The 72,089-nt window shown below is 43.4% G+C and overlaps 1 protein-coding gene across 8 annotated transcripts; it reads left to right on the forward strand.

Annotated features, from left to right (window-relative positions):
* The first annotated feature begins 4,523 nt into the window (after nt 1–4,523).
* ST6GALNAC6 (ST6 N-acetylgalactosaminide alpha-2,6-sialyltransferase 6) lies at nt 4,524–39,433 on the forward strand. Of its 8 annotated transcripts, none has more exons than XM_063432563.1 (7): nt 4,524–6,287; nt 6,815–6,841; nt 8,563–8,631; nt 10,334–10,534; nt 13,081–13,490; nt 14,934–15,041; nt 38,332–39,433. In XM_063432563.1, the coding sequence occupies exons 3-7, from the start codon at nt 8,617–8,619 to the stop codon at nt 38,537–38,539; spliced, it is 942 nt and encodes a 313-aa protein (XP_063288633.1). In that variant the 5' UTR covers nt 4,524–6,287; nt 6,815–6,841; nt 8,563–8,616; the 3' UTR covers nt 38,540–39,433. The 8 variants fall into 8 exon arrangements, with proteins under 8 accessions (XP_063288633.1, XP_063288634.1, XP_063288635.1 ...); XM_063432564.1 differs by lacking the exon at nt 6,815–6,841 and having other exon boundaries at nt 4,524–5,861; nt 5,967–6,287; XM_063432565.1 differs by lacking the exon at nt 6,815–6,841 and having other exon boundaries at nt 4,524–5,314; nt 5,746–6,287.
* Nucleotides 39,434–72,089: the final 32,656 nt, after the last annotated feature.

Raw genomic sequence — 72,089 nt, forward strand, 5'->3', positions numbered from 1 at the left:
GTCACCGGCCTGGGGCCTCCCCGGGGGCCTACTCCTGTATCCCATCGTTTTGTACCATTCCTACTAATTAATCTACGACCTTCTTAGCCATAGCCCTGTATGCCTTAAAGGACCACTCTAGTGCCAGGAAAACATACTCGTTTTCCTGGCACTAGAGTGCCCTGAGGGTGCCCCCACCCTCAGGGACCCCCTCCCGCCCGGCTCTGGAAAGGGGAAAGGGGTTAAATCTTACCTTTTTCCAGCGCTGGGCGGAGAGATCTCCTCCTCCGATCCTCCTCTTCTCCTCCCCGTCGGCTGAATGCGCACGCACGGCAAGAGCTGCGCGCGCATTCAGCCGGTCAAATAGGAAAGCATTCATAATGCTTTCCTATGGACGCTTGCGTGCTCTCACTGTGATTTTCACAGTGAGAATCACGCAAGCGCCTCTAGCGGCTGTCAATGAGACAGCCACTAGAGGACATAGGGGGAAGGCTTAACCCATTCATAAACATAGCAGTTTCTCTGAAACTGCTATGTTTATGGAAAAAATGGGTTAACCCTAGAAGGACCTGGCACCCAGACCACCTCATTAAGCTGAAGTGGTCTGGGTGCCTAGAGTGGTCCTTTAACTAATTGTAAAAAGCAGGTCTTGTGATACACACTACATGACTTTTCTCTGCATCATATACTAAATAGCTACTACCACATTGTCAGACCTGTTTGTACGTTAGGACTACACCAGTGTAGCTGATCTAGCACTGTTAAGCATCAACTATTTTCTTTATTTTATTTTAATTCACTTCAATTAACCAAGCTTGTATCATTATGTTGTTCCCATGACGTTTAAAAAAAAAAAAAATATGGCAGTCTTTTCTAGGAGTGTATTACATACCGTCTTGTTGTTATTATTAACCTGTGTTACCCCACAATACCTCCTCTTTCTCTTCTGTACCCCATAACGCATGTGCCATAATAAAAGAAAGATTTACAAAAAAAAAAAAAAATCACCATGTTCATTATTATACTTCTTATCCTATTTAGGGTCTCCTGAATCCAATTTTCAGGCAGGATCACCCCTTGATCATCTCGACATACAGAGGACAAAAATAACCTTCCCCAGGAAAAGAGAATTGCTTCACCTTGCCCATGGATTCTGTCCAATCTGCAAGATTATCAATAAAAGGGGTACAGTCATAAACTTCTGCAATTCTAGTAACAAAAGCAGTGGAAATTTTGTCAGGTAACGGTTTAGGATTTATATTCCTAGCACTTCTGCGCCGACACTCCTGGGTACTCGCAGTCTCATATTTTATATTCAATTTAGAAATTGACTCACGGTCATTCCTGCTATGGGCAGACTTGATAACCACAAAACTTACACATACATGGACCACAGACAAAGGAAATGCAAGCAATATACAATAAGCAATCAGAGCAACAGCAGCAAAGCATAGATCACAATTTATATAGCAGGAATATCAACACTATATACAATTTGGCAGGTCAGATTCCAGTGTCAAGTGTATTGGGACTTCAGCTATCCAATATCTCAGGGAATCTAACCCTAAAAAGAACATACGGATTGGTAGAAAAACATGTTTAAAGATAGGTCTTTCTGGGGGGCGAAGCTGGCGGCCATACTGCCCAGTCGTTCCGAACAAAATCAGCTCAAACTTGCTAAAAAAACATAGAAAACTTGATCTGCATGACCTTAAACAATCTCCAACACTTACCTGAAGTCATGGGGTGTCGGAGCAAGTAATACAAACCCAATAAACCTCCAACAACAGCCAATATTGTCGATTTGCTGTGGAGGTTGCAATCCACACTGAGGCCCATGATGGCGCTGATGTCGGATGGGCCCTCATGAACCTCCAGCGAGGAATCCCTGACGGGAGAGGCAGACCACATAGTCCGACAAGATGGCAGGGGACCACTCTCACCACCTAAAGCTCCAGAGAAACCTCCGGTGACGGAAGACACACTACTGAGCCTTCTGGATGAGGTACGCCGCAACATAGCGCCGCAACATCAGCCAGTTCCGCGAGGAGATTAGCGGGGTCTCGGCGCATCTGCATAACACCAAGTTGAACACAGTGGCCCACGAGACTTGCATTACCTGTTTGGAACAACAGCTTTCTACCCTGCAAAGCTCGCAGGCTCTATCCCATGGCGTTTCTGGAAGACAGACGGAGATGGAAAAATATAAAAATAAGGGGCCTGGCTGACATTATGGATGCTGCTGAATTCCCCCACCTGGTTCACAGGCTGCTCACGATGCTGTTCTCCACCAAACAAGCAAAAGCCATGTTAATAGAGGACTGGTACCGCATCCCAGGCCCATCTATTTGCACTCCAGGCCCAAACAGGGATATATTCCTCCGTTTTCAACTGAATCAGGACCGAAAGGCTTTCATGGCCGCGGTACGCAACCGTACACCACTCAAATTTGAGGAACACTCCCTGACCTTTTTCCCGGATCTCTCGAAGGTCACAATGGACTGTAGACGGTCTCGGAGACTGCTGACTAAAGAACTCACTGAACACAACATGTCATATAGATGGGGTACTCCTCGCATCCCCAGGGATACTGGCGCACTACGGGTTAGAGAAGCATCGGAGATAGGAGATACCTTGCAGGCACTTGGGCTCTCAGCTCGTATAGCGGAGCCACCAACCACTGCACCTCCGACGACAACTGCGGTCTAGGACCCCAAAAAGATCCGATCTTTTGTGCCTGCAGCCCGTCGGAGAGACGCCTCCTCAGCCCATGACAACCCCAGCAGTTTACTGCCTTGTTATGTTGTTTATGTTCTTTTAGACAAGTATTTGAGTTTCTTATAATTTCTTGTGATCTCTGTTGGTGAAGCCTTGCACAAGTGCAATGCTCTGTTGTACACTCCCATGACTTATCTAGTTATCGTCTGACAGCTCTTATTATATCTGACATAGCAGCTAACTACCCCCTCCACCCCCACCCCCCCACTCATTTATCAGTCGTTGAAATTCTACACTGCCTAATTTTATGAGGGGGTCTTAGTCTCTATAGCCTTGTTGACCTTTTAACTCTACCTACATTACCTGGAGGCATCGGATGCTACTTGACTTAAGTGTTCTCTACCAAAACCATTCAGCTACACACGTATAAGGGTAGCATCCTGTTAAAGCTACTGGTATACATTCACTAATTATATTTACACTAATTATATTTAAAAAAAAAAAAGGAAAACTCCAGTTCCAGTCTTGGTCTCAGATTATGTTTTCTTTGTACTATGCTATATTGTATTCTGTCTACTATTTCAACATATATTTTCATTTATCTGTACTGTATTCATTCTGTTGCTTATGAATAAAGAAAGATTGCCAAAAAAAAACACAATAGGTCTTTCTCCCACCTGTCAGTCAATTTCTTGGCATAGACTCTATGCCAAAGATTTGACTGACAAGGAAGAGCAGGAGAAGACACCCCAGAGGCGTTCCTTCTGCTCACCAGACATAGCAATCACAGTGCATTCGGCAGACGTTGGCAACAAAGCCTTGGCAACACAGTGAGGTGTACCCTGCTAAGGAAAGCTTCCCCAAAAAGAAGAAATCAAAGAAGAGGCCAGGCAGTGCATGGGAGGAGTGAAAGGTGGCCTAGAGGTGGGTGTCACAGAAGAGTAATTAGTATTATTATTATTTATAAAGCGCCAACAAGTTCCATAGCGATGTACAATGGGTGGAATACAATGGAGTAATACCCACAAAGCTGAGGACCTGGCAGTAATCAAAACTTTATATTGAATACGTCATGGATCCTTGTGTGTTTGGGGCCAGTATAGATGATCTTTAAATACATTATAGCAATTATCTACAAATTGCAGGAATTGGGACATCAAAGAAAATGTGCTTGAGGTCTCCATATAACTGATGTATTTGGAATTGTCGATCTGGGACAATACGGGAATTTAATAAACAATATGTGCCGTCTTGCAGCGAGACACCCACAAGCTGAATTTTGCTCTTGCATGCCTGTGTCCCTGAATGTACACACACCTCCCAAGTGTTCCTATTTAGGAGGGACAGTCCCTACCCTTATGTCCCTCTCCATAATATACCAGCGTGTATAACAGAGCTCCGCAGAAATAATGGCTGTAATAATTTGTCTTTAAACTACAATAAATGTGTTTTAGAAATCAGTCTGTATAAAAAAGATACATTGTTCTTGTTTTACATTAATTTTCTTTTATAGTGTTCTATGGGTCTTGTCTTCATATATTTCTATGTGGCAAACAGTCCACCTCTGGTGTTCATATATGGTAAAAAACTGTTTTCACTTAATCCCTGCCAGAGCCATTAAGTAACACTGTTGCTCAGACAATAAACATTCCCCAAGTTAAGAGAGAACCATTCACTTCACATAGCAAGCAAGGTTTTAGAAATGTTTAAGATTTTGCTTTGTTTTGGGCTTTGTTGTTGGTGAGTCTCCTTAATATCTTCCTGGCACTAGGACCCAGATGTCAGCACTGAGCTTGCTCGACTGCCAGTCCTTTTCCTAGCAGCTGCTGGCTTATTTTTACTGTGAGCTGCAGCCTGAGAGGTAATGGGAGAGACCCTCAGCCCAGGAGAGGTAGAGAGAGACCCTCATCCTGGGAAAGGAAGAAACAGAAAGACCCTTAGCCTGGGAGAGGTACAGAGAGATAGACCCTCAGCCTAAGAGAGGTAAAGAGAGAGACCCTCATCCTAGGAAACGAAGAGACAGATAGACCCTCAGCCTGGGGGAGGTAGGTAAAGAGACTTTCAACCTGAGAGGGGTAAAGAGAGAGAGACCCTCATCCTGGGAAAGGAAGAGACAGAAAGACCCTCAACCTGAGAGAGGTAAAGAGAGACCCTACTCCTGGGAAAAGAAGAGAGAGTCCCTCAGACTGAGAGAGGTAAATAGAGAGAGGGAAAGAGACAATCTCAGCCTGGGGAAGAGAGACCATCATCCTGTGAAATTTAAAAATACAATTTAGTTTGGAGGACACCTTGGGGTTGGAAAAGAGACACTCATAGCATAAGGGAGAGAGGCTGAGGTCAGTAAGTGAGACACCCATTGGTCCTGGGAGGGGGAGGGAGACCCTATGCCTGACACAGTGCCCTTAATATTTATGTACAAGAGCCTGAGCTTGAAGAGACCCCCCACTGAGAAATACAGTGCTATAAGAGAGGCACTGTTAGAGTGTCAGTGATCACAGATTTGATCACAGGTGACACGGGACTGTTCAGGAGAGTGGCAGTGAGCATAGACTCGGTGAAAGAGTCAGTGATTCTACATGTAGTGGCAGAAAACAGATTACCACTGGTCGCAGATTTGGTGACAGAGTGCCAGTGATACCCAGATTTTGTGAAAAAGAGAGTACCAGTGATAACAGATTTGGTGACAGGGGATAGAGAGAATACCAGTGATCCCAGATTTAGTGACGGAGAGAGTGCCAGTTATCCCAGATTTGGTGAGAGGAGACAGAGTACCAGTGATCTCAGATTTGGTGAGAGGAGACAGTATCAGTGATCTCAGATTTGGTGAGAGGAGACAGAGTACCAGTGATCTCAGATTTGGTGAGAGGACACAGAGTGCCAGTGATCCCAGATTTGGTGACAGGAGACAGAGTGCAGGTGATCCAAGATTTGGTGAGAGGAGACAGAGTACCAATGATCCCAGATTTGGTGAGAGAGAGACAGAGTACCAGTGATCCCAGATTTGGTGAGAGAGAGACAAAGTACCAGTGATCTCAGATTTAGTGAGAGGAGACAGAGTGCCAGTGATCCCAGATTTGGTGAGAGGAGACAGAGTGCCAGTGATCCCAGATTTGGTGAGAGGAGACAGAGTGCCAGTGATCCCAGATTTGGTGACAGGAGAAAGAGTATCAGTGATCTCAGATTTGGTGACAGGAGACAGAGTGCCAGTGATCCAAGATTTGGTGAGAGGAGACAGTATCAGTGATCTCAGATTTAGTGAGAGGAGACAGAGTGCCAGTGATCCCAGATTTGGTGAGAGGAGACAGAGTACCAGTGATCCCAGATTTGGTGACAGGAGACAGAGTGCCAATGGTCACACATGTGGTGACAGTAAGAGTGCAAGTGACCAGAGATTTAGTGACAAGAGGCTGTTAGGGGAGAGTGATCCCAGATTGGTGCGAGGTGTACAGAGCTCAGTATCAGAGAAAGGGGGGCTGGATTTAGAGGAGGGACATCCCGTCAGCCGGCAAGGAGGCCCCGGATCCCATATGGAGGAGAGATTCTGACCTGTCACACTCCCAAGGATACAGCAGTTAATATCCATGGATCGGGTGAGAACTCTTTTTATGTCGATTTCGTTAGATTTACAACGAAATGTTGGATTTTCTTCCCCAACCCGGGCTGAGAGACACCGGGTGAGGCGGAGTCTGGATACTGTCATGTGGGGCTGTAATTTGGATGAAACCGTTGGAGTGTGATGCAGAGGATACAGTGTTACACTGGGTGGAATGTTATGGGGATTACATAGAATGTTACTCTATCTGTAGAAAATGGTACTCTACCATAGAATGCCAGTATTTTCTGTTTGAACCAGTATACTATCTCATGCTGTAGAAGTGGATTCTAAACCAGGGTGGGGTGACATATTGTGCTAGGGTAGTCATATGTCATCAGCTGGAAGCTAAACTGGGATGTTTTTGTAAGGTGGAATGTGAATTTGGCTGTCATGTAGTCCAGTCCTTGGGTGGTCTGTTGTGCAATGGTGGGGCTTTGAGACTGAAACAGGACAGGGGTTTTTATTTATTTTCCATCATTACACATATTATAATGTTAAATAATGGTGTGTTTTTTTGGCTAGGATGAACCAGTTGCTAACTCTGAAAAGGTCCAGTGTTTTTCTGGAGTTTATTAGTTGTCTTGAACAATATATGATGACTCCCTTGGATTAGATATGGCTCTTGGAGTGAGTTCTACTGCCACTTGATAAAGGAGTTATGGGGTGAATAGCTAATATGGGGAAATAATTACTATTTGGGGTGACAAAGGAGAGATATGACTGCCACTATGGAGAGAAGAAGGATTTCCCCCATAATTTATGTCATAATTGGAGATTACTATAAATTGTTTTTTTTGCTTTTCTTTCTCCAGCCTATAATATTATGTAACTGTGTAATTATGTTAAGAAGTACTGGGGTATTAATGGGTGTAATGCTTGTTTCTTATAGGATGTTGCTTGTTGTCTATGGTGGGATGTTTAACTGGTCCGTGATGTGGTAGGATAGTTATGTGTGTCATTCCAGGCTAATAGAGGATGAAATGATTGGCTGAAAAGATGGTTTGTCACTCTTCCATGATAAGATTGATCAGCTATGGGGTGGGATGGATGGTAGGGAGATTGGAGAAGGGATGCTCACCTATAATGAGACAGGATTGAGGTGGTAGGGCATGATTACATGTTAGGTCATAGAGAGATGAAATGCTGATGGGTTGGTAATGAGTGATCGGAAAAGATACTGGTCAATACTAAGATGTAATGCTGAGCCAGGATTGGGGGGGGGGGGGGGGGATACGTGGTGGGATGGCAGGAAAGCCAATGGTAAAACAGAATGCTTAGTAGAATTTTGGAACAGGCCCGTGATGAAATTGAATATAGGTCTATGTCTACTGGACTTGAACCACTTGCAATTTCAAAGTTTAGTGGGCAGACAGAGACACACGTTTATTCACCAGATATTGAATTGATGTGAAATGCAAAATTTAGGCAAAAAGTGGTGATTTGGAGAAATTTTCCATTTCAGCTATAGTCACAGCTTGACTATAGCCTAATTTGTGTATTTAATTATCAGTTCAATACAGTAAGCTGTTTAGGTGATAAACTCCACATTGGAAAATTCCACTCGTCATCTCATTTGTAACAATCTAGTTACGTATGACAATCTAGTAGTATGAATCTAGAAGTATGACAATCTAGTAGACAGTATGGTTAGAAGTTTATATGGGTATAAGGACCTTCAGCCTCTTAAGCAAGATCAGAATATAATAACATGAGTATACACCTTATTATATATATATTATATACTGGACTGTTCCTTGTACTCATGCCCACTTATCATGCCCTCTTCTTTGCATTCTACCCATTTTAGGCTCTATCTATATCCAGCTGTCTCCTCATATAAATCATTCAATCACACTCTCTCACCCCCCTTTAAATTCAGTCTCTCAGCCCTGCAGCCTCATATAATCTCTTTTCTATGACCCCTCCCCCTTTTTAGGTTGGGTATTGAGGGGTGGGGGTGGGATGCAGTCTGGTTGCCTTCTGATTCTGTTGCCATAGAAACACATTCAGCTTCTGGTAACACAGAGCATTGAACAGGGTCTCTGCACCGTTATAATGAGGAGCAGAGATCTCCTGTCTTATCATGTTTAAGGGGATCCCTGCATTGCAGTATTGGGGTACACAACAATACAGAAGCCCCAACGTTAAAATGCAGCTTTGCGGGATCAATAGTGGGGTGACAGCACACGACATGTGCAGAAAAGACATAGATTTCAGTTATTGTAACAGAAAATAATTACATTATGCATTATTCTTTTTTTTTACTGTAGGTGCAAGGAGAAAGAACATGACACAGTCACAATAGGAACAAGCCTGCGTGGGAAATGACTAACTCTTCTGTAATACCCTCCCCCAATCTTATTATATTATTCAGTTATATATCCTAGCAGCAAAATTACTACCTGTATTGTATTCATCAAATGTCACAAGCCTACACTTACATTGTTACACATTGTACCATTCGATGCTGTGCGCAGTGAGCCCTTTATTCACTATACTTTGTATTTTAAGGAGATCTGCAAAGTTTAAAGGAACACTCCAAGCACCATAAGCACTACAGTGTGATGTAGGGGTTACGGTGCCAGGAATGTCCTGGCGGCCCCTCAGTGTAAATAGTAAAACCGTTTGGTAATGGTTGGATTTTTTCCCTGGGGCCTGTGGAACGTTGCTCTCTGTGTCTAGACCAGTCGGCAGGAAGTGAGAGTCGGAAGTTCCAGCTAGCTCCTTCCAGTAGATCTCCTGAGCTCAGTCCTCAAATGCAGGGCCAGCTCATTGGCCGAGAGCCAGCTGATCATTCACAGTCAATGACTTAAGCCCTGCACCGCTAGATAGTAGGCAAGCAGCGGTGCCTGGCGGACCCCAATCAAGACGTTAATAAATGCTTTGACTACTTACAGTGGAGGGGGGCGCTCCTGGCACCATAACCATTACACTAATACTGCTGTATTAGTTATGGTGCTTTGAAGTTTTCTTTAATTAACTGAATTTGTAAAATAGCTAAATTGGAGGGGGTTTTTCCAATTTGGTTTAAACTTTTTTTTCCCTTTTATAATTCTGACAGTAACTATATCTTGAGAGAGAGCATTTGTGAAGGGGTTTGCTCAGTAATTTGCAGACCTTAGACCAAAGTAGACAAGCTGGAAAAAAATATCCTGTTCTCCTGTATCTAACTTGGCTACACTGGTCAAAGGTTTGGCCAAAATGCTAGAAATGTAATTGAAATTCTATCACAATCAGCAGATATGCAAAGACAAAATAGGGACTACAAGTGTTGATTGGTGGCAAAATGTGGCAAAGGACAGAGATCCAAACAACGTTCGCCTCCACATCCTGCCATTTCTCATAGTGTGTCAGTGCAGGTGCACAAGATCATCAGTGAAGCATCCTGTGATCTTGCAAGATCTTCCATACACCTCATTGTGTACTCTCACGAATGCATGAGAGTTTATCACTTACACAGTCTCCTGCCAGATGAAGAGATGAAGGCTCCAAAAGCTGAACACAGAAGTTGCAAGGAAAGTTTTATTTACCAGCCCCATCTTCCTCCAAGCCCCTAGGAGTGAACATGTCACCTTGGGGATTATTTGCAAAACAAAAATGGAAAGACCCAACAAATGACTGGTTAACTTTAACGCATGATCTTTCACCAAATTATTAATTTACCTTCTTTTGCTACATGTAGCAGCACTAGGTTTCATAACATAAACTACCAGCTGTTTGGGTACATTTTGACAAACATCTGGGCTCTCCAAGGCACCTATACCCCGTATTTTCCTGGGTAGCATAGAAAGTGTGGAATTTTTACACTTCTAGGGTTTCAATGTCAGTTTTGTCCAACATGGAGAGACAGAATAACTGGCGTCCAAGTTGGATTTAATTGATGTTGATAGCACCACACAATTCCTCGCTCTATCCACATGTTTATTGACATTATAATTTTTTGTGGAGGTTAATTTCCTGTCTATAATATTTGTGCCTAGGGACAAACAAGACCTCAATGCATTATTTTTTTTTCTCTTTTCTCTCTCTCTCTCTCTATAGCTATTGTTATTTGTTTCTCTTCAGGGTCGCACCGCTGCCCTCCTCTTAATCTTCGCATTGGTCACATTCCTTATTATATTGGGTTCAAACAACACAGATGAACCATTCAACTACAGAGACTTAAAAATCAAACATCACAATCCACCAAACATCAGGAAATGGCATCTGCAGGATGGATACATCTCTGTGTCGGGGAACAAGGTGTGAAATATATCAAATGGTTTAATTTAGTTACATATTACATAGCTGAAAAGAGACATGCGCCCATCAAGTTAAGCCTACTCACATCTGTTGTGCTGTTGTTCCAATAAAAGCCCCAAAAACCCAGTTTAAAGCGCTTCTAATGTTGAAACAAACTAGGAAAAAAATCCTTCTTGATCTCAGAAAGGCACTCAGAGCTCTCATTGGATCAGGAAGCTATTATCTAACAAATGAAAAATTATATCAGGACATACGAGAGAAATCTCAATGTATCTTTCCTGGTAAAATAGTTTATAAATAAATAATAAATAAATAAATAATCCCTGAATATTATCCCTGAATACTATGTTTTTGCAAATAATACCAAACAAAATGGTTTAAAGGAACACTACAGTGCCAGGAAAACAAATCAGTTTTCTTGGCACTATAGGGTTAATAGGTACCCCCCTCCCTCGGGGACCCCCTCCCGCTGGGCTGAAGGGGTTAAAACCCATTCAGCCACTTACCTTAATCCAGCGCCAAGCTCCCTCTGCGCTGGTGACCTCTCATCCCCTGCCTCCGTCAGCTCCCGAGTGGAACCGAATGCGCATGCGCGGTAAGAGCAGCGCGCACATTCAAACCCGCCCATTACTCACTGCTTTCCTATGGGGATCTGAAATGACGCTGGACTCCGTGAGGAGTCATCTCAGTGCGATTTTCTCACTGAGAATCGTGGAAGTGGCTTCAAGTGGCTGTCAGGAAGAGGCTGAATTAATCCTGCAATGTAAACATAGCAGTTTCTCTGAAAGTGCTATGATTTCAGCTGCAGGATTAAAACCTTGGGTACCAGGCACTTGTCCATGATGGTATAAGTATTTGGTCCATAAATGCATCGTACGTGCTAGGAAGAGGTGCTAGTCCATAATGGAATCAAATTTGGGTTCATGATGGGATGGGATGTTGTTCTTAATGATTTGGAATGAAGATATATTTTATGTTGAACTGTTGGTCCATGATAAGATGGTATGCAAATCTATGTTTGTGATAGAGCTCGTCCCTTATGAAAAACATAGAATGTTATATTGACATTCTGGTCCAGTATGAGTTAAGTAGTAATTCATGGTGATATGTTATACCATTTTGTATACCGGTTCCTGAAAAGTGAGCAAGTTAAGTCACGTTGACATGCATATCCAGATGAGATGGATATATTTTTATTGTGGCATCACTGGCATGAGACCTTTAATGTGCACCTAGCTTGTCAGAGTTAGAGAGGAGATGTACAATCGGACCCTATATTAAGCCATAAAGGTATATACAGCTGGTGGAAAAAAGGTAGATCCTTAGCAGTATTAGAAAACTCCTCCCTTTAAGCTGTGGAAGTATCATTGTTATTTGAATTTTACACCAGCTTGAGATACTCACCTTGACATTTCTATATTCTACATAGGTGATATTACATGTATTACATGTACAAAACATTAAGCCAAAGGAAAAAAATATTCCAAAAAGAAAGATTCAATACAATTTGCAATGATCAAATTAATCAAAACGTAAACAAATGTTAGCGATTCTTACTTTAAATTAAAGCATAAATAGCACACATACAATAAAAAACAAAGATAAAAGTTATTTGTGCACTATATCAAATCCCTCTGCACATTTAAATAACTGGAGATTTTTTATTATCACTCCAATGGTCATTCAAGTGTAAGCTCACCTGCCAAGTCGAGGCAAAATCTCTTAGATCTCTTAGGAGTCCTACACTAGCAATTCACAAAGTGAAAGATATAAAACTCAAGAAATGTATTTAAAAGACAAATATACTCTCCCCTAAACCCCACCCTAGAGTCTGTACCCCTATCCCATACCTCCCCCTCCCCCCCATCGCCAACCTCACCACATCTCCATACTTTGGCCACGACCAACGCCACACTGCGGAAAAATCACTTGACAAGGGCCTCAGTAAGCATGACGCCACAGGTCTTGGAAAACCAAGAACCTGCACCTAACAAACACCCTCGCACCAAGGCCCTAATTAACTCCCACAGACTGACCTACACTCACTATACTAAACAGGTTTAAAAAGAAAGCACCATCTGAGTCCCCTAACTACCCTCCTCCTCAACAGTACCACTCAGCAATTGCATTGAGTATTCCGCTAAACCTATTATTAAAACTTGTTAAATGCAAACATCCTGAAAAATGTTACAACTGATGAACAAAATACAGCTTATTAGAATATTTTGCATGTACTCATCAATAAGACAAATGTATGAAATGCATTGTACTTGAGTCTACATTTTCACCCTCTATCTCTTCCTTTCTGTACCCCTTCCCCACAAAACAAAAACCTTGAAATAAATAATTTATTTATTTTAAAAAATATATATATATACTCTCATGGATACTTTGGGATTGAATGTTCCTGAATTAAAACATGGAGAAGGATTCAGTGAGTAGAGTGAAACAATTCCCATTCTTAAAGCTATGCAATATTTGTCAAACTGTTTTTCCTAATTGTTTGTTAACAGGCTGTCTGACAGTGACCTTTAACCTCTCTTTAGACACTTCATCCCAAGTGCAACAGCTGTGTTATTGTCACAAGTTCCAGTCATCTGCTCAACACTGGTCTTGGTTACACAATTGACCAATCAGAATGTACAATCCGTATGAACGATGCTCCAACAACTGGCTACGAAAAAGACGTTGGCAACAAAACTACTTTTCGGGTGGTGGCTCACTCTAGCGTTTACAGGGTGCTACGGCGGCCACAAGAGTTTCTGAGTCGAGCTCCAGGCCAGACGCTAATATTTTGGGGTCCCCCTAGCAAAATGCAGCAGAACAGCAAGACGAACCTGTATCACATCATTCAGCGAGCAAGCTCTGCGTTTCCCAACGTATCTGCCTTCATAGTGTCACCTCGAAATATGGGGCGGTTTGATGACCTATTCAGGGCAGAAACTGGGAGAGACAGGTCAGTGGAAACCCAAAAATAATACTGACACTTTTGATATTGTACACAAAACAGTGGACAGACACAAAAAGCGGGGAAGGCACCGTTAACCCAGCTCTTCCTCCATTATTTAACGTGTTGTCTCTTCATCATGACACCACCAAACAGTTTCATATGAAAATTAAACTGATCAGCACAAATTTGCATGTGACCTGGCTTTAGTTAAGCTATTCAAATGCAATTGTTCTGCTACTCTGGAACACTGGAAAAAAACCACTCAAACACATTTGATATGTGTGAAACTTATATAAAAAACTGGTGGTGTGTATTATTACGATTGAGCCCGTCCTTGTTGTTGTGACAAGGCAGGCTTCTGTATAATTCGCTGCGCACCAAAAATAAAGAATTATATAAAAAAAAAAAAAAAAAACTGATGGTGAGCACTAAATTAGCTTGTCCATCTGTGTATGCACAACTGGGTTAAGCAGTGTGTTTATTTTAGAAGTTATTATTTCCATCTCTTTTAATTGAACTTTAATCAAAGACATGAGGCTCTAGCAAGTAAATAAGGAGATAAGAAATTCTAAATTTAACACACTGTGCATTAAAAGAATCTAAAAAAAAAAACATATTTTTCAGGATAATTGTAGGGAGGCTCTGTGTGTCTCAACCAGGGTCGATGTGCGTAGGTCTGCGTAAACAAAGTAGAGATTTGGTCATCTTCTCTGTGTCCTTTCTCTGTGCTGACTGCCTGGGGCACAGGACAGAGTTTAAAACAAAAAAATGACAGGGAGCTAAAAATGGAGGCACCCAGTTCCAGGATAAAGAGGTGTGGATTTCTACCTTTAATTTAAATTTTATAGATCTCACAAATAGATATTATTTTAAACATAGGACATAAGTAAACATAATATTATAAATCTTGGGTAATCAGAGTTCTCTGTAAATATCTGCTTGTGCTCATTTACTTTGAGTCTCCCTAAGTCAAAGTATAATCCGTAAGTGGACCCTTTACTCACAGTTCACTGATGAGGCCCAAAGTATAGGGGTAGTTTCTGTGTCTCCCATGCAGATGGGACTTGTTGGCATTTTGGTTCTAGACATCCTTGTGGGTGGTTTGGTTTTTCCTCTGGAATTGCACATGTAAGCTAAACATTTTTGAGAAATATGCATGGATTACCCAGAGAGTAAGCACCATTGCCATTGTCAGTGTTCTCATATTGTTTAGCTTGTATACATTAAATTATGTTCTGTTCGTATACTGCAAGGGTTTTGAGTTGAATGTTTGCACTAACCTACCTTTTTTAGTAACCGGTATTACAGTTTTGGGCGACGGATCCCAAGGAAGAACTTTTCAACTCACAGATCCTGTTCAAAAAATGTGTAAATGTTTGTTGAGTTATATATCAATAGTAAATGTTAGCACATTCTTTATAAATATGTTTTTATTTTTGCACTCCTCAGGGAGAAATCTCACTCGTGGTTGAGTACAGGATGGTTTACTATGGTGATTGCAGTGGAACTGTGTAATAACGTACATGTATACGGCATGGTACCCCCAAACTACTGCAGGTAATAGCCCTCTATTCTGACTAGCTCCAGGGGGATAAAAACGACTTCAGCAGGGTAATTCAATGTCTCAAGTATATGGACGAAATGCCAGCAAATGGCTTTTTCCTTGCAACTCTACCAAACAAATCATACCCGTTCAATCTTTTTCTAAGTACAGTATACTGTCATGAACCTAAACATGCAACATGCTAACTGAGGCCTTAAGAGTCTAAGATGTAACTCTTGTTTTTTTTCTCTGAGCATTGTACTGTCTGAACTTGGGGTGAATTTGCTGGGATGTCCACTCCTGGGAAGATTGGCGACTGTCTTGAATGTTTTAAACTTTTGAATAATCTTTCTCATTGTAGAATGTTAGACTTTAGATTGTTTGGACATGGCCTTATAACCCTTCCCAGATTGATGGGCAGCAATAATTGCTTCTCTAAGATCATTGCTGATGCCTTTCCTCCTAGACATTGTGTTGACACACACCTCAATGTTCCAGTCCAACATACTGCTAAAACTTCGGATTTAATAGAGGTGGTCACACTTGATAATGATCAATTAATCAAGGGCATTTGATTAGCAGCACCTGTCTTTGACTTAGCCTCTTAATTCCTTTGGAAGCAGTAAGGGTGTACTTAGTATTTACCAAAAGTGGATAGTGAGACAAACTGATCATCAAATTAGTGCAGGCAAGCCACAATAAATAGGGATGCACTCCCTGTATCCCTTAAACCACAAGTGCAAAAGAAAACTGTATATAAAATACAGAGAATAGGGCGCCACTTATCACCAAGTTTAAAAACTGGATATAATTACCCTCCATCGAATGGGGTAGGAATATTCACATGGAAGATATAAAAGAAGAGAACATCATAGTGCAAACTTTTAATATTCAAGTGATAAAAGATACATCAGTTAAAACACTCACAAACGGTGTGGCACAATTGAAAAAATCAATATGTGCTAAAATGCTGATGCCTTAAATAGGCTAAATCTCCCGGTCTGGCAGTCTGTAGAGGTCTGTGCAGAGGCTGCAACAAATATGGACCAGATGATTCACCATCCACTGCTTCAGGTTTCCGGGTTGATAACTGCTCGACACGTTTCATCTATTCCTGTTCAGACTTCCTCAAGAGCGTGTCCGTGTTCTTCCCGGTTCGGCATTTAAATATGCCGGGTGGCGTCTTTACTGTGCAATTGCGCATGCGCGACCGGGCGCTGGCGTGATGACATACCATCCGCCGACTTCCGTCGCGCATGTGCGCTCCACCATGGAACGCACACAAAATAAACTTTATTATTCTAAGCACCAGGGACAATGTTCGGACTTTATAAAAAGAAACAATATGTGCCCCAATGCTACGATATCTTGGGTGCACATATAGGAGTGTCTTGATAGTTAAAAGAGAAAATAAAAAGAGGGAGAAAAAAAAATGTCTGTATGCAAATATTATATGTGCAACCAACATATTACCACAGATGAAAAACAAAGCTATTAACATAAATATATTATACTGACATCATTTAGCTGACATCATTTAAAGTGGGTATAAAAAGAGCATAGTCCAATTGTAAATAGGCATAGTTCTTAAAAAAGCAAATAAAAGTAAGGGCTGCGCCTTATAAAACTAAGTGACTAGTCCAGATAAATTAAGTGGGTGAAACGAGAAAGTCATATCTAGAGACGTCTATCGAGGTCTTGTTGTATGGCAGTATTCAGTCCAAAACAATTTGTCCTTTGTTATGTTCTTCCTTATGGGTCAGCTCATATGCAAGAGACAAAAGATATATAGAGAACCAAATAGTGTAGTATGTTTTGATAGTAGAGGTGATAATATAAAAAATCTTGAATGCAAACTCACATTTAAAAGAGCTAAAACCCGCTCTGGTGTGAAAGGCGTGCAGCGGTATTGATCCCCGCTTATGGGCTATGAGGTGGATTTCCTTCGTCTGTGGTTGGTTTCCTCCGTCCGTGGTATAATAGACACTCGGGTAGGAAGAACAAAAATAATAATAGGTCGCGCTACAATGGATATAAATATAAATAAATATACTGTACTCACATACACTGAAAACGTAAACAAAACGAGTGTATAAATAATAGTCCCAATACTTGGTAGACTTCTTATGGGTTCCAATAGGTATGTGGAGGCTTTGATGGATAATATATCCAACTAGATCTTCTAATGTTGGAGAAATCTTGACTCGGTGATGAATATGGAAATAAGCAGACAGAGACAATCCAATAGTGCAAACTGTATACTGATAAGTAGAAAATAGATATAAAATAGGGAGGTAATTCACTCACCTATTCAAGAGCATGAACTAGCTCAAGTATAATTGGCATTCAGTGGCGTCTATCCCCCACTGGTAGGATATGGGTGATGATAATACCTTGGTATGGAAAAGAGATAAGAGCCAAATATAGTGCTCACTGCTTGTATGATAAGATAAATTTAAAATAAAGAAATAAAAGTACTCACATTTGGATGAGCAGGATATACTGCTCAATATAATCACGTATATAACAATAATTGATACCGCACTCTATAATAAGAATAAGAATGAGTAATGTAAGGCAGATACTAGCAAATATTAATTTATTGAATTTGTGGAGATAATAAATATCTCAAATAGTATCCTATAGTGAATAAAGTATATCAAATCTCACCATGAGTACCTTAAAATGAATATACTAAACAATACCAAAAAAAACCCAATACAATCCGTCAGTTGAAAGCGTGCCGCAAGGCACTGTATGATAGAGAGCCCTCTACCTGCTGTACACAATATATACAGAAGTCCATCAGCAGAATAATGTTGAAGAATGTGTATATTAGAAAAAATAGATATATTCAAAAATATAAAAAAGGCAAAAAAGAATAAAAAAAGAAAAAGAGAAAAAGAAAAAGAAAAAATGTATTTACAGTCCAAGTGTGTACACACTGATGATAGTATATAGGTGTCTCTTCAATGCTTTATGGTTTATGGTTTGATCTCACCAAATCTTGAATTCAGAAATCCTGTCTTTGACGATTGGAAAAACCCAAAGGTAAGCGTTTTTTTCTTTTCAGTTTGCAGCAATTGAAGAAACCTCCAGACAGTCCTCTTGTGCTGTTGGATGAGGCAGGGGGTCTCACTACGTCGTCGGTGGGGTGCTGGGCTGCGCGCTCGGGATCCTACGTTCCCTTCAATGGCCCTGTAGGGAGAAGGTGTGAGGTGCCTTTTAAATCCATAAAGTGCGCCCGCCTTCTCTCGCGGGTCGCACTAATATGACGTCACAACTGGCTCGGCATGAATGTGCTGCATTGCACAGAGTCCTTGAAACAACTTTATTGATACAATTGTGAGCCTACACTTCATCCCAACTTTATTGACACAGACATAACGAACTTTAAAAACATTAGTGAAAAAATAAAAACAAAGATTATGATGAATAGTATGTTTAGTATGTGGTTAGTTATTGGAAGGGAATATATATCCATATAGCGATCAGGTAATAAGACCATTGTCCGCTGTATCTAAAGAGACAGTCCCTTAGATAAATCTAATTTCTATGTACTACCTATGTACTACCTCTCTGACTGAGTGGGGTAGTAACCCAATATGTAATGTTTTAATTTAAGGAATCTAATACCTTGTAAGTGCAATAGTAGTTAATTGTTGAGATTCTCATGTAAAGAAAATGCATCCCTGGGTTACACAGAGGGAAATATATACATCATAGGGCAAAGAATATACAAGTGCAATTGTATTTAATTTTAAAGACACAAATGCCTGGTAGTATGTCTCAAAGAGATACTTCAATTGTACTTTTTGTGAGACGTGTTTATTATTATATGGAAGTACCTAGATTAGAATACCAGCATGTGTTCCTTTATTTTGAAATGTACTGCACCACTGTAACAGTCCCTCAGAGATGAACTGTCCGCCACTTCTTTAACAAAGAGACATACTCACCAGTGGTGTAACTCATGAAATATATCCGCGGTTATTCTGAATGTGGACCCCTTGTTTTTCTGATCGGGTTGCGGACCAACGTTGGTCAATAATGTCAGAGCCATAGAGAGAATCAGGGAGCCAGGCGGACCAATCCTGGTTATAGTCTGATATTAAGAAATATAAAATAAAAAATGTTATAACGGATAATCAATGCTCCACGAAGAGCATATTGATTCAACGATTATTATAGGAAATGTTTAAGATCATAGTCCTCATTTAAGCCTTGTGGATGTAATGTTTCCAAGATACTGATCCACTTGGTCTCTTTACACAAGAGTGCCTTTTGTCTATCACCTCCCCTACGTAAGGGTTTGACGGTATCGATCACTTGAAAGCGTAATTGATTAACGCTGTGGCCGTGTTGTATAAAATGTCTCGGCACCGGTTTAACACATGTACCCTTTTGTATGGCAGCTCTAATGTCTCTCTTATGCTCTCCAATGCGCTCCTTGACTGGTCTTATAGTTTCTCCAACATAAAGAAAACCACAGGGACACTTCAATATGTACACCACATAATCTGAGTTACATGTAAAGTAATCTGAAATTTTAAATTGTTTACCCGATAGAGGGTGGGCAAAGTATTCACCCCTGATGATACTATTACAATGTCTGCAGTTTAAACATGGGAAGGTGCCTTTTTTTGGTTCGGAGAAAAATCTCCGTTGTTTTTTGCTACTTCCAATGTCCGAATGAACTAGTTTATCCTTCAAATTCTGTGCCCTACGATAGGAGAACAGTGGAGGATTTGCAAACTCAATGGGAAGATTAATGTCTCCTTCAAAGATATTCCAGTGTTTTAGAATAATATTTTTAATGTCCCTACTATAGGGTGTGTACGGGGATATGAAGGGTATTCTCTCAATTTTCTTTACGGTTCTAGTGGGGTAATGTAATGTAATGTAATGCACTTTTTGAATAGTGGAGTAGTATATATGCACAATTCCTCCAGCCTATTCATATGTAGCCCCTACCTATGCTAATATGTATATGAATAGGCTGGAGGAATTGTGCATATATACTACTCCACTATTCAAAAAGTGCATTACATGGAAGAGATTTATAGATGACGTGTTTGTTTGTTGGGGCGGGACAAAGACACAACTAGATACATTTTTTGACACTTTAAACGTGTTAGACCCCAACATTAAATTTACAATAACCTGTGATACAGGATCCGTACCATTCCTCGATACCCGGGTACATTTACTGGATAACAAACTATATACCAACATTTATACCAAACCCACGGATAGGAACAATCTCCTCGAATATTCGAGTTACCATCCCCAACACCTTAAAAACAGTTTACCGTACAGTCAACTCCTAAGGGTTAGGAGAATAATTTCACAAGAGAGTCAAGTTGAACCAGGACTAGATGTGATCTGTAAAAAATTTGTGAATAGAGGTTATCCACCAGATTTGGTTAACAAGCACAAAGAAAAGGTTCAACTCATGAATAGGAATGAAATACTTAACCCCACTAGAACCGTAAAGAAAATTGAGAGAATACCCTTCATATCCCCGTACACACCCTATAGTAGGGACATAAAAAATATTATTCTAAAACACTGGAATATCTTTGAAGGAGACATTAATCTTCCCATTGAGTTTGCAAATCCTCCACTGTTCTCCTATCGTAGGGCACAGAATTTGAAGGATAAACTAGTTCATTCGGACATTGGAAGTAGCAAAAAACAACGGAGATTTTTCTCCGAACCAAAAAAAGGCACCTTCCCATGTTTAAACTGCAGACATTGTAATAGTATCATCAGGGGTGAATACTTTGCCCACCCTCTATCGGGTAAACAATTTAAAATTTCAGATTACTTTACATGTAACTCAGATTATGTGGTGTACATATTGAAGTGTCCCTGTGGTTTTCTTTATGTTGGAGAAACTATAAGACCAGTCAAGGAGCGCATTGGAGAGCATAAGAGAGACATTAGAGCTGCCATACAAAAGGGTACATGTGTTAAACCGGTGCCGAGACATTTTATACAACACGGCCACAGCGTTAATCAATTACGCTTTCAAGTGATCGATACCGTCAAACCCTTACGTAGGGGAGGTGATAGACAAAAGGCACTCTTGTGTAAAGAGACCAAGTGGATCAGTATCTTGGAAACATTACATCCACAAGGCTTAAATGAGGACTATGATCTTAAACATTTCCTATAATAATCGTTGAATCAATATGCTCTTCGTGGAGCATTGATTATCCGTTATAACATTTTTTATTTTATATTTCTTAATATCAGACTATAACCAGGATTGGTCCGCCTGGCTCCCTGATTCTCTCTATGGCTCTGACATTATTGACCAACGTTGGTCCGCAACCCGATCAGAAAAACAAGGGGTCCACATTCAGAATAACCGCGGATATATTTCATGAGTTACACCACTGGTGAGTATGTCTCTTTGTTAAAGAAGTGGCGGACAGTTCATCTCTGAGGGACTGTTACAGTGGTGCAGTACATTTCAAAATAAAGGAACACATGCTGGTATTCTAATCTAGGTACTTCCATATAATAATAAACACGTCTCACAAAAAGTACAATTGAAGTATCTCTTTGAGACATACTACCAGGCATTTGTGTCTTTAAAATTAAATACAATTGCACTTGTATATTCTTTGCCCTATGATGTATATATTTCCCTCTGTGTAACCCAGGGATGCATTTTCTTTACATGAGAATCTCAACAATTAACTACTATTGCACTTACAAGGTATTAGATTCCTTAAATTAAAACATTACATATTGGGTTACTACCCCACTCAGTCAGAGAGGTAGTACATAGGTAGTACATAGAAATTAGATTTATCTAAGGGACTGTCTCTTTAGATACAGCGGACAATGGTCTTATTACCTGATCGCTATATGGATATATATTCCCTTCCAATAACTAACCACATACTAAACATACTATTCATCATAATCTTTGTTTTTATTTTTTCACTAATGTTTTTAAAGTTCGTTATGTCTGTGTCAATAAAGTTGGGATGAAGTGTAGGCTCACAATTGTATCAATAAAGTTGTTTCAAGGACTCTGTGCAATGCAGCACATTCATGCCGAGCCAGTTGTGACGTCATATTAGTGCGACCCGCGAGAGAAGGCGGGCGCACTTTATGGATTTAAAAGGCACCTCACACCTTCTCCCTACAGGGCCATTGAAGGGAACGTAGGATCCCGAGCGCGCAGCCCAGCACCCCACCGACGACGTAGTGAGACCCCCTGCCTCATCCAACAGCACAAGAGGACTGTCTGGAGGTTTCTTCAATTGCTGCAAACTGAAAAGAAAAAAACGCTTACCTTTGGGTTTTTCCAATCGTCAAAGACAGGATTTCTGAATTCAAGATTTGGTGAGATCAAACCATAAACCATAAAGCATTGAAGAGACACCTATATACTATCATCAGTGTGTACACACTTGGACTGTAAATACATTTTTTCTTTTTCTTTTTCTCTTTTTCTTTTTTTATTCTTTTTTGCCTTTTTTATATTTTTGAATATATCTATTTTTTCTAATATACACATTCTTCAACATTATTCTGCTGATGGACTTCTGTATATATTGTGTACAGCAGGTAGAGGGCTCTCTATCATACAGTGCCTTGCGGCACGCTTTCAACTGACGGATTGTATTGGGTTTTTTTTGGTATTGTTTAGTATATTAATTTTAAGGTACTCATGGTGAGATTTGATATACTTTATTCACTATAGGATACTATTTGAGATATTTATTATCTCCACAAATTCAATAAATTAATATTTGCTAGTATCTGCCTTACATTACTCATTCTTATTCTTATTATAGAGTGCGGTATCAATTATTGTTATATATATTATTTTTGAGGTACCAGGAGAGGGTTACCCAGATATCCAGCACCTATCTGATGGAAGAGTGCCTGTACACTTTCATTTATTTGAATATAATCACGTAGGTGGTACTATCCCCACCTAGGATTCTTGGGCAGGTGTAGACTCCAAGATAATATAAGACCAGGTAAAATAAAAATTATAAAATATGAAATAAAAGGTATATGGCAAGTATATAGTAAAAAAGCCAATAATCCTTTATTAATACAATCTAAAATATTAAATTTAGCCAAAATGCGTTTCGCCACACAGGGCTTTATCAACTGACCTAGTTCTTAAAAAGGCATAATTCATTATTAGAAAGCACAGTTTTTGAAAGGCATAATTCTATAAAAAACATAATATTTAAAAAGGCATAATTGCTAAAATACATAATTTTGAACGGCATCATTTTGAAGTGCATGATTTAAAAAACTTAGATCTATAGCATATTTTTTTTAAAAAAAACATAGTATTTTAAATACATAATTTTAAAAACATAGTTTTAAAAAACATAAAAGTATTTTTTTCCCTTTAAAAAACATATAAAAATGACTCAATACAGGACAAATGAGAAGAGAAAAAAAAAAAACAAGGATTAGCAACATAAAATCAGTAATATAATTAATTACAAACAAAGTATATAGAGAAAATTCACATATGTGCAACATACAGCAACAATAGGTACAAATACACCTGTGTGCAGATAAAACACACTTAGTGGGTAATAAGTGAAAAACACACAAAAAATTACCCTTAGTTATATAGTATTGTAGATGAAAGGACTCCTCATATCCTCATAACAAATATTGACAAAATACCAGAACGGCAATCTACAATACAATAATAGAGACAGACATAGGGCAATATTGTTTGCAAGAAATATGGATTTGTAAATAGAAATGTTGATTGCACTCACAAACCCAGTTTGATTGTAGGCATATCCTAAAAAATTAATACGACAGCTTCAGGACTTTGGAACATCAGTGGCATGTATAAGAAAAAGAAAGAGAATAATAGTGCAGAGTATCTCAGTAAAAAATAACACGCTTTATTAATATTAACACTTACAAAACCGAAGTGTAAATAGGCACATCACACTCAGGTGGAGGTATCTCTTATTCCAAGATCCACAGGAGCAGGAACAGCCAAATAAAATAAATAAATGATAAACAAATAAAACGAATAAAAAACAAATACTCTGTACACTATAAAGCCCTACGTGTTTCGTTCCTCAGGGGCATCTACTAGGATACTGTCCTCATGCAGGCATAGAGTGAAGTCCCAATCTTCTTCTTTTAAATCCGTCCTTGGCGCGAAGCGATCAGCTGTGCGCCATACTTCCGGGTCCGGACTTCGGCGCACCTCCGGTTACGTCCATATTGCGTTCCGGAATTGCTAACTGTCAGGGTACCTGAAGCCTCTACCTCTGAGAGAGGTAGAGACTTAGAAGTTTATCCGTCCGGACGGCATGTCTCCTCGGCCTCTCGCGGTTCACTCGGTCTTGCTAACGCCGGCCGCGAGGGAGTCACTTCCTTTTATAACAGGAGGACCGGAGGTAGACGTCATGACGCCAACCCGGAACGTCCTGTCACTCAAATCTCGGGAGACGAATCAGGACTCGCCGGAGGCGTGTCTTCTCTCCCTAGCCAGGATACTTAACAGTGGCTCTCTCATTCACTCATTGCCCTGTCGTGGTTCTAGTCCGCCTAGTCACACAGTGCTTTGTTATTCGCTTGTCTTTTGGTTCTGACCCGGCTTTGTTGTTTACTCTCCTGCCTTTCTGTTATCCTTGACCCGGCTTGTCTCTCGCTTACCTGTCCTCTCGTTCCCTCGACCTCGGCTTGTCTCTGACCATTCTATTGTAGTTATACGTTAAGTCCGGCCATTCTAAGGACCGGTATACGTATCTGCTACTCTTTGTACTCTGCGTGTTGGATCCCTGACCCGATCCTGACATTACGACAGGGCCATGGATCCTGCAGGTACAAATTGTCAGCTTGGTTCTCCTGATCCTAGGTTTGACGCCATGGATCATAGGATGGATCAGATGGCTCTAGCACTACAGGCGCTGCTGTCTCGCCCTATTAATCCACCTGAGGAGATGCGTAATATGTCTGCTTCTTCTGTGGGTTCGGGGCTAGAGGTAGCTACTGTAGGTGCTTCTTCCCGAGTTACCCCACCTGTACGTTATGCTGGTTCTCCTGAGAGGTGTCGTGGCTTTTTGAACCAAATCAGTATTCATTTCGAGCTACAGCCCCGTTCATACCCTACTGATAGGGCAAAAGTGGGATTTATTATTACCTTACTCATTGAGAAAGCTCTGAGATGGGCTAACCCGTTGTGGGAGAATGATAATCCATTAGTCTATAACTATAATTCCTTTGTAGCTGCTTTTAAAAGAACTTTTGATCCTCCTGGCAGGAGGGTCAATGCAGCCAGATTACTGTTGCGCCTTAGACAAGACAACCAAACACTTGTGGATTATGCACTAGAGTTCAGGTCTTTGGCGGCAGAGGTAAAATGGAATGAACAAGCCTATATAGACGTATTCTTAAATGGATTATCTGATGTAATACTTGATGAGGTAGCGACAAGAGAGCTTCCCGAGAACCTGGAGGACTTAATTTCCTTTATCTCTCGTATTGACGAACGTCTAAGGGAGAGACAGAATACTCGAGATAGAACCGCTAAATCTTCCTTTAGACTAGCACCATCATTTCAAATTTCTGAAACCAAAAATCCACAGGTTTCAGAACCTATGCAGTTAGGCCTTACTCGTCTCTCAGAGGAGGAGAGACAGTACAGGAGAAGAGAGGGACTGTGTATGTATTGTGGGGCCAGAGGTCATGTACGTTTGAGCTGTCCCAGTCGTCCGGGAAACGCTCGCACCTAAGTTTCTCTAGAGGACAGACCTTGGGTGTTTCGATTTTGTCCTCTACTCATAACTACAAAGAACATAGACTCCTATTACCGGTCTCTTTAACTTGGGAGAAGGGAACTTTAGAGACTATGGCATTGATAGACTCCGGCGCTGCTGAGAGTTTTATCGACCAAAAGTTTCTCACCAAACACACTATCCCATCCCAGTTAAGGAAGACACCCTTGGCTGTTGAAGCCATTGATGGTAGACCTTTAGTTGAGCCTGTGATTTTCCGGGAGACCACACCTCTTTACTTAACTACTGGTATTCTACACAAGGAGGAAATATCCCTACTACTCATTTCATCCCCTTCTGTTCCCATAGTCCTGGGATACTCCTGGCTTAAGAGACATAACCCCGTTATAGATTGGAGATCAGGGGAAATAGTTTCGTGGGGTCAGGATTGTCAAGAGAATTGTTTAAAGAAAGTGTCACCTCTTTGTAGTGTCAACTCACTTAATAACGCTACCGACTCTACCAAAGTACAGATACCGTCCTTGTATCAAGATTTAAAGGCAGTATTTGACAAAGGAAAGGCTGATACCTTACCACCACATAGGCCTTTTGATTGCAAAATTAATTTACTTTCTGGTACCATGCCCCCCAGAGGTCATGTATACCCTTTGTCTACGAATGAAAACTTAGTTCTAGAGGAGTATATTCGTGAAAACCTAGACAAGGGGTTCATTAGAAGATCCTCCTCTCCTGCTGGGGCTGGATTTTTTTTTGTTAAAAAGAAGGATGGTTCTTTAAGACCTTGCATTGACTACCGAGGTCTTAACAAGATAACCATCAGAAATGTATATCCGATTCCCTTGATCACCGAGCTTTTTGATCGATTAAAAAGTTCTAAAATTTTCACTAAGCTAGACCTTAGAGGTGCTTATAATTTGGTGAGAATCCACGACGGTGACGAGTGGAAAACTGCGTTCAATACTCGATATGGGCACTATGAGTATACTGTAATGCCTTTTGGCCTCTGCAATGCTCCGGCGGTATTTCAGGACCTTATTAATGAGGTTCTTAGGGAGTTTCAAGATGACTGTGTGATTGTATACCTTGATGATATACTTATACATTCCAGGGATATTGAGACTCACCACGGACAAGTCAGAAGGGTTTTACACAAACTCCTTCAGCATGGCTTATACTGCAAACTAGAGAAATGCAGCTTTGACCAATCCCAAACTACCTTTCTTGGTTATGTGATTTCTGGGGAAGGGTTTGAAATGGACCCGGAGAAGCTCCAATCCATATTAGATTGGCCTTTACCTAAGGGTCTCAAGGCTATCCAGAGATTCATTGGTTTCTCTAATTACTACAGACGTTTCATTAAGGGATACTCCTCTATCATTGCTCCCATCACCAATATGACCAAACAAGGGGCTGAGACTAAGAATTGGTCTACTGAAGCACTTCTGGCTTTTAAGACACTCAAGGAGCTGTTTGCTTCCGCACCAATTTTAGTTCACCCTGATACTACTCTACCTTTCCTACTCGAAGTTGACGCTTCTGAGACAGGTATAGGTGCTGTTCTGTCCCAAAGGTTGGGTGTAGATAAACCATTACATCCTTGTGGATACTTTTCCAAAAAATTGTCAGGTACTGAAAGCAGATATGACATTGGTGACAGGGAACTACTAGCGGTTATAATGGCCTTGAAGGAGTGGAGACATTTATTGGAGGGTACTTTGCATCCTGTTACTATTTTGACAGATCATAAAAACTTATCCTATATTGGAGAGGCTAAACGACTATCATCTAGACAGGTTCGTTGGTCCATATTTCTCACTCACTTTAACTACGTACTCACATATAGGCCAGGTTCTAAGAATTCTAAAGCCGACGCCTTATCTCGCCAATATGAACCTGCTGCCGTATCTGAGCCGGTTTTGTCCTCTATAGTACCCAAGTGTAACATTATCGCTAACACTACTCTCAAAGTTCATTCTCCGCTACTTGATCAGATAAGGAGCTTGCAGCATCTGGCACCTAGACTGACTCCGGCTTCCAGACTTTTCGTTCCTCCTGAACTCCAATTGGAGCTCTTACAGTGTCTTCACGAGAGTAAGGTGGCTGGTCATCCGGGTGTTCGCAAGACGTATTCTTTGATCTCCAAGGATTTCTGGTGGCCGTCGTTACGGAAGGATATTAAGGATTTTATCGGGGTTTGTGTGGTCTGTACTAAAACTAAACTACCGCATTCGCTTCCTTGTGGCCTTCTACAACCTCTGGAAATTCCTGACAAACCTTGGTCCTGTGTGGCAATGGACTTTATTGTGGATCTGCCTGTTTCTAAAAAGCACACTGTTATCCTCACCGTAGTCGATAGGTTTACCAAGATGGCACATTTCGTACCTTTGCCTAAACTCCCGACTTCCCCTGAATTGGCGGAAGTCTTTGCTAAAGAGATTTTTCGCTTGCATGGGATTCCCTCGGAGATCACTTCTGATAGAGGCTCCCAATTTGTTTCACGTTTTTGGAGGTCGTTCTGTTCTCAATTAGGCATCAAATTGAATTTTTCGTCCGCCTATCATCCTCAGTCTAACGGAGCTGCTGAACGAACCAACCAGAAGATTGAGCAATACTTACGTTGTTTTGTTTCCGAACACCAGGACGATTGGGTCGGTTTGATTCCTTGGGCGGAGTTTGCGCACAACAATCTCGTTTGTGACTCTACGCATTCAAGCCCCTTCTTCATGAACTATGGCTTTCATCCATCTATTCTTCCCTCGGTTTCTCCTTCCCAAGGAGTGCCGTCGGTTGATGTCCATGTGGCCAATTTGAGGAAGTTGTGGGATCAGACTCGACAGATTCTTCTACACAATTCTGTACTGGTTAAGAAACATGCTGACAAACGTAGAAGGGCGGCTCCGAATTTTGTTCCAGGCGATAGAGTTTGGTTGAGTACTAGGAATATTCGTCTTAAAGTTCCTTCCATGAAATTCGCTCCTCGTTATATTGGTCCCTACAGGATCTTGACTCGAATTAACCCAGTGGCGTATCGTCTAGCTCTCCCAGCTACTTTACGCATCCCGAACTCCTTTCACGTGTCATTGCTGAAACCTCTAATCTGTAACAGATTCTCCTCCACAATCGCCCCTCCGCGCCCTGTTCAGGTGGAGGGTCAGGAGGAGTATGAGGTTAACTCCATTATTGATTCTCGTGTCTCCCGGGGGCGAGTACAATATTTAGTTGACTGGAAGGGATATGGTCCTGAGGAGAGGAGTTGGGTACCACAAGAGGATGTTCATGCTCCTCGCCTTCGCAGGGCATTTCACTCCCGCTTTCCATCTCGCCCCGGCTCCTTCCGCCCGGTGGGCGTATCTGAGAGGGGGGGTACTGTCAGGGTACCTGAAGCCTCTACCTCTGAGAGAGGTAGAGACTTAGAAGTTTATCCGTCCGGACGGCATGTCTCCTCGGCCTCTCGCGGTTCACTCGGTCTTGCTAACGCCGGCCGCGAGGGAGTCACTTCCTTTTATAACAGGAGGACCGGAGGTAGACGTCATGACGCCAACCCGGAACGTCCTGTCACTCAAATCTCGGGAGACGAATCAGGACTCGCCGGAGGCGTGTCTTCTCTCCCTAGCCAGGATACTTAACAGTGGCTCTCTCATTCACTCATTGCCCTGTCGTGGTTCTAGTCCGCCTAGTCACACAGTGCTTTGTTATTCGCTTGTCTTTTGGTTCTGACCCGGCTTTGTTGTTTACTCTCCTGCCTTTCTGTTATCCTTGACCCGGCTTGTCTCTCGCTTACCTGTCCTCTCGTTCCCTCGACCTCGGCTTGTCTCTGACCATTCTATTGTAGTTATACGTTAAGTCCGGCCATTCTAAGGACCGGTATACGTATCTGCTACTCTTTGTACTCTGCGTGTTGGATCCCTGACCCGATCCTGACACTAACCAAGCCTCGTTTTGATTTTCGTTTCGACAGACAGCAAAAACATGCGTTCCACTTGCGTTCCAATGCTCGTAATCGAGCAAGAAAAAGTCCCCAAAATAACATTTGTAAAGAAACAACAAATATATATATATTAATTAATAATCAAAATATCCCAAACTATGGATTCAAAATTAATATATAATACAAATGCAGATAGAAAGAAATAAAAAAATAAAAAATATAAACAAATAAATAAAATAATAATAAAAATAAAATTAGAAAAAGAGTAGAAGATCACAAAAATCACAGAAAACACACTAAATCAAAATCCACATTTAACCCACTTGGTTTCATAGTTTTTAATGTGTGGATCCAATAGCCCTCTCTCTTCCTTAGGGCCATCATAAGGTCACCACCTCTTTCATTTAGGGTTACCTGTTCTATACCTGTACATTTCAATGTGTTAAAATTGAACAAGGAACAATTATTACAATGTACTGGCACTGAATGTGTTAACATACCCTTTTTAATGTTATTTCTGTGTTCTTGAAATCTAACTTTTAATTTCCTCCCGGTCCTCCCCACATATGTGCATCATAAAAACATCTTGGTGGAATTAGTCCATAAATATATATATACATATATTAATTCTACACATATATTTATGTAATATTTTTACATAATTAGGTATCTTAATTAATTACAATTAGCGGGACCTGCCTGACAACCCATGCCGAAAGTAAAGGGAATTTAATTTGCTAGCACTATATTTAACCCTGTAACTTTCCAAGACACCATAAAACCTGTACATGAGGGGTACTGTTGTACTCGGGAGACTTCGCTGAACACAAATATTAGTGTTTCAAAACAGTAAAATGTATTACAATGATGATATCGCCAGTAAAAGTGAAGTTTTTTGCATTTTTCACGCACAAACAGCACTTACACGGACAATATTATTGTTGTGATACTTTTTACTGTTTTGAAACACAAATATTTGTGTTCAGCGAAGTCTTCCAAGTACAACAGTACCCCTCATGTACAGGTTTTATGGTGTTTTCAAAAGTTACAGCGTCAAATATAAGGCTTGTGTTTCATTTTTTTCACATTAAAATTCACCAGATTGGTTACGTTGCCTTTGAGACCCTATGGTAGCCCAATAATGAAAATTACCCCTATGATGGCATACCATTTGCAATAGTAGACAACCCAAGGTATTGCAAACGGGGTATGTCCAGTCTTTTTTAGTAGCCACTTAGTCACAAACACTGGCCAAAATTGGCGTTTTTTGCATTTTTCACACACAAACAAATACTAATGCTAACTCTGGCCAGTGTTTGTGACCAAATGGCTACTAAAAAAGACTGGACATACCCCATTTTGCAATACCTTGGGTTGTCTACTATTGCAAATGGTATGCCATTATGGGTGTAAATTTTATTCCTGGGCTACTATACAGTCCCAAAGGCAACGTAACCAATCTGGCGAATTTCAATTTCAAATGTAACGTGCTATATTTGACCCTGTAACTTCCCAAAACACCATAAAACCTGTACATAGGGGGTACTGTTTTACACGTGAGACTTTGCTGAATACAAATATGTGTATTTTATTGCAGTAAAAGCAAACAGTATTATGACATTGACAGTTAAAATGTCATGTAGAACTAAAAAATTAACAACATTTCTTATTTTCTCCCATTTTTTTCATATTTAATTATGTTTCATAGCTAAATATTTGATATTAAATGAAAGCCCTGTTTCCCCTGAATAAAATTATATATAATAAGGGGGGGTGCATTTAATATGAAAGAGGTGAATTACGGTTGGATAGACATATAGCGCAAATGCCAGGTTTTGTTTACGTTTTGTTTTGTTCACAACGTGTACATTTGGCTCAGTCCTTAAGGGGTTAATATGTCCAGGTAGTTGGACTGAAACATTGATTATATGCAAATGCACGTCTGCCTAAAATAAAGGCGCTCTTTTGTTTATTTTAAAGCCTTATGAGTGCTTTCTTTCACGTTTGAGTGATAGTTTTCTGTTTCATGTTTTTTTTTCCGGCTTTCATATCAGCACACTATGCTGGCGTCATGCATAATGGGGCTGGTATAGAATTTTTTTCCAGGGCTGCTTTTAATTCTTAGTCCGGCCCAGGGCCGGCCTTAGGCATTTGGGCGCCCTGTGCAAAAAATCTTCACAGCGTCCCCCCCTCCCCCACTCCTTACCCCTTCCCACACACCCTGTCACACACACACAGGCAGGCAGACAGCCACACACACACACAGGCAGACAGCCACACACAAACACACAGGCAGACAGCCAAACACACAGAGGCAAACAGCCAAACACACAGAGGCAAACAGCCACACACACACAGACAAACAGTCAAACACACACAGACAAACAGTCAAACACACACTGTCAGACAGCCACACACACACAGTCACACACAGACAGACACACACACACACACACTGGCAGACAGTCACACACACACACACACGCAGACAGTCACACACACACACACACACACGCAGACAGTCACACACACACACACACACACACGCAGACAGTCACACACACACACGCGCAGACAGTCACACACACACACGCGCAGACAGTCACACACACACACACAAACATAGGCAAACAGTCACACACACACAGGCAGACAGACACACACACTCACTAACAGCCAAACACACTCACAGACACACACTAACAGACACACACACACTAACAGACACACACACACTAACAGACACACACACACTAACAGACACACACTAACATACACAGACACACTAACAGACACAGACACACACTAACAGACACAGACACACACTAACATACACAGACACACTAACAGACACAGGCACACACTAACATACACACACACACACACACACTAACAGACACACACACACACCCACACACACACTAACAGACACACACACTCACCCACATTAACACATTTTTTAAAATTTGTTTAGACACCCCCCCCCCCCAGCCTCCTTACCTTTAGGAATGCTGGGGGGGGTTCCTATTTCTCCCTGGTGGTCCAGTGGCTGCTGGGCGGCGCTGGCAGGCGGCTGGCGAGGGAGCACTTTCTCTGAGCTGTATGCTCAGCTCCCTCGCGCGCCGCAGAGTGAGTCTGGGAGCCGGAATATGACGTCATATTCCGGCTCCCAGCCTCACTCTGCGGCGCGCGAGGGAGCTGAGCATACAGCTCAGAGGAAGTGCTCCCTCGCCAGCCGCCCGCCAGCGCCGCCCGACCGCCCAGCAGCCCGGCATGTCTGTTAGCCGCAAGGCTAACAAGACATTTGCCTTGGGCATTTGGGGGCGGCTTTTTTTGCCGCCCCCTGGAAAATGCCGCCCAAGGCAAATGCCTTGTTAGCATTGCGGCTAACAGACATGCCGTGTGAGCTATGCGGCCGCAGGGCGCCCCCTGCACCATGGCGCCCTGTGCGGCCGCACAGCTCGCACACCCCTAAGGCCGGCCCTGGTCCGGCCCTTACCAGATTCACAGGTAAGTCTTGGCTTTTGTAAAAATAAAAATGGCTACAGATTCCACAAGTGGAAATCTTTTCCAAAATAGGTTTAGATAAGTTTAGATAAGCGATAACATATTTTCATAATAAAATGATTTTGCGCTTTATTTTTTTAAAACTCTTTATTTAAGTACAGGCAGAGGTACAATACAGAAGAAGGAAGGTCAAATGGTGTGCTGAAATGGTCACTGTTCACAGATGATCCATAAATAAATTATCAAGCAATATCCAGGTAGAAGAGCGGACGGTCAGAACCTGGCTTTTTGAGTTTGAATTATGCAACGATTTGTCACTCTCAGAATGTCAAGTCGATTATGTTATGTCTGTTAGAATGTCAACATAAAGCTGAATTCTGGTTATATTACAACAGTTATCACACACAACTCATTGCAATCATTTATAAAGTAGAACCAAAAAGGAAAGGGGCAGTCCTTTTTGGTTTTAATTGAGGGTTCAAGCCCAGGATATTTCTGGTGATATCCGCTCAGGACCTGTGGATTAATTTTTTCCCTTGCTTCGAATATATAAAGCAGTCCTCTTTTTCAGAAAGAGATTGGAAGTACCATGTGAGTCATTGGTGTGACATCTGACTTTTGTTATATACGTGGTAAAATGTGGAATGGGATGAAATGTGGCCATTTTGGAATATAACATAGGTTTAGGATACGGCAAGTGTGGCATTTATCACCCATGTGACTGCCATGGAGGGAGACCTTAGTCCCAAGTGCGTTCACCATCTGAACTGGGAGTTGTGCTCCAAATCCCCGGGGGAAGCTGAACATGTCCTTTCTTTGGGTAAGGGAAGAGGTGTGTATACAGGGAGTGCAGAATTATTAGGCAAGTTGTATTTTTGAGGATTAATTTTATTATTGAACAACAACCATGTTCTCAATGAACCCAAAAAACTCATTAATATCAAAGCTGAATATTTTTGGAAGTAGTTTTTAGTTTGTTTTTAGTTATAGCTATTTTAGGGGGATATCTGTGTGTGCAGGTGACTATGACTGTGCATAATATTAGGCAACTTAACAAAAAACAAATATATACCCATTTCAATTATTTATTTTTACCAGTGAAACCAATATAACATCTCAACATTCACAAATATACATTTCTGACATTCAAAAACAAAACAAAAACAAATCAGTGACCAATATAGCCACCTTTCTTTGCAAGGACACTCAAAAGCCTGCCATCCATGGATTCTGTCAGTGTTTTGATCTGTTCACCATCAACATTGCGTGCAGCAGCAACCACAGCCTCCCAGACACTGTTCAGAGAGGTGTAATGTTTTCCCTCCTTGTAAATCTCACATTTGATGATGGACCACAGGTTCTCAATGGGGCTCAGATCAGGTGAACAAGGAGGCCATGTCATTAGATTTTCTTCTTTTATACCCTTTCTTGCCAGCCACGCTGTGGAGTACTTGGACGCGTGTGATGGAGCATTGTCCTGCATGAAAATCATGTTTTTCTTGAAGGATGCAGACTTCTTCCTGTACCACTGCTTGAAGAAGGTGTCTTCCAGAAACTGGGAGTTGAGCTTGACTCCATCCTCAACCCGAAAAGGTCCCACAAGCTCATCTTTGATGATACCAGCCCAAACCAGTACTCCACCTCCACCTTGCTGGCGTCTGAGTCGGACTGGAGCTCTCTGCCCTTTACCAATCCATCCATCTGGCCCATCAAGACTCACTCTCATTTCATCAGTCCATAAAACCTTAGAAAAATCAGTCTTGAGATATTTCTTGGCCCAGTCTTGACGTTTCAGCTTGTGTGTCTTGTTCAGTGGTGGTCGTCTTTCAGCCTTTCTTACCTTGGCCATGTCTGAGTATTGCACACCTTGTGCTTTCGGGCACTCCAGTGATGTTACAGCTCTAAAATATGGCCAAACTGGTGGCAAGTGGCATCTTGGCAGCTGCACGCTTGACTTTTCTCCGTTCATGGGCAGTTATTTTGCGCCTTGGTTTCTCCACACGCTTCTTGCGACCCTGTTGACTATTTTGAATGAAACGCTTGATTGTTTGATGATCACGCTTCAGAAGCTTTGCAATTTTAAGAGTGCTGCATCCCTCTGCAAGATATCTCACTATTTTTGACTTTTCTGAGCCTGTCAAGTCCTTCTTTTGACCCATTTTGCCAAAGGAAAGGAAGTTGCCTAATAATTATGCACACCTGATATAGGGTGTTGATGTCATTAGACCACACCCCTTCTCATTACAGAGATGCACATCACCTAATATGCTTAATTGGTAGTAGGCTTTCGAGCCTATACAGCTTGGAGTAAGACAACTTGCATAAAGAGGATGATGTGGTCAAAATACTCATTTGCCTAATAATTCTGCACACAGTGTACAGTTGTTATAGTGTCTGTGTGTTTGTGGGGTGGGATAAGGGCTGTATTTTTGGGGAGGTAGTGAGAGAAGAGCAGTTTAATTGTATTATTATTATTTAAAGGAGTCACTCCACTAACCAAATACAAAATAAATAAAAATCACTGTTTATTAGATACACCCCAAATAAAAACATACCTGCATTTATTTATGCATTCTTTCATTGGAGGTATATCTGAAAACAGCTTTCAAAAGTTATAATTCTTTTGTCTGTTGTCTTTGCAAGCCCTCCCATTCTAACCCCGCCCAGACTTTCTGTGTCTGTCCAATCACAGACTTCCCAATGCAGCTCACTGAGAAGTTATTTACTCTGGACAATAACCTGCTTCTTGAGTTTAGCTCACTGCCCAAGTACTGAGCTAACCAAACTGAGCTAACCAAAAGCAGGAAGTAACAGGACCGGTCACATGATTGACAGCCAGTAAGTGTAACTAGGTTAATTTATAAAAAGGGCCAATTTCTATTGAAATCTATAGTTCTTCTAATATGAAAAATGAGGGCACACTCTTCACGCATGAAGCATTTAGGCATCCTAAAGTTCTGAAGTGTCCCTTTAAATATTTTTTTTTTTTTTAAATGTATTCCCCTCTCCATTCTTCATACTTTGGCCGGAGAGGGAAGGAACATGACAATCCCTGGTGGTCCAGTGGTGAGGGACCTTATCATTCATCTCTGCTGGCTGCAGACAGTGTATGCTCTTCTCACAAAATCTAATGTATAGTATAGAAGTGTTGCCATGGCAACCTGCGGCAATGTTCAGAATGGCCAAAGCTCATGGGAGGAATGCTCTTACCTTCCGTAGGTGTAGACTAGATTCTCCCAGGCTCCCCACATGACACAGTATGCTGCAGTGGCAGTCCAGTCATGGATGTGCCTAGCACATTTCATTAGGTTGTGACCTTGTGCAGCTTGCATTACTGGTGACGACCAGGAAAGGTGGGTCTACCTGAAAAGTGGGTCTACTGTGTCACAAGTGTCAAACTGGCATAAATGCACACCAGGCTGACAGATCTCCTCCTGGCTGGCCCCCACACAGAGCTCATCATAGAGAGAGCGCTGCTAAAGCACCCTCTTCATGATCCTAGAGCCCTTTGCACAGTGCAAGTGCATCTAATTATTTAATTTTTTTTCTCTACTTGAGTTTTAATGGTTTTTCGGTGTAACAACGGATATCAGGTTTGCCTAATGCCTAATTCAAACATAGATTTGCAAGTACAAGTTCAGCATTGTTAATTACAATTATGCAAAGTACAAGTATCGGTGAACCTATCATTTAAATGCCACATAGTTACGTGGTCGGACAAATGGAGCCAGTACTCTCATTGAGAGCCAGCTAAGTGTTTATGCATCGCCAACCCTGTATCTTTTACATTGTACTCATAACACCGGACTATACAATATATGATGAAAATAAAAACATACTAGAAACATAACCTTTACATGTCTTAGACGAAAACAATAGTGGGTGTATGCAGTACTTTTGCATGCAGGGTGGGGTAAAACGGTGAGGATACCGACAAATTTACTTCTTGGTACTCTAATGCACTGTAGGACTGTTAGGTATTACGTACAGATATGCTTATTGTACAAGCAAGTGCATCTAATTCTGTACTCAGGTAGTGAGGGCTGGAGATGTTTCCCTGATGTCCACAGATGCTCGACACCAGGGAACCAACCTGTGATGGTATGCTAGGACCTCAAAATGGGAACAGTCCAGCAAAAATCGAATTCTTTCCCTATGATACATTTTAATATGGTATAAGATGAATATTTATTAAAACTCTGTTTGCGTGAGCGGGTTGAACTGTGTTTTGTGTAGGTGTGATGTGGCAGTACGTGTGTGATGTGGCTGTGAGTGATGTGTGTGTCTGCGTGAGTAAATATGAGTGTACTAAAGAGAAAAAGACGAGAACCAGGTGAAAGCAATAAGGGAATGGATGGGTGGAGGTAACAGGAGTATGGGTAAGAGAAGTTATGTATGGGGAGTGATATGAGGTTGAGGAAGAGATGTGTGGCAGTGACGATGCAGAGAGAGGAAGTGATATTGAGGTGTGAGAGATTGAGGTGTAGGTGGGAGTGATAGGAGAGTGGGGAGAGAGGGAGGAATCGGTCATAGTATGGCGAGACGGGTTGATGAGGAGTAAGCGAGGAATAGATGGAAGTGATGGGTAGTGAAGAAGGGATGAGTGATGGGGTGAAGGAGGGTGGAATGCGTTAGACTGATGGGAAGATGAGGTGAGAGGAAAGCCTGAATTAGAGATGAAGAGCAGAGAGACGGATCTGGAACCGGATAGGTGCAATAGGAGGAAATGAACGCAGAGCTCCACATATAAAAATATTTAGAACTATGGAGCTCCGTGCATTGTTTAATTTATAGTATCACAAATCTGATAAAAAAATTACTGCTGCCCACCATTGCTGGAGTAGCAGGGGATGGACTATAATTATAGCCGGATCAAGATTGCCCAGAGCCCTAAACAAGGTGCCAGATTGAGGCATTACACAAGCAATGTTCTTACATTTAAAGAATTAATCACTGATAAAAATACATGTTGCAAATTGGATCTATTTTGCGGCTATGCAGAATAATTGTTTTCCTCATCCGCCTGCAATAAAGCTTAAGTCTGGTCTCATTACATGTGCGTTAAATATTAATGAAACCTTTCTCCTGCTCTCTTGTTCCCTATCACAGTAAACGCCAGCGTAAGATGCCATACCATTATTATGAGCCAAGAGGTTCGGATGAGTGCACTACGTACATACAGAATGAAAGAGGGCGCAGAGGAAACCATCATCGCTTCATCACAGAGAAATTGGTGTTTGCCCGCTGGGCACCTGTGTACAACATCACTTTTTCTCACCCGCAGTGGTTCAGCAGTTCAGAAACTGGATTTAATTAACTTAGTACCCCTGCATAGGAAAGGCGCTCCCTTGTCTGTCCCACTCTCGCCTTCGCTGGTGTCGTTATGTTTATGGCGTTACGTGTACCACAGCTTGATAAGCTTGAGCGACATGGGATGCTGTCTCATTTAATCTTCCTAGGGTGGTCCATGTTCTGGGACAAGTCCTCTCTTTGGGGCTGGAAAAATTAGCTTGCGTATTGCAGAGGATTCTGGGAGATCAATTTCTGCTCGTGATAGCTCAATAGTTGGTACACATGGAAGGTATTTTTCAGCTCTAAATTTCAACGTGCAAACAAGAAGTATTAAGCATTACTGAGTATTTTGTCCGTATATAGTGATTACAGCTTATTTTGACCCTTGATTAGAAAAGCCTTTTCACAGCAACCTATGGCAGAGAGCCTCCGATTGTCAAAGGCTAAAGGAGAATGGTAGTTTTATTTCACACGTATACCAGAGCTTTCTTGCAATCCCAGTTCATTGTAGCTGCACGATCTCTTTCTTCTTGTGACAAAATATGGACTAACTTCGCATCCTGGGGCTGAAGATACCAAGGCTAGAAATTGGTTGGCCGTAGATTACATCATACATGCAGTATCCTTGAGTTCTTAATATAGAATTCTTATTCTATAATAAATAGAATAATTCTGAAGCGCCATTGAGAGGAAATGGTACTACACCTGCAACATACAATAGGCAGGAGAATTATGGAGCGGAGACAACAAGAGCAGAGGGAAGGCAATTAAAAAGGTGGATGGTCTAAATTTGAGTTAATGCACTACAGTGCAAGAGGTTGCTAAAGATGCTCTCTAAAGCATCACTTAAAAATGTAGGGATTCAGAATAAAATCTGTACTCCTAAAGTATTTATAGCAAAGGAACATTTGTTTGCCAGAAGGTGGCAAAAATTAAATTGGTTTAGACGGTAAATGTGGGTGGTGGACGGAAGCTGCAGTATTGATATTTCTGTGGACCTACCAAACATTTGGGAGATTATTTTGAAAACACTCGATTCTTCTCTGAATAAAAATGTCCAGAAAGTAACAAATCAATGAGTTTGGCAGCCAGACCAAGAATCCCTAAATCATTATTTTTAAGAACACATCATTTTTTCTATTACCTTGGGAGGAGATATTCATATCAAACCTCTTTACTATAAAAATATTGTAAAATTTATTTGAAACACGGGTCGTATAACTAGCACAAGAATTAGGATGCTTAAACAATGTTTTCATTTGTTTATCCTTAACCCCTTAAGGACACATGACGGAAATCTTCCGTCACGATTCCCTTTTATTCCAGAAGTTGTGTCCTTAAGGGGTTTAGCAGACATATTCGGAGGGAGAGAAATGTTCGGAGATTATGCGCTATCCATAATTTTGCAATCCTTACGACCAATTTAGAAAAATTAGCATGAAAGGGTAATTTAATTTTTTAGGGTGAACTGTAGGTTTGCAAATCAATCTATGGGGCTGAATAAATTGCTGATGGCATTTGCTGGTTTTACAAAATGAAAATTGAGTAACGAAAATTATGTCTGTTAACAGGAATAACGCTAGAAGCAGTAAATAATATATTTGCCCAGTAAAAAACATTCTTCTGTACTTACAGCGCATTGCAGAGTGCCAATTTATTTCCATACCTATTGGCTGGTTAAGCACATTGCCAACTTTATTAGATAAAATGTGGACTAAAATCTATTTATTTCCAATTATATTTTCCTTACCTGTCCACTCTTTTAGGTAAAGTGTCTTAACATATATGCATATAGGGTTGCCAAATTGTCCATTTTTATACAAGCTACCTTTCAGAACACTGCAGTATGTAAACATTCTATGTAGTTAGAAGGAAACCCGCAAATGAAAAACAGTGGTTCTTATGTGATCCCCTCCATAACTGATTGTTAGAACAAAATTACAGACGATCTCTGTGGCTTCTTGTTTATATAAATAAGCAGTGGTGCCACCTATTAAAATGTTTTATATTTATATTTAAAAAAAAAAAAACTTGTGAAATTATAGAGACAGTTCGAAGAAAGAACTCAAATCTTGGACTCTGTGGAGAACAAAATAAATTTAATTTTATTACAAATAATGATTTCTTTTGACTGTTTTTGTCTTTTTTTTAAGGGGAAGGGGTCGATGAAGATTACTGTGATAAATCATTATTATTGTGATTAACATTTATACAGCACCTGTATTTCTTGCAGCACTTTATAATTATACAATTCAGATTGTTAACAGGTAATTGACAGCCAAAAATAATGCAGACAGACATGATGAATGTCCTCCTCAAACAAGCTGATTCTGAAGATCCCAGTCCCTCTGTGTATGCCAATAAGGACATGGACCCATAGTGCATATATAGAATTTGGTCCACCCATGCATTCCCATCTAACATATTTAATCAGTGAATTTCCCACTCCATTTTGCCCAGCCATATCACCCCAAATCCCATTCCCCTTTAATTTTTTTTTCCAGCTATATCTGTAAAATTGCTCTCCAACATTGAGAAGCCTCTGATTCTCAGCTTTGCATGCGCACTTTGCAGAGTGTGCGCAGTAGTGTGTTTGTATTTGCTTACTGGGGATCTACTAGTGTTTGTGTGAGTCTATCAAGTTGTGCGTGGGGTATCCAAAGTGTATAGGAGATATAGTGCGTGTATTAGGAATGTTGTTGTAGGTAGTGCAGTGTGTGTCTACAGGGGATTTGGTGTGTGAGGGCTGGAGTGTGTGTTTTCGGTTGGAGAAGGCCTGTATTGCATGGGGGTAAGAGGGGAGCAATTTAATATATATATTAAATATAAAAAAGGTATTACAAGATGAGAATGTTATCTGTTTTTTACATCTATATATATATATATTAATTTATATTTATTTATTAAATTAAACTTTTTTTTAACCTTTGGAGACAGAGACAGAGACAGTTACATAGTTACATAGCTGAAAAGAGACTTGTGTCCATCAAGTTCAGCCTTCTTCGCATATGTTTTTGCTGTTGATCCAAAAGAAGACAAAAAACCTAGTCTGAAGTACTTCCAATTTTCCAACAAACTAGGAAAAAAATCATTTTTGACCCCAAAATGGCAGTCAGATATCTCCTTAGATCAAGCAGCTATTACCCCACTAATTAGAAATTATACCCCTGTATTTTTCTTTCTCGAAGTATTTATCCAATTGCTGTTTTAACATCTGTATGGACTCTGATAAAACCACCACTCCAGGCAGAGAATTCCATATCCTTATTGCTCTTACTGTAAAAAAACCTTTTCTTTGCCTTATATTAAATCTCCTTTCTTCCAGCCTAAATGTGTGACCTCGTGTTCTATGTATAGCCCTGTTTATGAATAGATTTACAGATAATGGTTTGTACTGGCCTGAATATATTTGTATAATGTTATCGTATTTTGTTCTTCCAAACTAAAGAGATTTCAATTTTTTTTAACCTTTCTTTGTAACTAAAATGCTCCGTTCCTTTTATCAATTTTGTAGCTTGTCTATGCACTTTTTCTAGTGCCATCATATCCTTCTTTAGAACAGGTGTCCAAAATTGCACAGCATATTCAAGGTGTGGTCTTACCAGCGATTTATAAAGAGGAAAAATTATATTTTCATCACGAGAATGTATGCCCCTATTTCTACATGACAAAACCTTACTGGCCTTAGCAACTGCAGATTGACATTTCATATTGCTGCCTAATATGTTGCCTATAACAATTCCCACCAAATCATTCTCGTGTGTTGTTAAGTTGCTTGTGCATTCTTGACCCCGAAGTGCATAACTTTGCATTTCTCTACATAAAATTTAATCTGCCACTTTAGTGCCCAGTCCCCCAATTTATCTAAATCCCTCTGCAGCAAAGCAATATCCTGCTCACATTTTATTACTTTACAAAGTTTTGTCATCTTCAAACACTGAAACATGGCTTTTAATGCCTATTTCAAGATAATTTATAAATATGTTAAATAGAAGCGGTTCCAAAACAGAACCCCGAGGGACACCACTTACAGCTTTTGTCCAGCTTGAAAATTTACCATTAATGACAACTCGTTGTACTCTATATCCTTAACCCAATGTTCTACCCAAGAACAAAAATATTCATCTAGACCAATTTCTTTTAGTTTGAAGATTAACCTATTGTGAGGAACCGTATCAAATCCCTTGGCAAAATCCAAGTAGATCACATCCACTGCAACACCCTGATCTATACTTCTACTTACTTCTTCATAGATTAGGTTAGTTTTGTCAGGATTACTGTTGATCCAGCACACAGAAATAGTATCACACCTATGATTAAGGATAACGTCTAACCGGACCTTAGAATGCCCGGACTTAATGTATCCGAGAATAGTCAAAAATACTTGCCGAGGTCAGGGACACAGAATGAGACAGGAAACGATTAGGAAAAGCCAAAAGTCAAGGATACCAGATATCAGGGAAGTCAAAACGGAGCCAAAGTCAAAAACCAGAAAAACACAATCAGGAACACACTCTCGGATAACCATCAAAGGGAAACCACGACTGGGCACTGATCAAAAGGCAATTTGGGTTTAAATAACCCTCTTGAAGCTGTAATTGGCTGTATGTGGCCTCCGACCCCATAACGTGCGTGCACGTCTATGACGTGACGTTGCACGCACATAAGCGCCATCTTTAATGTGGGCAAAGGCTATATCCTTATTAAAAGGAACCACATCGGCCAGCGTCTCTAGGAACGCCGCACACGCTGGGGACCGGGATGGAAGAAGGTCGGGTAGCAGTTTTCCGCAAGCAAGGTAAATATTTATTATTTCTGTCGGCATGACCGCTGTGTTTCTGCGTGGCCACGTCGACAGAATCTCGTAGAACTGTTACAGTATCCCCCACTCGTAGACCAACCACCGGATGGGTAGGACCAGATTTGAGGGGAAATTTGGCATGGAAGAAACAGATCTTGCGGCCCGCATGTAAGCACGTAGTAGAAACCCACGAACGATTGGCTGACCCATAACCCTTCCAATCAACCAAATACTGCAGGGGCCCTCACAAAAATCTTGAGTCGATTATAGAAGAGACCTCGTACTCTTCCTGTCCAGAAACAATAAAAGGAGTGGGAGGGATAGAAGGGGTGGAGTACCTGTTACGGATAAGAGGTTTAAGTAGGGATACATGAAACATATTAGGAATACGTAGAGAGGCGGGGAGAGCCAGAGAATAAGACACAGGATTAATCCTACGAATAATCCGAAAAGGACCAATAACCCTGGGTGCAAACTTCATGCTAAGGACTTTGAGTTTAATATTCCATGTGGAGAGTAATACCCTGTCACCCACCTGGTAAACAGGGTTGGCACCCCGTCTTTTATCAGCATGCAGTTTGAAACGAGCCATAGCTGTTTCCAAAGCAGCATGGACCTTAGCCCAAGTCTCACAAATACATGTGAGATGGTCATCCAGAGCGGGGATAGCAGTATCAGAGAATACCGCATGGAGGACAGTAGGATTACGACAGTTGTTAACACAAAATGGGTTATGTCCAGATAAGTCATGAGTAGCCTTATTTCTGGCAAATTTGGCCCAAGGGAGTAAATCAGACCAGTTTTCTTGAGTGCCATTATTAAAACATCTCAAATATTGTTCCAATGATTGATTGGCTCTCTGAGCCGCACCGTTGGTTTGGGGATGGTAAGATGACGAAAAAGATAGCTCAATACCCAACTGTTTTTTAAATGCTCTCCAAAATCGTGACACAAACTGGGAACCCCTATCTGACACAATATTAAGCAGAATACCATGCAATCTGACTATTTCGCATATAAATATCTGGGCCAGCTCACATATGAAAAAGAAGGAATCTTTACAAGTGGGAACAAAATATGCCTTTTTAGAAAAGTGGTCAACAACCATCAGGATGGTGTTGTAACCCTTAGAATTAGGTAGTTCCATGATAAAGTCCATAGATAAATGGGACCATGGACTACTGGGTATAGGAAGCAGTTGTAAATGTCCACAGGGTAGTTTATGGGGAACCTTGGAAACCGCACAAATAGTACATGCCTCCACATATTCCCTGATGTCTTTTCTAAGAGAAGTCCACGAAAATGACCTGGAGATAGCGGACAAGGTTTTATTAATACCTGGATGACCCGCCGTCACATTATAGTGAAACACTCTTAGTACCTCCTCTCTTTTCAGTAACGCAATAAACAGTTTATCTTGCGGTTTGTCACTAGGTGCCCGAGTCTGAGCTGCCATTATAGCACAAAGAAGAGGGGAAGACAAGGAAAGAACCATAGAGGCTATGATACATTCAGGGGGTATGGGAGAGATATCTTGTTCTTGTTCAGCCTCTAGGTCAAATTGTCTAGATAGGCGTCTGCCTTGACGTTCTTAGGACCAGGCCTATACGTGATGAGAAAGTTAAAGCGTGACAAGAACAAAGACCATCTAGCTTGTCTAGAAGACAGCTTTTTAGCATCTCCAATGCATTCCAAGTTTTTGTGATCAGTTATGATCAGAAGATGGTCCTTGGAACCTTCTAAAAGATAGAAACATAGAAACATAGAAACATAGAATGTGACGGCAGATAAGAACCATTCGGCCCATCTAGTCTGCCCAGTTTTCTAAATACTTTCATTAGTCCCTGGCCTTATCTTATAGTTAGGATAGCCTTATGCCTATCCCACGCATGCTTAAACTCCTTTACTGTGTTAACCTCTACCACTTCAGCTGGAAGGCTATTCCATGCATCCACTACCCTCTCAGTAAAGTAATACTTCCTGATATTATTTTTAAACCTTTGTCCCTCTAATTTAAGACTATGTCCTCTTGTTGTGGCAGTTTTTCTTCTTTTAAATATAGTCTCCTCCTTTACTGTGTTGATTCCCTTTATGTATTTAAATGTTTCTATCATATCCCCCCTGTCTCGTCTTTCCTCCATGCTATACATGTTAAGATCCTTTAACCTTTCCTGGTAAGTTTTATCCTGCAATCCATGAACCAGTTTAGTAGCCCTTCTTTGAACTCTCTCTAAGGTATCAATATCCTTCTGAAGATAGGGTCTCCAGTACTGTGTACAGTACTCCAAGTGAGGTCTCACCAGTGTTCTGTACAATGGCATGAGCACTTCCCTCTTTCTACTGCTAATACCTCTCCCTATACAACCAAGCATTCTGCTAGCATTTCCTGCTGCTCTATTACATTGTCTGCCTACCTTTAAGTCATCAGAAATAATCACCCCTAAATCCCTTTCCTCAGATGTTGAGGTTAGGACTCTATCAAATATTCTGTACTCTGCCCTTGGGTTTTTACGTCCAAGATGCATTATCTTGCACTTATCCACATTAAATGTCAGTTGCCACAACTCTGACCATTTTTCTAGTCTACCTAAATCATTTTCCATTTGGCTTATCCCTCCTGGAACATCAACCCTGTTACATATCTTAGTATCATCCGCAAAAAGACACACCTTACCATCAAGACCTTCTGCAATATCACTAATAAAAATATTAAAGAGAATGGGTCCAAGTACAGATCCCTGAGGTACCCCACTGGTGACAAGCCCAAGCTTCGAATATACTCCATTGACTACAACCCTCTGTTGCCTGTCACTCAGCCACTGCCTTACCCATTCAACAATATTGGAATCCAAACTCAAAGATTGTAGTTTGTTGATAAGCCTTCTATGTGCAACAGTGTCAAAAGCCTTACTGAAATCGAGGTAAGCAATGTCTACTGCACCACCCTGATCTATAATTTTAGTTACCCAATCAAAAAAATCAATAAGATTAGTTTGGCATGATCTCCCTGAAGTAAACCCATGTTGTCTCTGATCTTGAAATCCATGTGTTTTTAGATGTTCAACAATCCTATCCTTTAACATGGTTTCCATCACTTTCCCCACTACTGAAGTTAGGCTTACTGGCCTATAGTTGCCCGACTCCTCCCTATTACCTTTCTTGTGAATGGGCACAACATTCGCTAACTTCCAATCTTCTGGGACTACTCCTGTTATCAATGATTGGTTAAATAAATCTGTTAATGGTTTTGCTAGTACACCACTAAGCTCTTTTAATAGCTTTGGGTGTATTCCATCAGGTCCCATTGACTTATTTGTCTTTACTTTTGACAGTTGAAATAGAACCTCTTCCTCTGTAAACTCACGTGTAATAAATGACTCATTTATCCTTTTTCTTAACTGAGGTCCCTTTCCTTCATTTTCATCTGTAAATACCGAACAAAAATATTCATTGAGGCAGTCAGCTAGACCTTTATCCTCATCTACATACCTTCCTTCTTTTGTTTTTAATCTAACTAATCCTTGTTTTACTTTTCTTTTCTCATTTATGTATCTAAAAAAGGTTTTGTCCCCCTTTTTTACTGACTGTGCTATTTTCTCTTCTGTGTGTGATTTGGAAGCTCTTATAACTTGCTTAGCCTCTTTCTGCCTAATCTTATAGGTCATTCTGTCTTCCTCACTCTGGGTTTTTTTATAATTACTAAATGCTAACTTTTTGTTTTTTACTATTTTGGCTACATCTGTGGAGTACCACAGTGGTTTCTTGAATTTTTTGCTTTTACTGACAAGCCTAATGCAATTTTCTGTTGCCTTCAGTAGTGCAACTTTTAAATAATCCCATTTCTTTTGGACTCCATTTAAATTGCTCCAGTCTGATAATGACTCCTTTACACATATTCTAATTTTGGAAAAGTCTGTTTTTCTAAAGTCTAAAACTTTTGTTTTTGTGTGGTGTGACTCAGTCACTGTTCTTATATTAAACCACACTGACTGATGATCACTGGATCCTAAACTTTCACCTACAGTAATATCTGATACCAAATCTCCATTTGTTAACACTAAATCTAGTATGTCGCCATTCTTTCAGAGCTAGGATAACAGCTATCAATTTTCTGTTACCAATATCGTAGTTGTGTTCCACTGGCAACAACTTTCTAGAAAAGAACCCACAAGGATGCCAAGGGGTATCCTGACTCTACCTCTGAGAAAGAACAGCTCCGACCCCTGTTTCTACCTCTAGTATGAAGGGTTTGCTAGTGTCAGGGTGTATCAATATGTCAGCAGAAGCAAATAATTTCTTAAGTAGCTCAAAAGCTTCTTTAGTTGCTGTAGACCATATTTTGCAGTCAACCCCCTTTCGCGTCATATTGCTGATGGGAGCTATCACAGAAGAGAAACCTTTGATGAAACTCCTTTAGTAAATTGCAAACCCAATAAACCGTTGGATGGCTTTTGACCTATTAGGCAATGACCAGTGTAGAACGGCTTCTAGGTTGCGAGGGTCCATCTGAAAACCAGAGGCCAAAATATTATATCCCAAAAACGGTACCTCTGTCTGGTCAAATATGCATTTCTCAAGTTTGCAATAAAGACCATTTTTAAGCAAAGTTTGCAATACTTGCTCACATGCTTATGATGGTTATGGAGATCGGGGGAATAAATGAGAATATCATCCAGATAAACTAATACAAAGGTATAAATGTAGTCTCTGAGAACATTGTCAATGAAATCCTGAAATACGGCCAGAGCATTGCATAGGCCTAAGGGCATGACAAGATACTCATAGTGTCCATTTCTTGTATTAAATGCAGTTCTCCATTCATGGCCTTCTTTAATCCTTACCAAATTGTAGGTGCTTCTAAGGTCGAATTTGGTAAATACCTTAGCGCCTTGCAGTCTGTCAAACAGTTCTGAGATAAGGGGAATGGGATAAGCATTTTTGATGGTGATTTTGTTCAATGCCCTATAATTAATACATGGGCGTAATTCTCCATCTTTTTTGGACACAAAAAAGAACCCTGCACCCGCAGGTGATGAAGACTTACGTATGTGTCCCTATGCGTTTCGACTATTTGCCCAATTGAAAGGACTATTTTATCTGAATGCGGTATTGTATACCAATCTAAGAACTATATTGCATACTGCTTCTATATAGTCATGTACATCTTTTTACTCAATATCTATTTTACCAGATAAAGTATTTTTTGTGCAAGAAGCCTGGATTGCCGGCTAGTGAATGACCGAAGCCAGTAGTGGCACCCTTGAGCTGAATACATAGAGTCTAATATGGCTCCCTCTTTGTGAGTAAATTTAAAATGTAAATTCCTGTCCCTTGCCGTACTTCTGGTACCCAATGTGGATAGGGCTGGAGTTTATATTCATTACTTTGGAATACTACTACACCGCTGGTCTCTTTAGAAGGGATGCGGAATCAGGAAACTACAAGTTACAGGAGATGGTGTCGGACACTACTGTTCTTAATTACTCTTTATTCTTTATTCATAAAACAAAAATAGTTGTGTATTATGCACGTATTTGACGGGGGGTATAGATACAGATCATTTAGGGATTAGTTCGACGTTGATAATTTTACAATTAATGTTTCTAATGTTATACACTGTGATAAGCACTTATGTTCTGTAAATGCTACTGTCTTGAACTTCTGGAAAACTGTATACCAAGCATGTCAAACTCAAAGTCTAGCACGGGCCACATAAACAAGGTTTAAGGTTTATGTGGGCCGCAAAAAAATAAATAAAAAAATACCTTAAATTTTCATAGAAACTTAGCTTTATTTTGAAAATTACAGTATAACAAAACACCCAGCATCCCCCTCTACTAAATCACAGGACCCCCTATACTAAATCCCAGTACCCCCCTCTTCTAAATCCCAGCCCCCCCCATAAACTAAATCCGAGTCCTCCCCCTCTGCTAAATCCAAGTCCCCCCCACATATACTAAATCCCAGCAGCCCCCTCTAGCCAACAAGCAGACTCCACTCACATTGCCGCTGTGACTCCGGAGTCCGGCCTCTGGTATACCCCAAATGGTGCTGTCCGCACCTTGTGCCAAATCTGATCCTCCCGCTGCTTCTTGAAACCCTGTGAAGGTGGAGCATGTTGATGTCACTTCGGAATGTGACGTGGCGTTGCGTGCCTCCATGCACCTCCAGGTACTCCACTGTTCAGTCGCAGCCAATGCAACACTGACCCACACAAACACACACACTCACTGACACACACACACTGACAGACACACACACTCACTGACAGACACACACACACTCACTGACAGACATACACAGACACTGACACACACTCACTGACACACACACTCACTGACAGACACACACACTCGCTGACAGACACACACACACACACTCACGGACAGACACACAAACACACACTCACAGACAGACACACACTGACAGACACACACACTCACTGACAGACACACACACACACAAACTCACTCACTGACAGACACACTGACAGACACTCACACACACTTACACATTCTTACACACATACTTTACTTTATTGCTCCATACCTTTTGTAGCCGATGTGGGGCATCTCCCTGGTGTCCTTCTATCTGCTCCTCACTGCTTCCTCGCGTGGTTTAGTGATGCTGGGTGCGGGAATATGACATCATATTCCGGTGCTCGGCTTCACTACAGACGGTGCGCGAGGGAGCAGTGAGGAGCAGGAACACTGAGCTCCTTCACTGGCCATCCCCCACAGCCAGGTAAGTTTTAGCAGAGTAGGCACCTGCAATGTGGGAAAAGCAGGTCCCTACTCTGGTATAACACCGAGCATGTACTCGCGGCTCGCAAAAATGTCCTTTGTGGGCCGCATGCGGCCCGTGGGCTGCGAGTTTGACATGCTTGCTGTATACTGTACCACTTTGTTGTGCTACTTCTTTTTTTAAAATTCTTTATTTTTTGCTGTGCATGAAATAACATTCGCTTGTCATCAATGCCCCAACAGCATTTACACACATTTGGAAAGAATATTCTCGTTCATTGCTGTACAGCATTCAGAGCAGACGCACACATTTTACTTATCCTTACAAGCTAGGTACATGCTATAACTACATCTGTCATAATAAACTGCTTAAGTGAGTAGTGACAGTAGCTTAAAGTTAATATACATTTTTATGTCAAATGTCATCGCTTTCTTATCTAAACATTTCTGCTTCATTTAAACGTTGCTTTGTAATACTAAGACTTAGGTATAGTTGCTTTTATGGCCCTAAACATCTCACCAAGGCGTTCACACAGATAGTATAATACCACCTAAGAATGTTATCGCATTATAAAAGTCAAATATAACTTTAAATATAACTTTATCACAAGATGGCCGCAACAGAAGCTACAGCAAAACCTGTTCCAGGTAACTATAGTGCTGGTGTATTATCCCCCCACACTTTCTTTGAAGATGTACGCCAGACAGTTATGCTTTAACTGAGGGTGAGTTGTGAGCATGGATGGTAATGCAGTGAACAGAATACGCTTAACTGTCCATGTATCTTCTCGGGCGTAGTCCGCTGGGTAAGCTGGTCAGACGCTTATCGTGAGGTCCAGGGGCAAGCTTGGCATTAATAAGTGAGTTCATTGATGCTGTTCATTATATGTATTTCGCAAACGTGCGTTTGATGATTATCGTGGGGTAAAGCTAGAGCTGTGGATATTACAAGGTGCAGTCTCTGGGTTCCCTGTCCGGTGTTTGTCAAGCGCCTCATATGGCCCTGTGGTGTCTTCCTGCGCCGTTTTGTTGGTCTGTGGTGATAGGTGTGGTGGCTTAGGTCCAGGCTGGTGGGGTAAGTTATTGCTGGATGGGTACAGGGTGGGTGGCTTGATGTCCTGGTCCCTGTGAGGCAGGCTATGCCAAGGTCTGCTCACACCTGTGGGGTTGCTTTTTATATTGTCTTCCATAGGATCTCATTCTATGTGCACCCTATTCTCCCCCTGCGTGATGCCCCTGGCCTGTACTTTTATTTGCTCGGTGCAGTCCGCCAGCATAGCCCTGGGGCAGACTGTCATGGTTGTTGAACTGGCTGTTCGTGCACAAGGCTGTCGTCGGCGGCCATCTTGAGAAGCGCCATGCGGTGGTCACCTCGCGTCCGGGAGGTTACTTGAGCCTGGTTTGGCGAGCTGTTCTGCACCCTTACGGACCGGGATGACCCCCCCGGTCCAGGGGGGGGGGGGGAGCGAGACGCCGGCTGGAGACCCGGGAGAGCGTCCATCTCGTCCCGGCTCAAGCTCCCGTGTGCTCCGGGCCCCCATCAGGTCACTGTTGGTGCCGGACAGGGTCTTAAGCGTTATCCCAACATACCCCTGTAGCTATGGGTCAGCGTGGTCACTTTCCTGGGTGTATATGTGCTGTGGACCTCCAATTAACTCCGTATTTCGGGCCCTGGAGTGGGAGTTCAGACAGAAGGCGTCTGATCCCGTCGGCGGTCAGGCCCCGCCCCCCTGTTGTGCTACTTCTTAACAAAAATAAAGAATAAAAAAAAAATAGAGAGTGTGTGAAGATAAGCACAGAGCTTAGTAAATAGCATCTAAAATCTAAATCCCAGGTTGTGATAAGCTTAGATAATATTGACAAAGATCTATAAAATAACAAAACGTGTTCAGCTAAGTGTTTTTATTGGAAGACTGCAGAACAGCACGATTTGTTCCAAGCAGATGCTAAAGGAAAAAGCACAAGCTTTATCAACCAATTTGTGGTGATATATGTGTCTTTATTTGACTAAATGCAAGGGTACATAGGATTAATAGTTTAATAAAGTATATTTGATCAAAACAATATTACACTGTGTGCACTCTGTGTTTGTCTTCACACACGTTCAACTTTATATGCTTTTTATTTAAACATAGATCTGAAATCATAAGATAAAAAAAAAGAAAAATCATGTGAAATATTTCAGGACATTTATTCCTGGACATTGTAATTACAAGGTTATTACAATAGCAATGTACAATATTTTCATTTAATGTACCATATAAGGAAAGTTTTAATGCAGGTTATATTTCAGTACTTTATTACACATTTTAGCCTTTGTTTTATAATCTTGCACAGTTACTCTCTTCCATTATGGTAGAAACTCACAGAAATGTGTGCTTGTGGGCGGGGCCTGAACGCAGAGCTGGGCAGACGCACGCAAGCACAGCTCCTGCTCTGCACAAGCTTTAACCCGACAAAACAACACAAATAAGCCCAGAACAGCGATCAAATGAGCTACCAACGGAAATACGAAGTTAAACTGAGCAGTTTGATACCACACACAAAGCAATCCAAGCCGGTTTGCCAGGATTCGCATCTGAGGCCTAAGACGGACTGCAGCCTGGTCGCTGGGAGAGGCGGCCGCTATCCCGGTGCGGGGTTGGCACCGCAAAGCAGGTCTCCTGTTCCCCTGCTGCCCCCCCCCCCCCATGGACCGGCGGGGGATATCCCGGTCCCCGCAGGTGACTCTGACTTACCCACCACAGGGAGATCTGCAGTCCGGCGGCAAAACACGCGTGGCGTCCAAGATGGCCGCCGAGCTATGTCCTGCACAAGCCACAGAGGACCCAGAGCTCCAGCAATGGAGGCAGAATTTCGAAGCCCTGTTTAACCAACTATGCAGGGCCTTCTGGAAGCGACTACAGAGTAAACCCTCCTCCCGAACCCCGCATGAAAAGCAGGGGCACGCACCTGAGGCTGCACGCGGTATCCGCCCCGAAATCGGGACCAACACAGAGGTATACCTGCTTCACCGCCCAAACACCCAGAGGGCTCCCCGCAAGCCGCAGGATTCTAAAACCCAGGTACATGTTGGGCAGGGCACCAGCACATGGCCTCCCACAAAGCGACGCAACTTAAAGCTGAGGACAACGGTGAAACGGAGGAAGGCAGCCGGACACAGCCAACTCCAGAGCTCCCACTACAGACCTGCCTGTGGCCCTTCAGAGCAAGCAAAGGCCGCAAGGAGCGACCCAAACGACCACCCACTCAAAAGGGACACTCACCAAGCATCCAAACCCTCTAGAAAAGAAAAGAAAGGGAACAGGAGAAGAACCCGGCCTGCCCCGCATGTGCGCCCTCACCTGACAGCCACCCGAGACTGTACTTGCAGAGCCTTCAACGAACAGAGCGGAGGTAACGCCGGCCCTGATGATGGAGTGGGGCCGGCGTAGTGGTCGACATGGCACCACAGCCAGAGCTCTGGGAACTGCAAGACCACGGCACCCGCAGTGGGAAACTCGGCAGAAACCTCAAAGCCTGGGCCCTGAGGTGACAAGACAAGACACAGGGATTAACAAAGAAAAAGACTCACCCCCATAGCCTGCATGCGGCGTGGGTTGACGGCCATTAAAGGACGCTATGATATCTGGTACCAGAGACTTATAGCAAAGCTAACATAGTCATAACCATAACAACCCTGATCTAGCATGTAGATAATTAACTTTACCACTGTGTACCTGTAATAAAACCCATTTATGCTGTAGCTTCTGTTAGGCAATAGCTGCTTAAGCACAGCCTGTATACTCAGTACAGTAAAAAACTTTAAGCAATATGTTTATGAATCTTAACAAGCTTTTAATCCTGTTATTACTGCTACTCGTTGAAACACAGCAATGTAAGCTTTTACAGTACTTGCAGGATAGAAATCCTAAACATAGATGGTACTAATTACTGAACTTCACCTGCATAAAGCAGATACGAGCTTAGCCTGTAACGAATACTTTACTTAATCATAAAAATGTGCATTAATCCTAAATGCCATGTTGACACTATATTATGTCTGATGTTATAGCTTGTCACTGCTGTCAGGGCAGAGCAAGCTTGCTTTGTAACCTTCTGCACAATTTAAAAAAAAGAATAAAAAAAAAAAGAAATGTGTGCTCAGTCTACGACAAATTACCAAAGACACAAAGCAATCAATTAAGCCTGGTGGTTTCCAAACGACCCCCCTGGAATAAATTAATTGATTTTTTTTTCCCCGTGAGAATTAAACATAGAGCTTTGCAGTTTGCATTAGTTGGACAGCAGCTTATGAAATGTACATACAAAAAAAATAAAAGCTTTTTTTTTTCACAATCCCATATGGTTGCCCTTTGTTAAGGCATTGAAAAGGTTAAATGGGGGGCGGGGCCGGACCGCAGAGCTGAGCGGCAGCAATCCTTACCAGCTCCTGCTACCAACTTCTTTGAAAGCGACTTTAAGCTGCTGAAACGGCACCAAAACGCCAAGCTACAGCCACCAAGTGAAGGGGGAAATCGGGGCAAACAAAATGATACCCCACAAGCGACACCCGACCCGATCGAAGCCCAATGCACTGATGCGGCGTGCTGGCATGGCGGGCGCGGGAGAGGCGGCCGCTCTCCTGATGCCCAGAACAATAGAAAAGCAGACTCAGAGCCCTCGTCCCCCCCCCTATGGACCGGCGGGGGATATCCCGGTCCCCCCTCACACGGTTAGCCGGACAAGCTATAATTAAGAGTCAAGACCACGGAGTCCGGAGGCCACGTGCGGAGAAAACAAAATGGCGGCCGAGATCAGAAGGAACACGGAACTCAGGTACGAGCGCATGTTCAGGGCAGTCTGGGAGAGGCTGGAGGCCCTACTGCAGTCCCCACTCACAGAACCCTCAGCTGGCAAGAAGTGGCAGAACCCGGCACGTACAGGCAATAGGAGAGGTGGGACAAACCCCACTCTCGAAATGTTCACCCATCCCAAGGTGTTGCTGACACGTTCCCATTGTGGGCGCACACTCCCTCCGGCAATCAGAGCCCGAAAAAGGCGCCGAAAGAAACGAGGCCCCCTGAGGAACCGCAGCCCTACGCAATCAACCCAGCCGATGGTACCAACAAGCTGCAACAACAATCCAGCCAAACCCAGCCTGCCATCAAAGCAAGCGGGGAGGACCTCACAGGAACCACTCCCTACTACATGCTGGGACCGGGTGCGACCGCGGAGGTCGGGACAGTACCCACTGAACCTCTTCCACCCTCACCGCCCAGATGCAGGCCACAGGAGAGCTCAGCTCTCACCTCTCTCACGCAAAGCTAGAAAGCAGAGGAGAGCGGTGAAGCCAAGGCCCCCTCAGGTGCCCAACACAACGGGGATGACACCGCCCCAGGCAACTTTGCATGCAATACCCTGCTCCAGACCCGCAACCACGGCCTTCAGAACAGGCATCGGCTAAGGGTATGGGGGCTCCCACACCTTCCGGCTCCCAGTCATAGCCTTTGCTCACACCAAGAGAACTTTAAGTTTACCCAGACGCTCAGATAACCAGTATAACACAAAGACTAACACGTTAGATTACAGGGCACAGCTAATAACTTTTCGTTCAACTTGTTTAATATGTGTGTCGTTTAGTATGTTAAGTTTCAGTATGCTATAATATACCATGACTGGCTAGCCGGCTCAACTAAAATGCACAGTACTTGAATGTTGTACAGACATGTGGGTTTAGCCTGTGTTTAATGTTTTGCCTCTTATGTTTACTGCTAGCTTACAATCAGTCAGACTACGAGTGTTCTAGTTTCCTTTCTAAAACGTACACGAGCTTTAGGGAAGGTATCCGTTACTCAACGAACTGTAGCCTATACATTAACGGGCTGACTCCTCCCTGCACTACACATTACCTAACTATTAATATAATGCTAGACACGATAACACGATATGACTATACCAGTGTAGTTCATCTTACACGGCGACGCATTGCTAACTCTACCTTGCTTCAGCTAACCATACTCGGACAACACAACGGGTTAAATTCTCAGTGTATAGCAGGGGTATAACGCTAACTAACTAACACATTAACGTGGATCTGGCATCATCGTCTACCGTACTGCATATCTTAGCCAGGTACAGACAATCAACACATATTTAGAAATCACAGCATTGTCACGTCTAAGGTACCTGTTCGACGCATATTTTACTTCTACTCATGTATTATCAGTACTTTACTTAAAATATAAAAATGTGCACATGTCTCTGTATACCCCACTGTAACAAATGTCACGGATATAAGCGAGTGGAATGCCTTTGGGGTACCACAAGAAAGTCTGTCAAGCATATATGCACACAAAAATAAAGAATTTAGGGGCGGGGCCTGACAGCCAAGATGGCCGGTCGAGCTTTCTAAGAGCTCCTGCACCAGCGGGTTCAAATATATTATTTCGGACCGAAACAATAGCCTCAACAGCTCCTGGAGCTCAGAAACGGATGCGGAATCAAACTGGGAACAGAGGGATACCTTTCCTGACCCGGTACACCAAGCGATCACTTCAACCGGCCATGCGGCCTACTCCAGAGCGGGGCCTGGAGCCTGGGGGAGGCGGCCGATCCCCCGGCAAGGCACACGCTCACATTCCTGAACCCATCTCAGCCCTGCTCCCCCCCCCCCCGGGACCGGTGGGGGTTATCGCGGTCCTCGTTGGGGACGACAACCCCCACAACTCAGCCTGTAACCCAACGAACCCAGGATGCCCCTGAAACCGCTGCCGCAGTAGCTTCCGCGCAGCGCAGGGTGAGCACGGGGTACCCAAGTGACAACCACTCGGAACACACTGACTACGCCGCAAGGCTGGACGCGATCTTCAGGGCGTTTTGGAACAAACTCGAGAGGCGCTTGCATCAGCGCACCACACTTAAACATGGCACCCACTCACCTACACATCCATGTGGAGTGCATAAAATGGCCACTGCGACCAAACCTCTGTGCCCGAAGGGCCTGCATCACCGCCCAACCTTACACGCTACACTGCGGGCTATCACTACTGACCGGAGCGGAAGATCCCCCTATGGACAGAGAACTCAACTGGACCGGGCACATACCCAACCAATAACCCAGCACCAACACAGACCCGCCTGTCCACCTCAGCGAGGCTCTGCCAAACGCCAACCCGGCAAAGACCCACCAGCAGCTCAACGGCGCCGGAGCAACTGCCCTAAAGCACCATCCCGACCGGGAAAATCATGCAACCTGCTGAAGGACAAGCACTACCGCAAGCACTACCGCAAGTGTTCCTCCAACCCACTTCAACCCAGCCAACATCAACAGAGACTCTCAGTCTACCCTGCTCTGAGCAACATGGTACCTCCAAGCCCGAAGAGCCTGCCTCGTGACGCACTGCGGAGGTCAGAGCCACCAGGACTGACACTGCAAGCCGCAACATGTACGCCCAACACCCACAACAGACCAGCAGTTCGGGGGCGTCTGAGCCTGGCAATGGGACTCTCGCCCTGCTGCAATACGACTGATCCAAGCGGGACATTCACTTCCAGCATGACTCTGGTAGATACCACGGGCATTGGTTGAGTGGCATCCAGGTCGGGGGTGGGGGTCATGCAGAGGCTCTAGCTGCCTTGTGTCGAATATATGCCAGGGCCCCTTCTCACCTGAGACCGACCGCAGAGGTCCCTTATGTCTACAGCACATAAAAACCATGTAGGAACTTGTTCCCTGTTAATTCTTGTTACCTTAGTTAAGCATGTTTCCTTATACAACCGGTCAATTTACTTAACTAGTTAGGGTGCCCTATAATCTGTCGGCCTCAACCGACAACATAATCACCCAGCACAGCTGTGCTATGTAACTACACATTGGGGGAAGCCTGGACCATAATTACTTATTAAGCAGGTCTGTATACAGCCTCACTATCTTGTTACCCGTATAGATGACACTAACATAGCATTGTTAAACGATGTCTAGCTTACTTTACTTTAGAATTCCCACTATTTAGCCACGCTTGTTACAATCCTATTACTGTGGTCTAAAGTTTCCTGGCAGTAAATATTCATCAATGTTAAGCCTGTTATATATTGTTTGTATTCAAAAAAAAAAAAATGTGCACGCACTCATGCCACTGCTCAATCTATGTGAATAACTATGTACGCTGTTGTGGCGCTTACAATGTCATGTACCTACCTGCACAGCAAAAATAAAGAATTAAAAAAAAATAAATTCAAAAAATAAATAAAGAATTTAAAAAAAAAAAAAAGAAAAGGTTAAATGATATAACTTATTGATTGCCGTTGGCTAGCTACAAGAGCATCTGACTATATTAGTTGATCGTTACAGAATAAAAAAAAATATTTTTTATGATGGCATCAAAGGTAATATAAACGCAAACAATAATTACAACATCACAGCACATTTTATATTTACCTTTTATAAATCAATACTGCTAGGTTGTCATAGTAAAAATAAATTAATAATGGCCTGGAGGCTAATGGGCATCTATCAGAATTTTTTTTATAAAGCTGACACTACTTATCCTCAAAGATGTCATTAATATTGCAGGTTTTGGCCTTCTGAAGTTACAAGTAAAATGTTTGATATATTTTCTCAATACACAAATAAAAGATAAGTATAAAAGTGCACGTGATTTGTGAATATACCTTTTTTCTTGCAATCCTTCAGAATATTCTCTGAAAGGAAAGAAAATCCATTTTAAACAGAGGTTAGCGCCACTTGAGCGTTTATTATGATTAATGTTTACCCTTCCATTTTTACCCTGGGTGTAGTTTTATGATGTCTCTTCTTAAAGGAAGAAGGCAGGCATCATAAAAACGTTATCGAAATCTTTATGGAGCACGGAGTGTTGATTTAATCTTTTTTGTCTTTTTTTATTGCACTACTGTTAAAACTGAAAAATCAATAAAAAATAAGTTACAAGGACAAAAGTTATTTATAGGAGGGGAAAAAAATAAACTAAAATTGTGAAAATGTGGTTCTTATCCCCCCAGGAGCACCTAACATCATGCCGACTACGCGGTCACAAGGGACCTAAGAACCCACTAGCCTCCCGCACAAGGCACAACACAGGTATACACTAAGAGAGAACCACGCAAGTTGCTAAATACCTTAGCCAGTACTGACACTTTTTTAAATGTCATTGTTCCTCAGCACCACTGATACGCCCTATTTACTTAACCACTTACTGTTTATCCTTCACGGTAGAACGAACCCAACAGAATGTGTCAAACTTTAATACCTACTGGAGTTAACTTAAAGCGCTTGAACTAAGCTTGCAATTCTCCATCTACAAAAACAAAAGCGCAATGTTATAGATGCCATAGTTATATTATTAGGTGAATTTAATATCCTCACACCAGCTGCTATGGCGGTACAGATTTGCATGTCCACTACAAGCACGAAACATAAAGAATTATATAAAAAAGATAAGCAGACATAGCTAGGAGATAATATCTTGTATTCTACCACTTAATCCGATATCTAGATGACCAGCCATACATTGACTGTTGCCTGATAATGTTCTCTTACAAAACTAAAAATGTGCTGTATACTCATATGCCACGTTATGTTTCAACTGTTTGTTACATTACTGCTTGTGACTGCTATTGTGGCTGAACAAGCCTATTGTTATACAATGCACAACAAAAATAAAGAATAAAAAAAAAAATGTGGTGCTTATAAATATGATGAAGTAACACTTTAACTAAATAGCAGGTGTGACATGACTGCAGACCACTTACATACCCGTTGCCCCCCAATAACGACAAGACACCTGAGTATTGGATAAGGGCAACGGCCACAGCTTTATTATTCCAACATATCAACTCAGCCAGCTTTATCACCACCTGTCGGCTGTTGGGGTGACTACCCAACAGACAGATATACCGGATAATTCCAAGAGTCCGTACAGTCTGCCTTCTGCCATCAGCCCTGCCAGCTGCGACTCCCCAAAGCCTTGTCTTGCATTACTTGCGCTGGCCAGGACCTCCGCCACCACGGTGCCGACCCTGATCTCCATTTGTCGGCATCGCGCCCCCCGCAGCCAGCGCCGTTTCAATCCCACCTTGGATACCCACGTTAAGTATATCCAGCCCAATCGGATTCAGATGAACCCCATCAGCCCTCATTAAACTCCGATTGTCCCCTTCCAACTCCGTGTGTCGAACTGACACACCGCCAAGGCAGCGAACAAACCTCGAAATTGCAACATTAAATTTTCGCCTAGCCCTCTCCAACCCTTTAGCATGCGGCAAGGCTTGCCAGCACGGACGGGGGACAATCTCTGACCACACCAAACAACATTCTGCAAATAATGTCATGCACCGAGCCAAGTCCCGCCGTTTAATCGTGTATTAAATCCACCGTCCTTACTCTCCCTAGGTCATTTCCCCCTGCATGGATTACAATAACCACTGACCCAGACACAAACCTGCTGAGAGAAACGCACTCCGGGTAGATTTGGCACCATGACAGACCCCGGATACCCCTCCAACGAACCCTTGCTAACTCGGCTGGGATCCCCAAATTTCGACCATATGAACGTGACTCTGCCCGGCGAGCAGCCCAATAGATGAAAGAGTGTCCTACAATCCAAACATACCGGGAAGAACACCCTAAAACAAAGGACAAGTTACAGTAAATGAGGCCGCACGTACAGCTGATACCTACAAGATGACCATCTACCCAATCGCTGCACCTGCGACCCCGAATATCCTAACACACTAGCCTGAGTGGCTGCTCCAATCCTAAATGAATGAGGAGAGAAACCGGTTGGATCCAGACCACAATGCTGCAACACCTTAACCAGCATTGATGCAAACTGAAAACGCGTCAATGGAGACCCATCCGCATGAACTAGCAAGGCCACAGACGACGGCCGAACAGCAGCAGCACCGGGCACAACATCCCACCAGTACGCCCCACATGCAACCACATGCCTCTTGCCGACTGATCCGTCTTAGACCTACGGATATGCAAGTCCACAAACATATCAGACCAGCGGACATCCGACAGCAGTAAAGGGGGGATCGTCTGCCGGGAAGGGGCCACCAGCTCCCCCACTCTAAGCGCGCCAAGGAAGCAAAAGGAGAATGCCACCTAAAACAGCAGACACTCACCTGGTGATACACAGACGGCCTGAAGAGCCGCCAACAATTGGCCCAGCAAATCGAAGGAGATCGGCCGACGTCGGTCCGGAGCTCTCCGACTCCTCCAACCTCGCATAACCCTCTGTAAGAAAAATCTCTGGTGATGTCCCTCCATCCCAGAAACCGGAACAGGAAAGACAGGGCAGATAACGCCTTGTCTGCCGCCGAACAAGACCTACCAGCAGCGAGTAACGCGTCCAGATACCTTAAAGTGATCTCCACCTGGGCCGCCTCAGAGGACAGCCTCACTGACCCATCCACCAAAGCCAACCAACCCACCCATACCAACCTGTATGCCTTCCAAGTAGGGGCTGACAAGGAGTCCGACACCAAGGACATCAAGCCTCCAAAGTTAGGTCCCATAAGTAGGAAGGGCAGCGAAGACCCACGCGATCCGCCTCTGGAGCCGACTCCCGAAACCGGTCCCACTGAAACCGAGAAAGAGAGTCAGCTACCACGTTCAGCTGCCCCGGTACATGCCGGGCCTGCATCCACACATTAAATTGCAAACTAAGCAACACCAGATGCCGCAAGAGAGCCAGAACAGGAGGAGACGCAGAAGACGATCGGTTAATCACATGGACAACACTCATATTGTCCGTGTGAAAAACCACCACCCGATCCCGCAGGTTCTCACCCCACAATGCCAGGGCCACTACTATGGGGAAAAGCTCCAGGAAGGTAAGATTACGCATAACAGGTAACTCACGCCATTCTGGAGGCCACGCCGCAGCACACCACTTGCCCCTAAAAAAGGCCCCAAACCCGACTGAACCAGACGCATCAGTGAAGAGATTCAACTCTGAATTTGACACCGCTTCATGCAACCAGCACGACCTCCCATTATATTTGCTTAAGAAGGAACTCCATACCTGTAAGTCAGCCCGCAGCTTGGCCGTGACTCTGATGTAATGATGTGGCTCCCTGATACCAACCGTCGCCAACGACAGGCGTCGACAGAAAGCACGACCCATAGGTAGAACGCAACAAGCGAACGCTAGATGACCCAGCAACACCTGTAACGTTCTGAGCTGGACCTTCCTAGCCCCTTTTACCAGATCTACCATCCTCAACAGAACCACTAATTTTTCTTCGGGAAGGCGAAAAATCATACGAATCGAATCGATTCTATACCCAGAAACGACAATCTGGTAAGCGGCCCCTCTGTCTTCTGCTCCGCCACCGGCACACCAAACCTTGACTGACCAGAGATTGTCAGCCCAACGTGGCTCTGGGGAAAAAACAAAGGGGATCCAAAAACCCATGGAAAACCCTTCCCCCAGCACCACCGCGTTGTGGCGTCTAGGGTAAAGCTCGAGCCACGGCAACATCCTTGCCACGCTCACTGGAGTCTTCCCCCTTTGACCCATCGTCTCGCCCTCCCGCCTTAGGCACAGGCTGCCTCGCCTTCTTAAAGCACCGCATAGCGGGGTGAGCCCCTCCACAATGCGAGCACTCATGCCTAAACCGGCAGGAGGAGTACCACCTGCGGTGGCTCTCGTTAAAGAGCCAGCACACTCCTTTCTTTGGAACAGCCGGGGCTCCTTCAGGGGGGAAGGACGACTGGGAGTCATTATCAGCAGCCATAGGCTACCATCCTGGGTACTAAAATCTAACCCGGGACACGCCGCCATCTTTTGGCGGAACTGCTGGTCATACCGGTACCAGCTCTGACCGCCATAAACCTTATATGCACCCCAAATAAGGGCTAGGTAGCCGAACAAGGCAGGCGCCCGCTCCGGAAAACTCTTGGTTAGGATAGTAGCGAACACAGCAAAACCTTGCAACCAATTCCCAAATGTCCGTGGGAGTTGCTTGCTCTTCTCCGTGTCCTGGGGATCGCCACGACAGCCTTCTTTCTAGGAATGGTGAGTACCCTCCCCTTGCACACATACTTATACGGTCCCCATATTGCCACAATTGTATCCCATCAGTCCACACCCCTTACTGTGTGGCAGCAGTCATGCCTCCCCTTCCTTACAGTCCATGGGATCCCTTGACTGCAGACCACTTACATACCCGTTGCCCCCCAATAACGACAAGACACCTGAGTATTGGATAAGGGCAACGGCCACAGCTTTATTATTCCAACATATCAACTCAGCCAGCTTTATCACCACCTGTCGGCTGTTGGGGTGACTACCCAACAGACAGATATACCGGATAATTCCAAGAGTCCGTACAGTCTGCCTTCTGCCATCAGCCCTGGCAGCTGCGACTCCCCAAAGCCTTGTCTTGCATTACTTGCGCTGGCCAGGACCTCCGCCACCACGGTGCCGACCCTGATCTCCATTTGTCGGCATCGCGCCCCCCGCAGCGAGCGCCGTTTCAATCCCACCTTGGATACCCACGTTAAGTATATCCAGCCCAATTGGATTGAGATGAACCCCATCAGCCCTCATTAAACTCCGATTGTCCCCTTCCAACTCCATGTGGAACTGACACACCGCCAAGGCAGCGAACAAACCTCGAAATTGCAACATTAAATTTTCGCCTAGCCCTCTCCAACCCTTTAGCATGCGGCAAGGCTTGCCAGCACGGACGGGGGACAATCTCTGACCACACCAAACAACATTCTGCAAATAATGTCATGCACCGAGCCAAGTCCTGCCATACATCGTGTATTAAATCCACCGTCCTTACCCTCCCTAGGTCATTTCCCCCTGCATGGATTACAATAACCACTGACCCAGACACAAACCTGCTGAGAGAAACGCACTCCGGGTAGATTTGGCACCATGACAGACCCCGGATACCCCTCCAACGAACCCTTGCTAACTCGGCTGGGATCCCCAAATTTCGACCATATGAATGTGACTCTGCCCGGCGAGCAGCCCAATAGATGAAAGAGTGTCCTACAATCCAAACATACCAGGAAGAACACCCTAAAACAAAGGACAAGTTACAGTAAATGAGGCCGCACGTACAGCTGATACCTACGAGATGACCATCTACCCAATCGCTGCACCTGCGACCCCGAATATCCTAACACACTAGCCTGAGTGGCTGCTCCAATCCTAAATGAATGAGGAGAGAAACCGGTTGGATCCAGACCACAATGCTGCAACGCCTTAACCAGCATTGATGCAAACTGAAAACGCGTCAATGGAGACCCATCCGCATGAACTAGCAAGGCCACAGACGACGGCCGAATGGCCAGATACTGCCCAAACAGCCGCACCGGGCACAACATCCCACCAGTACGCCCCACATGCAACCACATGCCTCTTGCCGACTGATCCGTCTTAGACCTACGGATATGCAAGTCCACAAACATATTAGACCAGCGGACATCCGACAGCAGTAAAGGGGGGGTCGTCTGCCAGGAAGGGGCCACCAGCTCCCCCACTCTAAGCGCGCCAAAGAAGCAAAAGGAGAATGCCACCTAAAACAGCAGACACTCACCTGGTGATACACAGACGACCTGAAGAGCCGCCAACAATTGGCCCAGCAAATCGAAGGAGATCGGCCGACGTCGGTCCGGAGCTCTCCGACTCCTCCAACCTCGCATAACCCTCTGTAAGCAAAACTCTCTGGTGATGTCCCTCCATCCCAGAAACCGGAACAGGAAATACAGGGCAGATAACGCCTTGTCTGCCGCCGAACAAGACCTACCAGCAGCGAGTAACGCGTCCAGATACCTTAAAGTGATCTCCACCCGGGCCGCCGTACAGTCTGCCTTCTGCCATCAGCTCTGGCAGCTGCGACTCCCCAAAGCCTTGTCTTGCATTACTTGCGCTGGCCAGGACCTCCGCCATAGCTGTGACAAAAAGAAAAGAGAAACAACAAACACTGCAAAAACACAGAACCACATACATAATCGTCCTAAAGGGAGGGAGGGAGGGAAGGGAAAAACCTGTTCCAGCCTTCTTTCTAGGAATGGTGAGTACCCTCCCCTTGCACACATACTTATACGGTCCCCATATTGCCACAATTGTATCCCATCAGTCCACACCCCTTACTGTGTGGCAGCAGTCATGCCTCCCCTTCCTTACAGTCCAGGGGATCCCTGTACGTGGACACTCACTGGAAATTCACAGTATAAAAATATACCAAAAATACAATTCACTGTTGACCAAACCCACCAAAAAAGCAGAGAAAATGAGTGAAGCGTTAATTTAAATCACACTTACCCCTTAGGTTGTTTGGGGTATCAAATATGTATGCATGTGCAAAAGAAAAACATATCATAGTGCAATACTATGAAACTGTGAATTAATAAATGAGTGCAGGGTGAGTAATGGAAAGTCATATTTATTAGAGCTTTTTGGGATCTAGGCTCTGAATTCTATAGTGTAAGGAATTCAAAGTTACATTCCTAACACTATAGTGCTCTCTGGTGCCCTCCTCACCTGCGCCCCCCGGCATATTAAAGATTAAAAAACTTTATTTACTCACCCAATTCCAATGCTGATCTTCCTCAACGCAGGGTCAGCGCTCTGCTTCCTCCACCGTCATCCGACGGGGCGACTGCAAGTCGCAGCAAACGCATTAGGCCCTCCTCCGTAGGCAAGCATTGAATCAATGCTTCCCTATGGGGTTTGCATGGACACTGGACGTCCTCATGCAGAGCGTAAGATCGTCCTGCATCACGTCCAGCGAACTCCCTGAAGCACCTTTAGCGGCTGTCTGTTAGCCAGCCACTAAAGGCTGTCTAAGTATTGAAATGTAAACATTGCAGTTTCTCAAAAAATTTAATGTTTTACATTGCAGTCCTAAGGGGACATGTTATTATTATTATTATTATTGTTGCCATTTATATAGCACCAACAGATTCCGTAGCGCTTTACAATATTATGAGAGGGGGATTTAACTATAAATAGGACAATTACAAATAAACTGGAACAGTAGGTTGAAGACATGGATTTGGTTTGGGCAGGGGCGGACTGAGAACCCTCAGGGCCCCCTGGCAAAATAAATCAAGGGCCCCCTTACAGGCCCCACCCATACTCCGCAGCAAGCGCCACCCATGCCCTGCCTCCATGCTCCATGTACCGCCTCCAGACACACCCTACACAATCTTTAGACACAAGGAACAAAAGTGCAATAATCCCTTCGAGGCCCCAGTAGAGACTACAATTGAGGGCTAATGGGCCATGGAGGGGGGTCTTTCTAGCAGAGGCTATCTCAGTGTCCTTTAGAGAGTGTGTAAGAAAGAATCCCCTCCAGGCCCTATTAGAGACTACAATGGAGTCTAATAGGCTTGGAAGGGGGTCTTTCTAACAGAGGCCATCTCAGTGTCCCTGCTGGAAACAGTCGCCTCCAGGCCCCAGTAGAGACTACAATTGAGGGCTAATGGGCCATGGAGGGGGGGGAGCATTCTAGCAGAGGCTATTTCAGTGTCCTTTAGGGAGTGTGTTAGAAAGAATTTCCTCCAGGTCCCATTAGAGACTACAATGGAGTCTAATGGGGCCTGGAGGGGGGTCTCTCCAACACTCTGGTTCCTATTCACAATATAGCAACACAACATAGCTCGCTATGGCAGTCTGTGGGCTTGCTGGAAGGCTGTGGGCTTACTGGCTGCAGCTGGCAGGCTGTGGCTTGCGGGCCCCCCTTTCAGAGTAAGTAGTCAAACCGTTTAAGAACAGTTTGACAACTTACCTGGGGTCTGCTGGGATATGAGGCTGTAGTAGGGCATAGGAGCAGTGGTGCAATGTGTAAAGGGTGCAGTGTGTGTGAAAGGTTCAGTGTGTGTGAGGGGGTGTAGTGTGTGAATGTGTAGGGTGTGTGGGGCAATGTGTGTATGGGTGGGCAGTGTATGTGTGTGTGTGTGAGGCAATGTGTGTGAATGTGTATGGTGTGTGGGGGCAGTGTGTTTATGGGTGTCAGGGTTCTCACCTGTGAGACAGATGGCCAGACGTGGTTGCTCCTGGAATTCCCAACAGGGGACTTGAACCGGGGAACTTATCACTCCTAGTCCTGCTTTCTGCCTCTGAGCCACAGCAGCCTTACACAGAGACTACTGATTCCGGTCTTGTTCATCCTGGCATGGCTACTACACCGGGGGCTGCACCTTGACTTGCCTGTGTCTCACCTGACTCTGATCGATCATCAGCAGGGTATTTAAACCCAGCCTCGCCCTGTGCTCAGGGTCAAGTCTTTGATCTAGTGTTCCTGTGTCGTACCAGTGTTCCAGTTTATCTGCTTCGTATATTTGACCTCGGCTTCTGACTACGTTTATTCTGACCTCTGGCATCCCTTGACTTCGGCTACTCCTCGTTGTTCCTGACCTCTGGCATCCTTTGACCTCGGCTATCCCTCGACTATCCTGCTGCTTCAGTCCTTGCCTGTCCTGCGTATTTGGTACTGCATCCTGCACAGCCCCCGTGCACAGACCCACAGGCCAGGTGAATTCTTACCTGACCACCTCGGCCTGTGGCTATCTGCAAGGGTGAGCAACATATCTGCGCTACAGACTCCCAACTCAGGTAAGACCCTGACAATGGGGCTAGAGTTCACTCTCACCACTGCGACCACCAGGAATCCCTGGTGGTCACAGTGTTGAGAGTGAACTCTAGCTCGTAGCTCCAGGGCTAGAGTTTACTCTCGCAAGAGTGGTAACCGCGGCAACGATCTGTGCTCGCGCAAGAAGGACCCAGAGGAGCTGAAGGCTGAGCTCCCGGGTCCTCTCTTCCTCCCACCCCTGCCGGCTGCCCGCACGGTGCCTGCGGACAGGGGAGGGGGCAATTGCCCTCCTCTTACTCCCCCCTCCCCCTCTTCTTACCCCCCTCCCTCTCTTCTTACCCCCTTCTTACTCCCCCCCTTCTTACTCCCCCCTCACTCTCTTCTTACCCCCCTTCTTACTCTCCCCCTCTTCTTATGTGATGTAATTCCAGTAAAATACAAGTTTAGCAGGCTAAGATTGCCACAAGGCATATGTATGTATATGTGTTTGTAGTATCAGTTAGTTAATAACACGTAGCTAAGATACTGTCATCACTGTACTGACCAGGTGCAGGAATGTAAGAACTGGAATTACGCGTCCCTCTCCTTTGTATCAGATGAGCCACGTGGTTAGACCGGATGGATGAGTTTAGACTCTATTCATTAAATAGGTTAAGGGTATGTGTGGGTGTAGTTAATTGTGGGAGGAGCTACAGTGCTATATAAGGAATGTACTCTATGTATTCAGTACTCAGACTTTGCTGTATTTTGGTGACGCTAGTCCCTCTGAGTCCCGATCGGTGATCCAATAAAGAATCTCTTCCTTCCTGAAGAAACCTGTGTCCATCTCTCTGTGCTTGGCTTCCGTCAGTTTCTCCGGTATCATTTGGTGCATTGGCCGGGAAGCTCATCGTTCAACGGTAGCTGAGAGGCAGAGGCGTGAGACGGTCTATCTTTGCCCACGTTCTCTACGGCTGCACCCCTGAACTTCTGCGTGGACCTCCCTTCGTCTCGGCGCCACTGGTCTGTTGTCCAGGAGATCATCGGCCTCTACGTAAGAAGTGCTGGGGTGTCCCCGTCGATGAGTGTGAACTCAGGTTCAGGAACGAGGAGGTAAGATAACTGCTGTTTTAGACGGCAGGACCCGCTAGGGGTATACCGATTGTGCGGTAGGCCCAAAGGGGTTTTTGAATCTGTATCTGCCCCCTCTGTCGGAGGGAAGGAGCGAAGGCGCACCGCTCGATCGAACGCTCTTTAGTCAGACCGTTTGATTTGGTTAGTCAGGCGGGGTCCTGGTGTAAGATAGCCCTAGCCGGACACCGGTGTCTTGTCTAGACTAGCGTTCTAGGGTGTATATTACGTTCGCTAGGTCGGAGGGACCGGGAGACTAAGCGGCGCCTGTGTAAATTCGGTTCGCTAGTTCTCATCCTATCTGGGCTAAGTGGGAAGGCGTGTAAATTTGGAACCCACTAGACTTTTGATAGTACGACTAAGAGGCGCCTGTGTAAATTCGGATCTCTAGCTCGTTGTATAGTGCGACTAAGAGGCGCCTGTGTAAATTCGGTTCTCTAGCTCGCTATGTATATGTGGTGATTGGGCAGTGTGGCTAACCAAAACGGGTGTATATAGTTTTAGGTAGTCCATTCAAGGTACTGGCCAATAGTTTAGTTGGGAATTGTAAATGTGTTAACGATTGTTTTAGTAAAGTGTATATCTTGTTAGATAGCGCGAGCTCAGCCGTCTAGCGAGAGTGTTAATAGTGTGTTGCTGTATTATAGTGCACGGTACCATAACCCTGTATATTTACTGACATTATATAATAAGTACTAATCATTGTCGTCCATTGCATGTTTAACACCATAACCACTAATAATTGTATTGTGACCTTAACTTGTGCTTTGACCTATGCTAACCGTACTGTAACCGCTATTTGTAAAAGACGATGTTACTGGGGTGTGTTATAGACGGGTAATTCGTATATAGAGAATTATAGCGTGGGTGACTGTGTAGTTACGCCAAAGGGCATAATATTGATTATATAGTGACTGGTGTAGCAGCTGTGTGTGTACGGGAATTCCCTGAGTGTTTATTGTTATTGTGTACGTTTCACTTGGTAACCGTACCACGTGGTGCTGTTGCCAGAGGAAACGGGTGTGACTGTTGAATAGTACGCGTGTATAGTAATCGTTGTCGACGACGTTCCACTGTTAAATATGGGTGCGTCGCAGTCAACGATTCCGGATCCCTTAGGATGTATGGTTAAGAATTTTAAAAAGGGATTCAAAGTTTGTGATTTTGGGGTTAAGATGTCCCCTGTACGTTTGGTCACTTTGTGCACTAGGGAGTGGCCTACTTTGGTTGCGGCATGGCCGCCACGTGGCAGTTTGGATCCAACTCTGGTACAGCGCTTACACGTGGCTGTATCAGGTAGGCCTGAACTTTACGGCCAGTTTCCTTATATTGATTGTTGGAGACAGGCCGTAAATGACTCGCCAAAATGGCTCCGGACATGCCACGAGGAACAGTGTCGCCTCATGGTAGCTAGGACTTGTTCGTCCACTAGGGCTGGTGTTAGGCCCATTTTGGACACGCCCCCTGAGTCCGAGATCCCTTTGCCGCCCCCTTACTTTCCGTTAAGAAGAAGTGACGCAAACGCAGGAAGTCCTGCACCCCTCCCCTCATTACCCTCATCCACTTCCGCTTCCTCCTCTAGTACAGGATCCACCCCCCCTCGTACTAAATCTCCCCTTCCGGAACCAGAATCCACCCCCATTAGAAACGAATATCCTGATTTGGCGCCACTTCAGACTTCCGGTCAAGCTTCATCTAGCTCGGCCCGAAGTGTTCTATTCACTACCTTTTCCCAAAACCAACCTCCCACATCCCCATACCCTATATCTCCCCGACCGGAACCCATGACTGACGCTTCCCTACGTAGCCCCATCCAAACCCGACAGTTGACTGGTGCCCAACAATTAAAGCACTATCAGATGCCTCTTCGCTTAAATCCCGGGTCAGCTTATATCGATGCCGCAGGTCAAATGGCACACGCTGACCCTGTCTTCGTATATGTCCCTTTCACCACTACCGACCTTTTAAACTGGAAGACCCATAATTCCTCGTATACTGAGAAACCACAAGCTATGACTGATCTGTTCACCTCAATAGTACAGACGCATAATCCGACATGGGCTGATTGCCAGCAGTTACTAATGACTTTATTTAACAATGAGGAAAGGACAAGAATAAATCAAGCAGCCATTAAAGCATTAGAGGATAGAGCCCGTGCTTTGAACCAAGCTAATCCAGCAGCATGGGCCGCAACACATTATCCCAACACTGATCCCGATTGGAACGTAAATGGTGCTGATATGGTTCAACTCAGAGCCTATAGAGACGCTATAATTGCTGGCATGAAAGCCGGAGGAAAGAAGGCTATTAATATGTCAAAGACAGTTGAGGTGATTCAGAAAAGCGATGAAGCGCCCAGTGTCTTTTATGACCGATTATTGGAGGCGTACCGCTTGTACACCCCCTTTAATCCGGAAGACGCAGACAATTCCCGAATGGTGAACTCCGCCTTTGTCAGCCAAGCTTACGGAGATATTAAGCGCAAGCTACAAAAGCTAGAAGGGTTTGCAGGTATGTCAATCACCCAACTAATGGAGGTAGCAAATAAGGTGTATATGAATAGGGAAACAGAAAGCAAGAAAGAGGAGGAGCGCAAGATGCGTAGAAAGGCTGATATGCTAGCGGTAGCAATCGCAGGCGTAGATAAACGGGGCCCAGATAGAGGTGATAGTAGATGGAGTAGGGAGCCTTTGAGTAGGGATCAGTGCGCGTATTGCAAGGAAGAAGGGCATTGGAGGAACGAATGTCCGCAAAGAGAGCAGTACGAGAGGGTCCTACCCAGGGCAGGCTACGGAAACTTTAGAGGCAGAGCGAGAGGTAGAGGAGGCCCCGGAGGGAGTAATGGTTATAGAGGGAGTAATGGGAACAGAGGAAGTGTTAGGGAAGACAGGTATATTCCAGCAGCGCAAAGGTCCCGCGATAGAGAAGGTAGGGACTTTGTAGGATTGGCTGACACTGTCATGGAGGACTATTGATACCGACCGGGCTCCATCCCCCTTGGTCGAGCGGAGCCTATGGTCGATGTATCAATAGGGGGGAAAAGGAGTGCGTTCATGATCGACACTGGTGCTGAACATTCAGTGGTGACTAATCTAGTTGCTCCTCCATCTGGAAGGACTATTACTGTGATAGGAGCAACTGGAAGAAGTGCTGAAAAACCGGTTCTTAAAAGTCGACTCTGTACATTGGGAGGCCACGTAGTAAAACACCAATTCCTTTATATGCCTGAATGTCCAGTCCAATTGCTGGGACGTGATATGCTATCCAAATTACAAGCGCAGATTACGTTCCTACCAAATGGAACAACATCCTTAAAGTTTAATGGACCTTCAGGTATTATGACTTTATCCGTACCAAAG

This window comes from Pelobates fuscus, chromosome 9, assembly GCF_036172605.1.
Source record: "Pelobates fuscus isolate aPelFus1 chromosome 9, aPelFus1.pri, whole genome shotgun sequence".
Taxonomy (NCBI): domain Eukaryota; kingdom Metazoa; phylum Chordata; class Amphibia; order Anura; family Pelobatidae; genus Pelobates; species Pelobates fuscus.

Coding starts and splice junctions, on each gene's coding strand:
- ST6GALNAC6 (XM_063432563.1), top strand. Junction 10,535..13,080: donor TCTCTGTGTCGGGGAACAAG/GTGTGAAATATA, acceptor ACCTCTCTTTAG/ACACTTCATCCCAAGTGCAA. Junction 13,491..14,933: donor GCAGAAACTGGGAGAGACAG/GTCAGTGGAAAC, acceptor TGCACTCCTCAG/GGAGAAATCTCACTCGTGGT.